Raw genomic sequence first — 64,342 nt, 5'->3', positions numbered from 1 at the left:
TGAAGCACCATTGCCATGGCAGGCACGTGTGGCACTATAAAACATCCCCTGGAGTCCCCGCATGCTGGCCCTGACACCAGCTAATTCCACATTTCCAGGGAAATATTGACATTTTCCCAATAGCCTGTCCCATCTGCTGCAGGCAGCAGTGAGAACTTCCTCAGCCACAGACACCTCTCCTGACTTTTCGCAGGTTTTTCGATGGATTTTTCTGCCCTGTGTTTTTCCAGCCGTTTGGTTTTTTTTAAGCTCAGGTTAACTTTGGGGCTCAGCCAAGGAATTTCACTGCTCACATCAACAAAGGGAAGCGCTCCCAGCCTCCTTTAGCCTATTTTGGATCCGCTGTCCAAGAATTCCACGCAAAACCACCACGCCAGTGGCAAACCCAGTCGTTCCCAGTCCACCTCTTCCAGCCCATTGCTGGTTTGGAGATCTTTTAACCCTCAACCTTCACCTGCAAGCAACTGCCCTTCCAAAATACAAACACAAATAATTGAAAATTTAAAAAAATATAAATTAATCACATCCTGGGATATTTCCAACCCAAGCCATTGGAAAAGAGGTGCCACTCCTGCTGCTGTGACTCCCCTCACAGCTCCAAGTCACTGAGTGCATGACGACGCAGCCACGGATGCCCCTAAAAAGAAGAAGGTCTTTCTCTTTTTTTAAAATTCTTTATTTATAAAAAAGTACATTTTTTTTTCCACAGCTCAGCCACTATTGTTTTTTTTTTTTATACAAGTAAAAGGAAGGGTGATGCAACACCCCGCCCACACAAATTATAACCATGAAAATATCCCCCCACCCCCACCCCAGGACTCAAAATGAACAAATTACAAAGGATGGAGAACAAAACAAAAGAAAAAAAAAATTTAAAAAGAACCAAACCAAAATCATAAACTCCATTACATTATTATTATTATTATTTTTATTTTTTATTTTTTACAAAAGCACTTACAACACAGATTACAAAATAATAAAAAAAAGAAATAAAAGAAAAAAAAAGTGGGGTTGGGGTTGTTTGTTTGTCTGTCTGCAGTTTCAATTCCACAATGATCATTACAGCCAGAGGACGAAGAAAAAGAGAGATAAAATCACTGGAGCTGAGGAATCATGTTTAAGAAAAAAACGAGAAAGGCCAAAGAAAGGAAAATCCAGATCCTCAAAGGGAGTCCCTCCACCAACAGCAGTGGGGATCTGGCTCCGTGTGCTCCTGACATTCACCCCGGGGGATCACACCTGGAAACCCCCCTGGGCCCAAATCCGAGCTCAGCCTCTGCTTTCCTCCCCTTGCTGAAGGGCTGAGCCCCCCCTGCTCTCCCCCTGCCCCACCCCGGGGTGACTCTGCGAGCGATGGGGGAGGACCCCAGACCTTCCCACCCTCGCCTGCTCATCCCAAGGGAAAGCTCAAAGCGACAGATTTCCTTGGGGATGAAGGGGATGGAGGGGGTGCAGGGTGGGCAGGGTGAGGGGCTCTTTCACACCCCAGCAATGAAGAGCGGGCAGCAGCCACGCCGTGCTGGCAGTGTCCCCTGTCCCCACGGCCTGCGCAGCCCCAGAACTTCAGTGCTACAACAGCCCAGGCTGAGGGCAACTTAAAAGTGGATTTCAACCCGCTGCCAACCTGGGATCCCCCGATTTCCACGCAGGGAAACCTCCCAGCCGGCAGGAATGACACGTCTGACCCCCACAAGGGCAGTGGGGTTTCCCCTGCATCTAACCTGGTACCCAAACCCCAAAATCAGTGTGTGTGCGTGCGTGTGTGTGTTGTGCATGGCAAAGGGGAACGGCCGAGCAGAGCAGCAGCCCCCGCTGCAATCACACTCCCCTCTCTGACTGCCTCCAGATCAATCCTTGGAATCTCTCTCTCCAAAACCCTCCGTGATTTTTGCTGAACTGTTGTTGTGTTTCTTTTTGACTCGACATCAGGAAAATGGCTCCCTTTGTCCCTCACGTCTTTGCAATCAATTTGGTGCAACCATCTCAGCTCGTTGATTTATTTCATGAGGAAATCGTCAGGTTGTGGTTTTTTTCTTAATTTTTTTTTTTTTTCCCCCACTGCTTGAATGAAAATGATTTAACAGGAGGGAAAAAAAAAAACAAAAAACAAACAAACCACACACACACACACAACAAACCTGGTAATTAAATAAGGGAAAATAACATCACTAGGGTGAATTGCAATGAATAATCCTAGAGAAAAGCCCCAGCAGGGAAACAGCTGGGGTGTCTTTGAACATAAAGCACAAGCTGCTTGTGGGTTGTGACACGGATCTGTTGGCTCGTACAGCTCCCTGAATTCACACCGGGAAGGAAAGGGGGGATCGGCCCAAATTCACCCGAATTTTGGGTCACTGACCTCTCTCTCCACGCCTGCTCAGCTTCCCCACCCGCCCTGAGGTACCGCAAAGCTTTGCCATCCAGGATGAGGGCTTGGGAAGGGGAAAAGCACCACGCTGATGTGTGCTCCCTGCGCAGGGATCCCTCCTGGACAAGGATCCCTGCCAGGGGAGGTGACGAGGCACTGACACCCAGCCCCGAGCGGTGTGAGTGGCACAAACCCGCGGGGCTGGGGTGAGATGGGACATTTCCTGCAGAAATGCTCCCTAGCACCGAGGTGGAGGGGAGGAGGCCCGGGGACAGCTTCCCTCTTCCAGCTGGAAGCTCCCTCTCGCTCTTTGCCAGCTCCCACCACCTCCTTAGCACCTCTGATGAAACGGGGGGGTTGGAGGAGCAGGGGGTTTTTCACTTGAGGCAGCCTGGGGGTCCCAGAGAGGTGGCCCAGCCCCTGAGCTCCTGTGTGACACTCCAGCCTGGCAGGATCTGCCCACTGCAGATGGAAAATTGGGGCACAAAGGGACAAGTGACACTGTCCCCAGAGCTGCCCAGGCTGGCCCTGCTGCTGCTGAGCCCTGCACAGCCCCAGGAGCAGGATGCACGTGGCCCTTCCCTTTGGCTTCTCTCCTGAGCTCACCCCTGAGCTCCCAGGTAGGAACAGGTATCACAATTTCTGCTTGATGATGGTGGAAAAGCTCGTCTAATTCCCCTCAAGGGCCCCCTCAGAGCAATTCAACTCAGAGAAGGCAGTGATGCTATTACTGGACCAAAACAGCTCTCAGGTGAAGCATCAATCTGATTTTCTTCCCCCACACTTCTTTTTTTCCTTCCACCTTGCTACGGATTAATGGCTAATCACTTGGCTAATTACCACCCCAAGAGTGTCCTGGCCGTCCAGCTGACCTTGCAAGGGACAGCAAGAAGCAAATGACAGCACAGAGGTGGCATTTCTCCGTGGCTGTGGTGATGATTGCACCAGGGGAGCGATGCTGAAGAGCTCAAGGATGAGAGAAATGCAGCGCTGAGCCCTGAACTCGCAGGGTGTGCCAGGCAACGCTGTCTAAGGATCTTCCACTCAAGGTTCTGGATGAAAAATGATCATTTGACCCCTTTTCTGAACCACTCCGAGGAGGTAAGTGCCTGAGCTAAGTCCTAAATTTGGGCTGGTGCAGAAAGGGCAGGAAAAAAAGTGCTGCAGCAGGAAGGGAATTGTGTACAGGCTCAAGCTTGGAAATCCCACTTTGCCCCACTCTCTCCTTTCCTTTCCCTGGGTCCCACTGCGGTTGTGAGCCCTCACTCAGTGCCCAGGTGTGAATGGGCAATAAAGAAGCCAAGACTCCTTCAAAGGCAAGCTAGTAACTCCCAAAGCAGATTCCTCTGGGCTCCTGAACTCGGGAACAGCCACAGAGCCCTGACCTCTCCCAGGCCCCTGTGCCCCACCTGCCAGGCTTTGCACCTCTGCTCTTTAGAGCGGTGGGGTCAGTGTGGTGGGAACTTGCCAGACCTGGGCAGCGGCCTCTGCCTGAACGTGGCGGATCGCTGCTGGACCCTGCAGATTTCGTAAAGGATTGTTCTCTTCCAAAGCCATCTCCTCACAGGGTGTTGCTGTGCCGGGGGAAATCTGCAGGGCAGGGGCTGTGCCTCCGATCTCCCTCAGAGCCTGCTGGTGCCTCCCCAGAGTCTGGTGGTGGAGGCTCTGTCACCATCCCGATTCAGATCCAGATCCAAGGGATTATTCACTCCAGAGATGGACTTTGCTGGGAATTCTCCCTGCACCACACACTGTGATCCACATTACAGGCTCTCCCTCTGGGGGAATCAAAGCCCCGTGTGTGTGCTGCTCTCCCAAGGCACCGGAGGGAAGTCACTCCCACCCCTAATCACCAGTAATCGGAGATTTGGAGAGATATTAAGAGGTTTTATTTCTTTTATTGGGGGCTCTCTTGCTAGCGGGGTGCTGCTGGTGGCAGTGGACGGAGCTGGGGCGGTCCAGCCGCAGGGATCCCGAGGGAATCTCTGCCTGCCCTGGCTCTGAGAGGACACAGAGCAGCCTTCCTGAGGCATGTGGCTGCGGTGCCAGGAGCCAGGAAGCCCGAGGGGCTGGCAGGAACAGCAGAGAGATTACAGCCCTACAATTGGATTGCCCACTGCCCCAGTAATGCAATCAGAGCACGCTGGGGATGGCTCAGGCTGAGCTCCCTGTGGCCTGCACCGGGGAAAGGAAAGCTTTGGAGGCTGCCTGGAGCAGGGATCTGACCTCTCCTCATCCCCGTGGGTCTGCCTCTCCACCCTCCTCCCTTTCTGCAGCAGGATAAACCGCTGTGGAACAAAACCCAGCGGGTAAGGCAGGAGGAGAATTAGTCCTGCTATTTTTAGATGTCCATGATAATACAGCTCAGAAAACTGGGGATTTCTTTTCAAACAAAAGATTTATTTATACATCAAATTAAAAAAAAAAAAATAATAAAACCCACGAGAAGGAAAAAAAAGTAAGCCCCAACCCAGTGAATCTAATTTGGAGATGGTCGGTGTGAGACAGAGGGCCCTGAAGTCTGGAATCCCATTTATTCACAGAGCAGAGATAGCAGCAATCCAAACCTCCCCAGCACAACGCCGTGGCTCAAGGCAAGGAGGGCGAGATCAATACCCCAGGCTCAATCCCTCCTACCCTGTCTGCCAAGCCTGTGCTCAGGAGAGGGATGTGATATTGGAAAAGTGGCAATCAATGCCAGCTACGTGGTGCAGCCACAGGCTGGGGTTGTTGCTAGGAGAGAGAGGGAGAGAAAGAAAGAGAGAGAGAAGCGCCCCCGTGCTCTGACCAGAATAAAAAAATAAAGTGTAAACACATGACAATTAAGTCTTAGTGGTATAATAAAAGAAAACTCAGGGGCTGGTGCTGCCCTGCCTGGGTGTGCAGAGCAGAGCTGAAGGCAGTGGATGTGTGGAAGAAGCAAAGTGTCCTCAGTTGGTCCCTTCCCCAGTGGATGTGCACCAGTGAACTGCTCTGCGGCTGGTACCAGCGACAACAACAGCAAAAACAGAACAAAAACAGCCAGCCCTCTCTCTGAGCCGTCACGGGGGGGGGAAATGCCAGCAATAAATACTCCTTGTCTTTCATTTAAAAGAACACTCAAACAAAGACAGAAAAATGAAAAGGCAGGCAATAATAAATTGTAGGAGGAAAATGGCAGTTTTGTTTCCCTGCTCTGCTATCAGCCCCTGCACCTGGGGTTCGGTCCAGGGCTTTTTTTTTTTCCCCCCCTTTCTCCTCACTTTCATTTCATTGAGTCATTAAAAACTGGGTGTGGTTCTCTCCAGGTGTGTGCAGCAGGCAATGGGAATGTCACCCAGACCCCACCGAAAAAAAAAAAAAAAAAGGAAAAATAAAGAAGCCATTAGGGGAACAAAAACCCAAAATCCATTCACCTGATAATGGCACCTATGTTTCCATTGCCATAAAACTCTCCTGGCCTCTGTCCTAGGGACAGCCCGCCTGCCCCCCTCCCAAGGTTAAAAAACAAACAAAGAAGACAACACACAAACAAATTTCCAGTGTTTCAGGGGGGTGGGAGCGGGAGGAGGAAGCCTCGGGGAGGGAAGGGCACTCTGAGACATGAAGACACAAACGAGAGTGTAATATACAGGCTGGGCAACAAGTCGTTAAAGCAAAGAGTAACACCGAAGCCACCGACCAATACAAACACCACAGAAAGGGGACGAAAGTCGTCGTCGAAGAGAGAGAAATTAAAAAGCCAAACCAAAACCGAGAGAAAATAATTACCCGACCTCCCGCCCTCCCACACGAGCCCCACTCCCTCCCTTTCCCCCCCCCCCCCCCAAAAAAAATGATCTGTAAGCAAAGCCGCCCTCCCTCCCTGCTCACCCCCAGCAGCCCCATTTCCTGCTGGGAGCATCCGAAAAGTCTGTGCGGGGCGGCCGGGGCGTGCGTGGGTGCGCTGGGAGGGCTGCAGGGGAGGGAGAGCGCGGTGTTTGTGAGCGCGTGTGTGTGTTTGTGAGTGTGTGTGAGTGTAGCAGAGGTGGGGGGCGTGGAGCTACACGTACCACTCCTTTTTGGAAATAAAAGACCCGTCGTTCTGCGACACCATGTTCTCGGCCAGGTCGAGCTGCTCGGGGTCGTACTGGAAGCCGAGTGTCCTCTCGTCGTAAGGTTCGGGGTGGGCCTCGCCCTCGTCCACGGTGAAGTAAGGCCTCTTGGCGTCCTCCTCGTAGGCTTTGGGGCCGCCCAGCTTGCGCTCTGCTCCTCCTCCTCCAGCATCCTCGTCCTCGTCCTCGTAGGTGCTGCCGCCCAAGGGGCCCGGCTTCTTCTCGTCATCCGAGTCGTCGGGGTACTGGAGGTTCTGCGCCATGGGCGGGTGGTGCTGCGGGATGCCAGCCTTGCTGTAGCCGTTGCCGTACACGTGCTTCTTTGTGCTGTAGTCACCCTTGAAGGTGTGACGCCGGCGCCGGAGTACCACAAAGAGCACCACGGCCACCAGCAGGACCAGCGAGACGCCTCCCACTATGCCCCCAATCACCGGTGTGGGGATGTTCGGCTGCACCATGGATTTGTGATCATCGATTGGAGACGGGGTGTAGGGGAATTCTGGGTAGGAAAAGACAGATGGAAAGGGGGAACAGTGTCAAACCATGCGGAAACGCGCCCTCCCCTCCATGCTCTCATTGCCAGTTTGGGCCGGGGCGGGGGGGTGAGCGGGGTGGGAAGATGAGGGTAAGGAACAGGGAAGGGAAAAACTGGGGGAAGGGGAAGAGGGGTGTTCTCACGGGGGTCAGCTCTGCCTCAGCAAGGGGAAGGTGCCGTGCCAAGCTGGCCAAGCCTCATGCAGGAGCCCCGAGCAGGCTGGAAGCAGTGGTTTCCCCTCCCCAGGTGCGCTCAGATCCCACCAGCCCCGTGTCTTGAGTCCGGGCGCGCTCCATTTCACCGGCTGACAGAATTCCGGTTTCCCAGAGAGTGCTCCTGACAGGCAGCGAGACCCCAAACCCCACCCGAGGGTGGGCACCGAGCTGCTCAGAGGTTCCACCAGCTCTGCATCCCTCTCCTCACATCCCAGCCGGGATCAGAGCCAGCTGGGGCCAGAAGGCAGCGGCACCCCGTGATCCCCCACACACCCACAGAGCTGCTCGGAGCCCTGCTGTCTCCTGACCCCTTGTGCTGACCCTGCAGACCACCCTCCCACTGCTTCTTTCCCTTCCCTGGCCAGCACAGTGCCACTCCTCCTGCTAATCTTGTTCCCACAGTTACCCTGACCTATTTAAAAAAAAAAAAAAAAAAAAAAGAAAGAAAGAAAGAAAGAAATAACTCATAAAGAGGCAGAGGAAAGAGATGAGAAAGCAGCTCTCTTCTCTTTCATGCAGTTCAACACCTACACTTTGGCACAGATAAAGTTTGAGCCAGGACTTCAATCAGCCTTCCTGGGCACAGTTACAGCCCCTGGCCAAGCTCAGAGCCTGCTGAACACCCGTGTCCATGAGGCATTAACCACCACCTGGTTGTCTCAGCCCCTCACTTGCCTCCCAGTTTAGGCAGCAGGCGCCTGCTTAATGCCCTGGGGCAGCCTTGTCTTTGCACATGAGACCTCTCCCAGTGCTCTTCCCACCCCCGAGGCCAGCCCTCCAGGCCTGGAGCCTCCTGGCCTTCACTTCCCCCCCCTGCAGCAGCCCAAGGAGAGGTGCAGACCCTGCAGCAAACTCAGCACCCCTGAGCACAGCCGGGGTGGGGTGATGGGGAAGGAGGGACTGAAATGCAGCAGGTTCCAAAGGCACGTGAGGCAGCGTCTGCTGCCTGCCCCCCTGCACGTCCCTGCTGGCCCAGCTCAGCCCAGACACTGAGGGAGAGGGGAGAGGAGAGCTTCCCCCCAGTGAAGGCACTGCAACAGCTGCAGCTTTTGGACAAGGGCACTGGATTCGAGCAATCGCTGGCCTGAGCCCTAAATATTTTGGGTTGTTTTTTTTTTTTTTTTTTGTGCCTGGAAGATGATTAATTCCTGCCTTTGCTGAAACATCAACGCCACAGCAGCGTGTTGGGTTCTGCAGGGCTGGCTTGCCTGGAGCGAAGCCTCCTGAGGCTGAACCCACACAGAGAGCAGCCCACTGGGCAGAGTGGGCTGGGGGACAGATGGAGGGTCCTGCTGCAGCCAGCATGAGCAGCGAGATGCTGCGCAGGCAGCATTTTTATCCCCAAGACAGCCTCAGAGAAGCAGCAGGGGCATGTCTTGCAGCACGGGGAGCCGGGGCTGGGCTGTGCAAAGCCAAAGCCACATGTTGCATGCACACAAGGCCTGTCCCAGGCAGCTGGTTCATGCAGAGCCTCTCTGCAGGGACACCAGGGACAGTCACGTCCATCCCCTCGTGGTCCTGCCCGCTGAGGGCTCAGCTTCAACCACACAACACCCACACTGCTCCCTCCACCCCTGCCCAAGCCCTGCTCCTGGCTGTCCCAGCCTCTGTGGTGCCCAATTCCCAAAGCTGTGCACGGAGCAGGGGAGCACCTGCAGGCTGAGTGGGAGCAGGGGAAGCCCAGCAGGCTGGCTCAGCCCCAGGGGCTCCATCTTTCCTTTCCCCACAGCTCTGAAGCCTCCCCACAGCCCGCTGTTCCCCACAGCAGGGCTGACTCTGTGCGTGGCCCCACAAAACCCACGCAGACCAGCCCCAGCCGTGGCGTGCACATCCCTCAAACCGCACTGATCCCTCTGCCTCCAGCTCTGGAGAGCAGATCTGAGAGGGGAAGTCTGTGCCTGATTTCTGAAGGAGCACGGCCCACTTTCCTGCCAAAAGCCTCATTAACAGCCCAGGTTGGAAGTGTGAAGAGAAAAGGGAGGATGTGTTCCTACCTTTCTCAGGAGATATTTATGTTTTCCCTGCCTTTTGCGCTGCCCACCCCTGATGTAGCACTCGCCACCCCCGTGCCACCCCCCGGGTACTGCCAACATCATGGACACGAGCAGGAACACATCCATCCATCCCTCCATCCATCCATCCATCCATCATCCATCCATCCCTCCATCCCTCCATCCCCCATCCATCCATCCGTCCGTCCATCCCTCCATGCATCATCCATCCATCCCTGGTGCATTTCACACGTCGCTCAGGCAAGGAACTCTCTCCTGCCCTCATCCCATCCCCATCCTCCTCACCACAGCCCCGTTCCCACGCCAGACAGAGCAAACCCAGACTGTGGGAAGGGAGGAGGAAGAAAGACGGGGGGAAGATAACGTGCCAGCAGCCCCACATCACCCACAGAGCTCCCTCCCTCCTCATCCTCCCACGGGGGGTGTGCTGGGTGACCCTGGGGCGAGGTCAGGAGGGGGTCCGGCCACTCCAGAGCCCGGCACTGCCACTGGATGGCGGCACAGACCGGGGCTGGCCCGGGAGCGGGGTGGGCTGTGTCACTGCTGTCACCCTCACCGGGACGTGGCCGTGCCCTGTGACAAGGTGCCTCGGCACTGGCAGGTGGTGAGCGGGGACCAGCGTGTCACCTGTCCCCACATGCGGCTCCATTAACGACCAGGACATCTGCCAACCCCACAAACTGGGACCCACCCCTCTGCCCACCGTGTTTCGTATCCGGGGCGCAAACAGAGAAACACCGAGGAGAGAAGGGGGAAGTGTGGGAAAAGGATCCCCTTTTTTTTTGTGTCCGAGGGGGGCGTGAAATTCCTGGAAACCGGTGGGATGCCTGAGCGTGCTTGGGGGGCCCCATGTGAAAAATCCATTAGGAAGAGTCTGGAGAGAATTAAAACCACTGTGAAAAGCAGCCTGGAGAAACAGGAGACAGCGGAGCCCAGGGAGGGGGAACAAGCCAGGCTTTAATGCCAGCATGAAAAGCCTCCCCCCGCCTGCCAGCCCCCAGCCCTTATAAAAAGAGGGAGTGCTGTATGAATAGGAATTAAAGCAGCAACCCTATCTGCCCGTGCCCGCCTCTGCCAGCTGTTGCTTTCAGCCCAGCTTCCTGTCCCCGTGCCAGCAGCAGGACCTCTGGGACAGCAGCTGGGAGAGCAGGGAGACAGGAGGCCACCCCGGGCTCAGCCTGGCACCTGGCCCAGCCCACAGGTTCCCTTTGACCCCTTTGCAAGGCCCTGGCATTTTCCTGCAGCACCCCAGGGCTCAACAGCGAGCCTACAAACTTCCCCATCACGAGAGCGGCTTCAAAAGTACAGGTTCTTTTTCTTTAAGAAGTCCCATCTTTCTCTTAATGGCTGTTTTCCAATAAAAATGAGGCGCATGCAAATCATCCCACCTGCCCGTCAATCCTTTATCTGCTGCTTCTTTGAACCTGCTGGCCAATTTTAGTGCAATGTGAGGGAAGGAGCTGAAATTATCCCTGTCAGGAAGCTCCTGGAGACGGCTGGAGTGGGATCCTCGGGAGAGGTGGGAGCTAAACCTCATTAGACATCAGAGAACCCGGAGGGATGGGAGGCTGCTCCCAGGGGCAGCGAGGGCCCAGATCACACAAAGGGTATTTTGAGACACCCAGCAATTCTTCTGTGATATGCAGATCCACGGGAAATGAGCTTTCAGAAGCTCTTCTGCTCATCTGCTGGGATATTTTAAAAGACTTCTTCCTGTGGACATGTTTTTCCTTTAAATCCCATTACCATCCTTTTCCCCTCAATCCTAAGGACCAAGGGGAAAGCCAGCACCAGCCCGGATTCTCCCTGTGGCCACAGGCACTGAAGAGAATGTCAAACTCCATGAGGAATTAGCTGTTGGACATGTGTCAGCCCAAGCTCTTCCAGAAGAGGAAGACTCTGGATTTCCTCCCACCTTGGAAAAACCAAACATCCGCACCATGTGGACAGCAGCTCCAGGGAGGAACAGGAACAGGAATTCCAACGTTTTCCTGGGGCTTCCCAGTTCCCAGGTGGCCTCAGCAAATACAGAAATGGCCCCGTGGGGTTTGTTTAGGAGCCAGATTGCTGACGGCAAACTTTCCCTGCCGGAACAGCCCACGCCAAATTATCCCAGGACTTTGCTCCTGTGTTGAGTTCCGTACACGAGGGGAGATAAGGAGAAACCTGGGGACAAAGCTGCAATTTGAGAAGCCCAGAGCACTGCTGACCTCCTCCCTCCCCTCTGCACCTCTGCACGTCCATCTCCAGCTTTCCAAAGGGATCCTGCTTCCCTCTCCCTCCCGGGGGTTCCCGGGGCTGGAAAAACCACTGGCAACTAATCCAGGAGTTCAGCAGCTGCCACTGGCGTGTCAGAGTGTGACGGCTTTCGGGCCAGATGCCAAACGTGTCTTAGGTTTTAATCTCTCTCTCAGGTCACCTATCCCCTGTCAGTCAAGCCCTGCTCCCCTCGGGAGCCCTGGCACAGATGCCACCAGACAGGATGCACAGCCACTCTGGGAGATTAGCATCAGCCAGGCCCCCCCTCGGGGCTGGCTCCTCTTTGCCCCCCTGGCCCTACATCCTCCCACCTAAATCTGCCTGGATTCGGGAGCACCTGCTGCAGGCCTTGGGATTTAGGACTTCCCAGAAAGGGCTTTCCCGAGCCCGGTGCTGTGTGGCAGCAGCTCCAGGGGCTGTTTGCAGTGACCTTGCTGGGACGAGGGCGCTGCTGGTGTGTAAATAACTCCCTGCTGGAAGCCAAGAGAGCGGGGGGGGGGACAGCAACCCCTGCCAGCTTTTCCTCCCCCCCCAGCCTGTGGCACATCCAAGGGCTGCAAAGCTGCTGGCACAGGCTGCCCCAGCTCTGAGAGTCTCCTTCAAAAGTCCGTTTGCCTTTTTGTTTTCTCTCTTTCTCCTTGTGCTTCCTCTGGCTGGAGCCAGTGCACAAGTGGGTGAATGTGTCCTGCACAGGACCAGGGGATCTCCTTGCTCTGCTGCACCCAGAAAAGCCCACGTTCACGAATCCATGGATTCACATCACACAAATGCTTCATTCCTGCTCTGTGCAGCAGGTTTGGGAAAACCATTTCCATGGCCAGGATGAAAACTGGGAGTCACAGGTGTGAATGTCCGTGGCCAGGATGAAAACGGGATCACACACACGTGCGTGCCCACAGCCAGGATAAAAACGGGATCACACATATGAGCATCCACGACCAGGATACAGATGGGATGACACCAGTGTGGCTATCCAGGGCCAGGATGCAGCCTGGGATCACACAGGTGAACGTCCATGGCCAGTTCTGGGTGCAGGACCACCACACACGTGCAGTCCATAAGCACAGCCTTTTATTCTGTCACCCACCCGCCCGTAATAAATAGTTACATGTCACACTACATGGCTTGCCTGCGACTGACAAAGGTCCTGCAAGGCAGGAGAAGCTATTATGGGAACAGATTGCCGGAATAAAATATTAAATTTCCACTTATCAATCTCTTTAATGCGCCATAACTCTCACGGAAGCATTCAGCCTTCTCCCTCTGAACAAACTGCCCTCCCCACCAGGGGTCTAATCCAGCCCGGCACTCTCCCTCTCTGGGGCCTGGAGGGAAGATTTTGGGTGGCAAAAGGGGGGAGAACAGGGAGACAGACGGGGGAAAAGCTGCTGCAGGGCTTTCTCCGCATCAGCCTTCCGTGTTGTTTTGGTTTTTTTTCCTCCCAAGGCTGGCTGCTCACTAGATTGAACTCCATTTATTGCATGCAGCTCTTGAAAGAGGTTTCGTGGTCCACTGACAATCCCTAAATTGCCTGCAAGACCCAAACAAATGTACCTGTAATAGCTGAGCGAGGAGGGCTGGGCCCTCCCCAGCACCGGCCTAATCGCTCCTTCGGGAGAGCTGGATAAACATATTCAGATCCCATGAATTATTAAAAGATATATATAGTTTTTTTTTTAATGTGGTGCAGGCCTGGCCTGTGGGGTTGGCTGTTAATCCCTCCTGGCAGGGCAGCTGTGGGTGTGCCCTTCATTCCCTCTCATTTAACCCCGACACCTCAGCCAGGACCTTTGGGAACCAGCTGACATTACAGGCAGGCAGGCACCAAACCCAAAAATCCTGCCAGCCCCCACTTCCTCTGCCAGCCCTGTGCTGGTGGGGCGTGAGAACGATGCTCTACCAGCCCTCTGAAAAAAAAAAAAAAAAAAAAAAAAACAAACCACCAGGAGAAGAGACAATTCCAAATCCCAGAGGGGGGAACACACAGCCCCTCGTCTCTGGAAGAGCCCGCGCAGGTGAGCAGGTGCAGCCACCACCAGTGGCACCGTGGTGCTGAGACACACCCAAAAGGGGCAGGAAACACGAGGAGAGGGCTGTGCCTGCTGTCCTGACACCTCAGGTGACATGGCGGGGTTGGACAGGCAGAATGAGAGCAAGAAATGGACACAGAGGACAGTGAGAGCCTGGTACTCCCAAAGTCCTCTTCAGTCCCTATTCCTCCTCCTTCTCTGTGCCTGAGGGCTGAGCTGGGAGGTTTTTAAGCTCTGCTCACTGTTCCAAACGTGCCCCAACGTTCTGGGCACGGCGTGGGATGGATTTCTATTGCCAAAGGGAGTCAGCTCAGCCTGTACCAGGCACTGGCCCGGGAACACCGAGGTGACAACTCCCCTGGAATGGCCAGCAGCTGATTTTGGCCATGACCTTGCCCTGGTTTTGGGTGGTTGGGCAGGGCTGGGCACAAAGGGCTTTGTTCTTCCAGCGCTGGCAAAAGAAACAGCCCCCAGAGAATTGCCTGTACCAGGAAGAACTCGGCAGGCAGGCTTCCAGGACAGGAGGTGTGAATTAAAGACCTGCTACAGTGATAATGATCATAAATAAATACCGGGTAATTAGCATCTAATTAGCACATCCCATCCATTGACCTCCAAGCACTTGGATAGAGGAAGATTAGCCTGGTTTGCCCACGTTACAGAGGGGAGCCGAGGGTGCCAAACTCTGAGCTGTTGCTAATTTTAGCTGCCCCAGACTGGGCTCTCCGCTTGCTCAGCATTTACCACCAGGGAAAGCTGTGGAGGGGGCTGGAGTTTCATCACTCTCGGCTCAGACATCTCCCCGAGGACCGGGCAGCACGGGAGGCTCTGACTGCCTTGGGCTGGACAGAGGAAGAGGAACAGCCCTGGGAGCCTGTCCTGTGCCCCCCGTGCCCTGCCAGCCCCCAGTGCAGCTCGTTCACCTCATTTCCCATCCTGTCCGGGCTGTCTGCGGCCCAGAGCTCCCTGCGGTGAGGCTGTGCTCCACCTCACTGCCCCAAGAGGCACTTCCAGCCCTCCCGAGAGCCACCAGTCACTGCCTGATAACCCCAATCGCCCCTTTTACCCCAAAGGAATGGGAGAAACGTCCCTTCTCTGCTCCCAAAGCACCCACAGCCGCTTTTCCCCCTCGGTGATGTCTCTCAATGTCACTCTGACTTTCAGAAATCAGGCTATTGCCATATGTTATTTCTTCTCTTGGAGCTGTTTCCTGACATGACTTTCTCTCCCTGACGCTACCTAAGCGTGCCCACGTCTTTCCCTCCCTCCTGTGGCCACAGCGCATTGCAGGCCGTCAGCTCCCTTCTGTCTCCTGTGACATCACAGCATCACTTCCCACCGCCTGCTCCCCGGGATGTTATTCCCTCCTGGAGCCCAGACAAAGCTCCTCAAGCTCCCGCAGGAATCCGTGGCAGGCAGGTGAGCGAGTTCACAGAGCAGCACTGGAAGGAGCTCAAGTGAAGAATCATGAGGATTGCCCAACGCCAGGAACACCAAACACCATCCTGAACAAGTGACTCATCCATCTCCTGCCCTTCTGGCAGTGCACATCCTCATCCTGCCCCTTGCTCTGATCAATATCTCCCTGACGTGTCTTCGCTGTTAACGTTAACATGAACAACCATCTCTGAATCCAAAGCAGAAGACAAGGTGGGGAGGGGGGGGAACAAATTGATTTGGTGTAAGAGAGGAAAAGACCACGAGAGGAAAGGAGGAAAAAAAACCGCAATTCCAAAAGCAAACCAGTGCAACACCATTCCAAAGCCAAGAAGTCCGCTGCCCCATCGGCACCACGAGATTCCCACCCCTGAAAGGACACGCTGGTGACTGAGGAGGTGGCAGCGGTAGAGATGTCACCTGCTCACACCATTGTCTCCCTGCCCACCTCCTTTTCCGTGCTGCAGAGCAGCCCAGATGCTGTCCTACCTGTGACATTGACCTCCACCAAGCCCGAGCGTGTCCCGATGGCGTTGGTGGCCTCGCAGACGTAGGTGCCGGCCACGCTGTAGGACACGGGCCCCTTGAAGTAGATGGTGTTGTTCTGGATTTCCACGCTCCCCGGCAGGGTCCCGTTTGGCCTGGGGGGGACAGAGACCGTGGTTGGCCCCAGGGGTGACACCCAGCAGGTGACACCAACGTTCCGGGTCTGTGTTTGCCCTTGGGCAGGTGCAGGAGCTGGCTGGAAAATCCCCATTAATGTAGGCAGGGAAGGGACACAACCTGACCCTGTTTTACCCCAATTTCCTGCTCATTTCACTCTCCTGATCAGCCAGTGTTTATTTCAGCTCAAGGGCAGCAGTGTCGATTTAGAGCCCTGCCCGTGTCAGAACAGTCAGGTGAGTGTGAAACTGGAATAATGCAAAGCAAAACCCAGAGATACAGAAAATAAATGAACAAAGGCAGATGAAAAAAAAAATAATAAAAAAAATTTAAAGCCCCTGTGTGTTCAGAAAAGACACACATGGCCTGGTTATTCTTAATTACTGAAGCAAAGTAAAGTAATTACTTCTCTTAGGCAATTAAAAATTACTCAAGTAATTCCTTCCCCTCCTCCCAACCCAAATGTGCACATACTGTCAGCAATTTATAAGAAACAAAAGGGAATAACGGGGGTATAATTAGGATTGTAAGGAAGTGCCTAAATGCATGGATTTTGCATGTCTGCATACACACATATGTACAGAAAACACACTTTTCCCAGCTGCATCAAGCCAGTGATCCCCAAGCTGATGGAGAAACACCTGAATTGTGGTCCTACAGAGCCCTGAACCTACAAAAGCAAGAGCACAGCTCAGAGGGGTGCTGAGGATGCTCCAGGGGGCTGCTGCCTCCTCTGACTGCTGCTCATCACCACCCAAAGGGGAGGAGAAGGAAGAGCACTGCCGGGTTTTACATTCCAGCAGAACAGCGGCAGCCCCCAGGAAGGGGAGAAGGCACAGCAACAGCCTCGAGTGGCATCTCCTCTGCCTTGGGTGCATTTTTTTGCCTCTGAGGCTTTCCTGGAAATGTTGTGAGGAACCCAGAGAGCACCTCGGAGTTTAAGTCAGACTGGCAGAACCAACAGATGGAGAGAGCTGGGGATGGAGAACTAGGAAAAAAAAGGCAAGGAAAACAATCCTCTTCAGACTTTCACTTTGAACAGTTTGATCTGGGAAGTGCAATGAGACAGAATGTGCTCCTTGCAAAGCCATGTGGAGAGCCTCTCTCCTGATGACAAATGCCAGCTGAAAAGAAGAAAGGATCCATTTGATCTTCCCCTTTTAAAGCTACACGAGTGCTTACAGAGAAGAAAGAGCAGCAGAGAGAACCACATCAGGTTGTACCAATTCCCACCTGACTGCCCAGACACCCCTCACTCACTTTTCAAGTCCCCTTTAGTGTGTTCAGCCAAAAGCTGGAAACCTGAGGACAAGGAATTGTTGCTGTTTAATGTCGGTCACGTGAGGGGCTGCTGGAGCTGATGCTGGGGAAAGGTTGTTCACACACAGACAAATTTTGTGTTGTTTGTGCCCCTTCAAAGCAGGGGAATCCTGGGTTCTTTCCCAGCTCTGCTGCTGAGGCACTCGGTGGTGGCTGGGCACGTTAATCACCTTGTCACATCTCAGCTGCCTCACGTCACCAGGGCAGAATATCATCCCAGGGAGGTGAGAAAGGGAAGTTTTCCCTGGATATTGAGGCTGCACTGTGCTGCCAGCCACCTTCATCACAGGCACAGGTTGTACCTCGGAGTGACACCACTGACACTCGTGGAGACTGAGCCCTAAGTGACCAGAGGGTGAGCGAGGTGTCTGCAGAGACTCCTTGCCCCAGTGGGGAGGTGACATTCGCTCTGGGGACACTTACAGCTTCCACTCGTAGGTGTGAGCTGGGGGGTTGGCATCAGACTTGCAGATCAGCTTCACATCCTTGCGGTTCAGGAACCAGTTGCCATCAAAGCCCTCGATGGTGACTTCTGGCTCATCTGCAGGGGTGGGGGAAAGGAAAGGGAGGAGAGCAGGAGGGGAAAAGGAGGGAGGAAAGGGTTGTGGGGAAGGGAAGGGGAGGAAATGGAATGGGAAGAGATGAGGGGGCACGGGTGGGAAAAGGTGAGAGATTAAAAGGAAAGAGGATACGGTTGTGGGAAAGGGGAGAAAATGAAACAGGAAGAGATGAGAGGGCAGGAGTAAGAGAAGGAAGGAGATTGCAAGGAGGGAAAGATGACGGGACAAGGAACGTGAGAGAGTGCAAAAAAGAGAGAAGAGGAGCAAAAGGGACGTGGCAGAGGCAGAGAAGGAAGGTAAGAAAAAGAGAAAACCCACGATCATTCCAAAGGATCTTTTCAGTTTCCACTCTCAGAAACAAGACCGCATCCCCTCCACCAGCCCAACCCCTCCCCTCACAAACCCCTCTTTCCCCAGGAGCATCCCCCAGGCATGCCCAGGCCCCCTTACACTGCACGTTGAGGGTGATGCTGTCGGTGAACCTCTCCAGCTGGTAGTTGACCACGCACATGAGCTGCTGGCGGTGCGCCTCGCGGCTGGGCACCAGCCGGTACCGGCTGATCACCGTCACCGTGCCGTTGTTGTTCCGGATCTCCTGGAATTCTGCCTCCCCTTTCAGCTTCGTGTCCCAGGTGACCGTGCTGGGGGGTTTCCCGTTGGAGGAGGTGCAGGTGGCTACCAAGATCTTTTCTGTCCTGCCAGACTTGGCAATTAGCGGCCTCTTGGTGCCCTCCATCCAGTTCGTGGGCTTGGCTGCAGGGGAGTGCAGGGAGGAGGGGGATGAAGAGGAGAAAAGGGTGCAAAGGGATGGTTAGAAAAGCAGTGCTGCTCTGTTTGCTACATCCCAAGAGCCATCCAACACCGCTGAGGCTTGTGGTGAGTCCAGAGCTGTGCAATAATGCCCATGCAGTAATTGCTTTATGGCAGTGCCCGTGCACCTTGCAGCATCTACCTGCATCATTTATGGGGGAACGATGGTGGAGGTGCCCTAAATGCACAGATACATGGACAGTCAATCCTTTCCTCCCAGAGGTTTTCACCCCTGTGTTAGAAAGGAACTGAAACTGGAGAGAAAACCACTCATGTAGGCCTTGGGTGGGGTCTGTTCGCTCACTGCCCTGAGCTCCAGGGACAAGCTCTGCTTGAGTTTAGGACCAATCTGTTGTTGTTCTCTCTTGACAGCCCCCAGCTCATTAAAGCTCACCACTCCCACAGGGACCTGGCCACTGTTACTGCACCTGCATTGGGAGTGTAGGTGGAGGGAAAAGGGGAATTGGGAGCTGGAAAGAAGACGAGCTGTGACAGCTCAGCTGACTCAGAACCACCTGCCCTTCACCTCTTCCCAGCCAACTTAAAAATCCGTCACAGGCCCCATTTCCACCCCAAATCCACCTTTGCCCTGAGCTCCCAGGAGGCGAATCTCAGGTTCCTCCAGCTCTGTGGGACTGGAGGTTCCCCCTGCAGAGCCTGCCCAGAGCCTTACCCAGCACGGTGAGGTTCAGCTGCCCTTCCCGGTTGCCGGTGGGGAAAGTGGCAAACTCACAGATGTAAACCCCCTCATCCTCCAGCTCCAGGCGGGACAGTTGGATGGTGCCATCCTTGAAGGAAGGGTTGCGGAAAGTCACCCTCTCCTTGTAGGGGGACAGGATGGACACGCCCATGGCGGGGTTGTAGATGGCCACATTCTGCTTGGTGCCGTTGGTGGCCTTCTGCCACGTCACCTGCGTGATCTTCACGTTGGGCAGCGGGTTGGTGAAGCTGCAGTGCAGCACCACGTCCGTGCCGATGAACCCCGACACCGAGTCATTGACCAAGACACTCTGAGCTTGCAGCCCTGCAACAGAATTGTGACACGTCAACATTTGGCTACTCCTCAGAGGCAGTGTGGTTGTGGGGCATCAGGCTCGGGAATTCCTCTATTTATTCCTCTCGTTTCTTATTGGCGTGGCTGATACAAGAGCAATTTGTGGCTGCAGGCACCTCCTGCATCCACCTGCAGCTTCATTCTTGGTCATAAACACCTTCCTCTCTCTATGAGCAGCCCAGACTAGGGCTCATCATCACCCAAAGGCACCAAGCTGGATCAAAAACACCTTCTTCCCACTATGTCCAGCCCAGCCTAGGGCTCATCATCACCCAAAGGCACAAAGCTGGATCAGTGACACCTTCCTCCCACCATGACAAGCCCAGCCTAAGGCTCATCATCACTGTGATGGTTTCAGTGTTTGCTCTTTAAAGGCACAAGGCTGGATCAATAACCCCTTCTTTCCTCTATGAGCAGCCCAGCCTAGGGCTCATCATCACCCAAAGGCACAAAGCTGGATCAATAACACCTTCCACCCTTTTGTCTTCAGCTCCGGGTGACACTGAATCAGTCGTGGGAAATATGCAGGGCATGTGTGTCTGCAGGCATGTGAAAGCCCTGATGTTTATCAGCACAGCACATCCCAACATATGCTAACACACACTCAGACATCCATTTAATCCCATTGGAGCTGCAGCAGTAATTAAAGGAGCTGCAAAGACTCAGCCTTCATGGCGGGGCAGCAATAATTCCCCTATGAGAACAACTTTAAGGCACTGCCTCTACACCTTGCACGATCCCCCTGTATCACCCAAATCGTTTCTGTGGCCTTTTTAGGCCAGAAGTGGCTGAATTTAGGAACCTTCCACCTTGATCCTGTGGAAGGTGCTCCTGAAAAGTGGGAGCTGCATTTCATGACAGCTCTTCTTATCTCAGCTGATTCCTCCCCTGACAGATGGAGAAAAGTATCTCCCACCAGACTGACCCTGAAATTCATCTTTGCTGCCACTGTGTCTTTTCCTAATCTGTGCGTTTAGAGATAATGCTCTGGTAATTATACAGCCAGTATTTGTATGATAAATACAATAGAGAGGCAAGGTGGTAGGAACGAGAAAAGCTGGTTTTGCTCCTGGCTTCTGGGAGAATCTGCAGTTGGATGGATTCTGGGAGCCAGGGTGGAAAGGACAAAAAAAAAGGGATAAAATTAAAAAAAAAAAAAAAGAGAGAAAGATGCACAGAGAATGAGGAACATGAAAGAGTAATGGAACGGACAGAGGGGCTGGGGAAAGAAAAATGTAGAGCAAGAGAAACAAGACAGCACCTCCTAACAGAAATGTCACCCTACTCTGTTCTTCCAGGGATGAATGGCTCCCTGTCCAAGGCTAAAATGAGCTCCTCAGTGTTGGTCCCTGTGGCAGACGTGCCCTGGGACTTCTCCAAGAGTCTCCTTCCTGCAGTTTCACACACACACACACACCAGTGCAGGCAGACAAAACTCTTCGCCACCCACCCACACTCCACGTTGCCCCCTCACTCCCTGCCTGCTGTTCCCAGCCTTATCTTAATCCCCACATCTCATCCACGCCTCTTCTTTCTCCCTTCTCCTTCCTGTGACCCTGAGGACAAGCCCCAACAGCCCAGCCCAGCCACGAGACGCCACCAGCTGACCACAGCCATCAGCAGTTCTGACCGAAACTCGGCCTCCAGAGCTCTGTGTGAACTTGCCCCCTGCTCCCCGAGCCAAGCCCCACAGCCCAGCGCTGCAGCTGGGTGCTCAGGAATGCTCTCCAGAGCTTCTGACAGCCACAGCAAAGCGCTGGAGCCCTCATGTGCCTGCAGGCACCAAGCCACCAACGCGTCCTCCGGGGCTGGCAGGGTGCACCCTTCCCCTCCCAGCACAGCCAGGGCCGTTTTCCCCACAGTTTTCCCTTTTCCCCACGGTTTTCCCTCCACAAAGCACAGGGCAGGGATGTCCCCACTCTGGGAAAGGCACATCTGGGCCATCTTTCCCCTCTGGAGGATGTCCCAGCAGCAGCGCACAGAGAAGGACATTTCTGCCACCAGTGCCCACAACGTCCTCCCTGATGGAAGGAGGGCACAGGCCGGGTTGAGATGAGGCCAGGCTGGGATCTGAGGGAAGGATGGGTGGATAGGGGAGGGGGGAGATGTCTCCATCATGCTGTGCAGCATATGCTGCTCCTTCCACCCCGGAGGTGAGCGAGCCTCCTGCAGCATTGCCCACACCCGCCGAGGTGAGGAACAGCTTTGCCAAGCAGTCTGGCTCAGAAGGCTCCAGAGCCTCCCCAGAGCGTGTGGGAGCTTGCTGGGGAGCACTTCAATCACGCAGCCAGGGCCTTGGGAACGGCCCAGCCCGGGTGGGTGTGCTCAGCACTCCCTCCTTCTCCCAGGGCCGGGGGAGCGCCGAGTCATCAGCGCCTCTTTCACCAAGGGCTGGTGCCCCCAGCCGGGCCTGCCTGGGGCTGGGGCGCTGGCACAGCTGGCTCTGCTCCCCACAACAGCTGGCTGTGCTCCCCACAAGCTCCCTGACCCCCCAGCGGGGTCCTTTGAACCGGCATTTCCACACCCCAGCAAAGAGGGAAGTCACGGCTCGGCGTCTCCTCGTGGTGCCCGCGAGCTGCAGAGGAGACCAAGTGCAGAGAGGAGAGGGTGCAAGGCCACCAGCTCCTCCTCAGAGTCACCCCTGCAGGGCTGGCAGTCCCCGGTGGGGTTTCTGGATGAGCACTGCCAGGCTGAAGGCCAGCAGTGATGGGCTACCAAGGTGTGGCCCCGAAATGAAGATAAAGTCGATCAAGCTACAGCCATTCCGGCAGGGAACGTGATGGATAGCACAGGGCAGGTCAATCCAGTCCCTCACTCCATCCATCACTGCTGTGCCCTTCCTTTACGCTGTGATTTCCCTGCAAATTAATGAACTGACCCTTTTAAAAAAATCAAGTTATTTATCTTGACCTCGAGCAGCAGCAACAATTCCCAGTCCTGCCCTCCCCCTGCCATGGGATCCATGCATCAATACAGGCTGGGCTTGGACATAAACTGGGGAAAAAAAAAAGTGGATTTTGGAGCTGATAAACCTGATCCTGAGCCTGGAATGGTCCTGCAGAACCCTCCTGTGTCCAGGTGTAAAGAGCCAGACTTTTGGCCAGGGGAAAAGCTGGTGCCAGTTGAGTGAGGACAGCTTGCCAACAGCCAAACGCTGCCAAGGCTGCGATTCAGGCCCTTACACGCAGCAGCTTTGACAAAAACACATTCCAAACTTTCTCGAGGCTCCAGGGGAAAAGGGAAAACAAAAAAAACCACCAAAACAACACCCGGCAGAAGAAATAACCAAACAAACATAAAAAAAACCACCCTGAAAAACCCCAAACACAGCGCGGAAATGGCGTTTCCTTTCCAGGTGACGGAACAACTCTTTGGCAAGACAGGAAAAACTCCTTCTGTTCCACCGCTCACCCAAGCCTTAAATCAGGAAAATAACACACCCCTTCTGCTCCAGGAGCTCCCACACCTCAATGCAGTGATGAGGAAGGGGGACAGATGGAGGAAAGGGGTTTGGGAAGCTGCTGGATCAGCTTCCCACCCTAAATCAGGAGCCAGAGGGCAAACTCGGCTGCTGCCACGCTCCGGGGAGCTCTTGTTTGCAAGGTGACTGAGCTGGGCTGGCGGGCCTTCCCTCGCCCCGTTACACACTCAATAATTCATCAGGGCAAATGCATAGATAATTGATGGCAATGAGCACGCACAGCCGGCAGAGGAGGAGAAAATAAAATCACTAATCAGCCTCTGGAGAGGTTTGAACATATTCAGCTGGATGTGCGTGTGTGTGTGTGTGCGCGTGTGTGTGAAGTGCTGGGATTTCTCCTTCGCTGAGCGATCCTCGTGGTTGGCAGGGCAGGGGAAAAAGCTTGGGATGAATCCTGCTGTTTTCACACCCCCCACCCCCCCGTGCCAGATCTCCCAGTGCCCACCCATCCATGCTGACACCTCCCAGGGGCAGCCAGCACCCGAGCAAGGATTAGCTGGATGGGTTGCAGCTTGCCCACTCGCATTTTATTCGTTAGTTCTGTGCTGTTATTTTTTGTCAGGGACCAGAAAGGGCCCAGCCGTGTGCCAAAGACGTGTCGGTGCCAAGACCTCATTAGTGCAGACCTCGGAGATCCTCCTCCACCTTGGCCTCTGAAGTGGTTTGTGTTGATGCCTTTCCCCACGATCCCAAGCCCAGATATTCACCGAGGCCTCGGGGGCACCGTGCACAGCTCGGGGCGCCCTGAGGCACACGGGCTGGGGAGGAAGGGCTGCACTCCCAGGCTGTCAGGGGCGCTGGGGACAGCAGGAGTGGCAGCTGGTGGCTCTTGGACCTGAAAACCCTTTCTCCTAAAGCCCAGGAGGTGCTGTTCCAGCCAGGCTCCCACACTCGCAAATCAGGTTCTTGCTCCCCCGTGTAGAAAGCTCTGGAAATGATCTCCAGGCTCTGGGTGAGCTCTGTCACAACCTCACTCAATGCCTCTTTGTTAAGAGCCATGCGAACTCCACTCTGCTTTGCACAACCTTGCCTCTGCTGAGCCTCTCACGGATTTCTCTCCCTCCTGTTCCCTGATACTCATCTCCCCCCCAGGGCACTGAAACAGCCCTTGGCAGGAGTGCGATGAGCCACCCTTGGTGTGGCAATATCATCACTGATGCAGATGTCACAGGGATCTCTCCTGACGGTCTTAGCTGGGGTCTCGGAGAAGGACAAATCAATGCATCTCGCTTCCACCTGCACAACCCCCCACAAAAAGCACCTGATGCTGTGACAGCACCCTGGCCACGGGCAGGGATGTCCCACCCGTGGTCCCACATCTCTCACAGACACTGAAGGAAATGTGGGACGGAACAGCAGCCCAAAACTTTACACTTGGTGGCACTTTGAAAACTTCTCTCCTGGTGTTTCTGAACTCCTCTTTGCAAAGGAAAACAAGGCCTGAAACGCCAACTCCTGGGGGGCAGAGCCTCCAACAGCCCAAAGGAACATCCCAGGTGTGCCGGGCAGGGTGGGAAACACGGGGAAGAAGATCCTAAATCCCAGCAGGGGAATTTCAGGTGGCAAGAAGCAAAGGTGTGAGGTGGCGCTTGGCCAGGAGGTTGGGGTTAGTACCTCTGCTCCTGCCAGGGAGGCTTTGCATTGATTGCCAGGCATTTAAATCAGGATTCTGCTGCTCTTCCAAGAGCACAGGGCCTGCCTCGCCCTGCTGGGAGCCCGTTTGGATGCAGGAGTGGGCTCCAGTGAGTCAGTGGGCCCCCGTGAGTCACCCCCAGGCCCTTCCTGTGACACTTTCACTGCAGGTCTCTCTGTCATGCACTGATTCACTCCTGCAGAGCTGGAGCACCACACGGATTGTAAAACTCCAACACAAGGGGAGGGAGATGAGAGAGAGAGATGTGGCAAGATTATAGCTCCAGGTGACATGGCTGCACATGAAAGGCCTGAGATAACGCTGGGAGGGGTTGGGGGCACCCCAAGAGAGAAACTGCACGCCCAGGCATCCCTTCCCCCTTCCCGGTGGGAGATTTATGGGAGCTGTCGGGAAATGGCAGCGCTGTACAATGGCCCGCCTGGCCCTCAGCCAGATAAATCCCTCTCAAACAAGAAAGGGCTGGGCTGGGCTTTGGCTTGCAAATGGGAAACACGGGGCCCTGTCCTCGAGGTCACTGGTTCAGACCCAGATCCAGCCTGTGGCAGCAGAGCAGAGATGGTTTTATCCCAGCACCAGTCAATGGCTTGTATCGAGTGAGGGCTCCAGCCAGGCCATCATTGGCTGCCTTTGGGATAAAGCCTTCTTTGGGATTCCCTCTTGGGGTAAATGGAGCACAAAGCAGCCCCAGGAGCCCCTTGAATGAGAGCTCCTCCCCAGAGGGCCTGATCCATCGATGCTCCACTTATTCCCCGTCACACTTTGGGAAATCTGGTCACTGAGGCACGGCTGGGAGTCACACACAAGGCCATGCTTGTCCCAGTGCTCCTCGTAGCAAGAGATGAAAGAAAAGCAGAGGCCAGGGTGGGATGGGATTGAAGAGACAGAGATGACCACCAGGCCAGACCACGAGTTTTTCAACTCTACAAACATCCCCAGCTGCACCCAGCCAGGAGAAAGGGCTGCAAAGCAGAGGAGTGGGATGGGAACAGCAGCCTGCCTCTGCTCCCAGCCCTCACTCCCTGCCGTTCCTTCCCTGCCCTTCTCACAGCTGCTTTGCTTCACCCCCCAAGTCACGGGGAGGGGAACGTGCCCCATGGCAAAAGCAGGGAGGCTGGCAGAGCAGGGCTCCTGCAGAAAGAGCTGACACAGCACTGGGAAAGGCCTTCCTGCAGTAAAGCTCCCAAAGCCCGTGCTCAGCAACAAAGCACAAAGGCTCCCGGCCCCGCAGCGCCCGGCCCGCCCCAGCTCCTCCTGGCACCCAGCTCCCACACACCTGGGCACTCACCAGCCTGCCCCTGCCCCAGCGCTGCCCACTTGGCCCGTTCTCCCCTCTCCTTTGGGGCTGCATGTGACTCCAGCTCCTTCCTCAGCTCTTTTCCCGCTCTGTGCCACTGTCCAGCACTTGGTTTCACCACTCCAATCTCCTTCCTCCTGCAATTTCCAGGTCACATCTCCTTCTCTCCCCACTGCCTGTCTCCAGGATTGCCTCTCCAGCTGGTCAATGCTTGTGGCTTTCTTTGATTTGCCCTCCTTCCACTGTAGACTTAAAAACCTTCCCGCCCCTCTTGTGTCTCCACCACCACACTCCAGCTCGCCTCTTCTCACCCCCAGCCACTATTCCAGCAGTCCGGGATGACATTCTGCACTAGGAAAAGCAGGCAGCTGGCCAGGCAAAGACAAAGAACCAAAAATCCAAGACTCTTCCCTCTGGAACCATCTCCTTGCCTGCCAGCAAGGAAAAAAAACCAAGGTCTTTTTGCTTACCAATTCTAACCTGTAAGCAAAAGAAAGGGGACCACAAGCAGAGCCAATGCTCATTTGGTGGTTGGGTGGGGAAGAAAAGCTGGAAAATCTAGTGTGGAGGAAGGGAAAGGAGCTGGAGCTTTGAGAAGATGGAAGCTAATTAAGCTGAGACCGTCCTGAGACCTTATCTTGATGGGCTGAGTCCCCAAATGCACACGAGTGTTTGCTCTGCTCTGCCTCTTCCTTGGGCTTCCTTGTTGCCTTGGATGTTGTTCAAGGAGCCCTGTCTGGTCCAGTGCGAAATCTCCTGGCTATTAGAGCTCTCCAGGTGCTAAGGAGGAGGGATTTAATGACGAGCTGTGAAGAGGGGATCAAGATAGCAACCCATGGAGAGCCTCATTTCCGAAACGAGGGAACTCGAGACTGAAGAGATCCAATAAAAACAAAAATAAACTTGATGGCACAGAAAAAAAAAAAAAAACAAACAACAAAACGAGAGAACATCAGAGCCTTCATTCTCAGGCTGGTCTGTGGGCTCGGAACTGGAGCAGGAAATGGGGGGGAGCTCTCAGGGCTGGAGCAGGGAATGATTCACTCGCCTCCACAATGGGAACGGGACAAAGCCGAAACTCTGCTGACTCAGGCGTGACTTCAGCGCCGGGGTTAATGACTGGCAGCCTCCTCTGGCTGGCCCCACCAGCCAGCTCCCCCTGTCCCCACTCAAACCGAGCCTCTTTCATCAGCACAGATGCCCGCTCACAGGAAATTATCAAAGATCCAAAGGCTGGTCTTCTGTCCAAAACGTGGTGAAAAACGCATCCCCTGCCAAGCCGCGCTGGTGCTGGCCAGCCCTGTAATTTTCGTGGAGGAGATCAAAACTCCGACTTTGCTAGGGCTGAGATGCATGTTTTAACAGTCACAGCTTTCTGCCTGTGGTTTTGCTTTCCTCCCATTATTATCTCTCAGGATACAACATCTTGCTGATATCTCGCTATCTCCCCGAAGTTAAAAAGAAAACGTTTCCTTCTCTCGCGAGCGGGAATGCCACGCTCTGTTCTTCTGCAATTTGTTTCGAAAGACAGAAACAAGCGAGGGGTTTTTTTTTTGTAACCAGGAGGATGCGATGTATGTTCTGGTGGCTGACAAGTAGGGGAAAGCTTTGCAAACAAGACAAACGCAAACATGGCACCAGCAGATGCAATGGACAGACACCCTTCGCTGGCTCCCCGCCTGTGATTTCTCTTTTAATGTGCTTTTATCTCGCCCGAGAGATATCTCTGCAGGGAAGTGGCAAAAGGCTCAGACCTCCCAACTTTCTCGGGGTTGTTTAAGGATTCCTGCCCGTCAACAACAGCCCAGAAAGAACAGTGAGTGCGAATAACCCCAAAGTCAGTGCTCTGCTTGATTTCCAGCCTGCTGCTGCTCAGCTTTCTTATCATCAAGCCCCTGTGCAAGGAATTTCTTACAGATTTCACTTCTTCCAGGGTTTAAGATCTCCACAGACACAGCTCCAGCCCTACCTGGGCCCCATCTGCAGGAATCACTCTGCATATTTATGGGAAAGAAAAAAAAAAAAAAAAAGCTTTGCGTCTTCAAAAGGCTTTTCAAACAGCAACTAATTAATCCTCCAACACCCTGAGAGGCAGGAAAGAGTTATTACCCCTGCTTTCAGGCGTGGGGAAATCAGAGGCGCTGAATGACAAAGAGATGTGCCCAAGGCCACCCAGGCAAGCACCGGCAATCTCACCCGGTGCTCAGAGGTGGGGATGTGCAGAGGACGGTGGCAATTCTCACCCCAGGAAACGGGGATGGAGGCACTTGTGGGGCGGCCCCACAGCCCCACCCGCCACTCATGCAAATGGCAAAGTCACCCTCATTTCCATGGCTGAGGAAACCCGGGGAGATGGAGTGGAAAATCCGTGTAATAGGCAGAGCTGTGGAAACCTGAACGTTGCCCAGTCAAGAGCTCCACGAATGGTTCCCCAAAATTGTGGCTCACGTTTTCAAACTGCCTGCAACCAAATCTCTGAGATTTTGGGCTAAGGACATGCCAGAAATCAGGAGAGACTTCGAGGCTCTGAGCAAAGCCAGCCCCACATTTCTAAAATATTCCACATACTGGAAAAGAGTGGGGCTAGATCAGGTTTTAGGAAGAAATTCTTTACTCTGAGAGACTGGCACAGGTCGCCCAGAGAAGCCGTGGCTGCCCCATCCCTGGAAGTGACAGAGGACAGGTTGGACAGGGCTCGGAGCAACCTGGGGTCGTGAAAAGTGTCCCTGCCGCCAGAAATGGGATGATCCTGTGACCCCCGTGCTGGGTGCAGACGCAGCTCTCACATCCATTAAGGTCCCAACCTCCATCCAGGCTGTCTGGGGAATGAGTGCCGAGCTCAGAGGGGCCTGCCAGAGCCTGGGCTGTAAACAAGGGACAAGACCACCCATTGAAGGCAGGCTGAGCACGGGGAGGGGGGAGGAAGGGTCAGAGCCCGGCAGGGAGACCTCACACCACGGGTCACGCTCCTTGGGGTGCCTGGGCTTTGCTTTCCTGGGACACCAACACAGGCACAGCCACTCTTCCCTGCCCAGAAAGGTGAGGGCTGCCAGCGAGGGCTCAGAGAGACCAAGGCGGGAGGAGCGGGGAATTCTGCAGAAAAAAACCCCCATGATTTGTCCTGCAGAGAGCAGTTCACAAACTCCCATTTCCCTCCGGGCACCTCTCAGTGGGAGCATTACTCCTTCTGCTGAGTTAACCGGGGACTTAGCCTCAATCTCCTCAGTGATTGTAATGCAATGAGGGACCACAGGTGAACTTCCAGGGAGAGAAATGAATGATTTCTCCGTGCCTGATTATCCCGTTCTCCAACGAGGTGGCTTTGTGCCTCCTGGTAGCCCCAGGGAGGAGGAGCTGCGTTGTGCTGGGACACTTAGGGGGATTTGATGACAAATGTCATTCAGGACATTCAGGAGGTGGAGTGACACCAGTGCTGAGTGCCCAGGGACAAAGGTGTCCCTTCAAACACAGCCCTAAACACTGGGCTGCTTTTGGGGCCTCTCGCAGGGTGTTTCACCTTTATCCCAGATCCCATCAGCTCGGACAGGCCTGAGTCCCTGCGGCAGGCTGGGATCACACGTCTGCCCTAAAACTCTTCCCCAAGTCCTGGTTCACAAGGCAGGACCCAAAAGGAACCAGCTCCCCACGGAGCTCCACGAGCAGGCAGCAGGATGGAGCAAGCCAAGAGCCAACACCCCATTCCCAGCCTCGTGCTGGGGAAACCAGCCCTGGATCCTCAGGGTTAAACAGCTCAGCTGGCCTGAACTGACAGATTTTATTGACTTTCACGGTGATTTGATTGACTTTTGTTCAACTGCAGCAGCACCAAGGCTCCCTGTTTCCTTCTCAGGGAGCAACAAGGATGTGGATGCCAGATGGATTTTCCTGTGCCACTGGGGAGAGCTCCAGGGAGTTGTCCTGGTCTTCCAAAGACCAGGAGGTCAACAGCTCTCAGGGGACTCCTGTGTGCTTTGTCCCAGCTCAGACTGGAGGCTGCCACAAAAACGGAAAGCATGCTCTGAAGAAAATAACCAGAGCTGGTGGAAAATTTTCCAGCACAGCATATTTTTTTCTGATGGAAAAGTGTCACTTAGTCCAAGCTAAAACCATCTCCTGGAACGTGCTGATTTTGGCAAAATTCGATTAAAAAAAAAAAAAAAAAAAAAAAAAAAACAAACAGAAAACCCACAACCACAAGAAAGAGCCCTTTTGATAAGTTTGAAATGGTTTTTCCTTGTGGACTCTCATTTCTTTTAAATGGCATTATGGTAAAACAGCGCCCAGGAGTGCAGCCAGGACGGGATGCTTTGGTTGCCATGGAATGGGGACATTTTTGGATGAAGCCAGGCCAGAGTTTTCTTTTGAAATTTCCTTTCTGTGGAAGCTTTCAAATGACAGCCTGAAAGCAGAAGGAGAACTCCCTCTGAACCTCCCAGCACCCCCACTCTGCCAGCCCATCCTGCCTTAGTCATCCCCGGAGCTGACCTTTCCAGCAGCTCTCACCCCTAAACACAAATCACCTCCCTGCGGTTTCTCTCCCCACCTTCACTCCCGCAGCCCACTGCGGGCTCTGATCCATCTGGATCCATCCTCCCCTGGCTCTCATCCCACCCTGTCCCTGGGTGAGGAGTTTGCTGGGGGCTTGGGCCAGCCCTCTGTGCTGTGTGGGACCCCCAGCCCCGCTCCAGCACCTCTCCCTCTGGATTCCCTGCCTATTCCTCCTTCCTGACAGACGGATTCGCTCCCACCCTGCACCTGCCTGGTGTGCCCACCTCCTCCTCCTCCTCCGTCTGCTGCTTGTGCCTTTCCACTCTCTAACAACTCCAGGGGAGGGTGGCTGAGAGAGCTCCTGTTCCTTTCAGATTTGGGGGCAAAAAAAAAAAAAGAAGAAAAAAAAAAGAGGGAGAGACAGAGAGAGAGAGAACACAAGGCAGACTATTACATTTTTTAGCAGACATGACAATATGGACACAGTTGCTCCAGAACGCTGTGCATATTTTAAGACAAACTTTACCCCAAAAATGTCAGCCAGCTCTCCTGGTGGGAGGAAGAATGAAGGAATGGCAGGGTCCTCCAGGTTTCCAGCAGAACTTTTATCTTGGAAAAGCTGGAAACTCCTGAGCACCTTCCCCAGCACACCAAGGGCTGGAGCCAGGATGGATGCTCCAAAATTCCACATTTCCCCCAGGAGCAGCTCTGTCCTCCATCAGGGGGAAGGGGGAACTGGCTCTGGAGGCAGAAGCAGGGAGGCCTGGAGGGGAGATGGGCTGAGCTTTGCCCAGAGAGGACTCTCCATCCCTGGAAGTGTCCAAGGTGAGGGTGGATGGGACTTAGGGGAAGCTGTCCCTGCCCGTGGCAGGGTGTGGAATTAAATGGTTTTTAAGGTCCCTTCCAACCCAAAGCATGCTGTGACTCCACGCCTTGACCTCTCCTGCCAGGACCATCACCCAGGCGAGGAGGAACTGTGCAGAAAGAATCCCTGGGAGACAAGAACTCCTCCACGGAAGGATGGGGCCAGCCAGGCTGTGTCTCCCCTTGGTGCTCCACCACCTCTGGACGTGGCAGCTGGGCTGGGGCTGCTCCCAGGCTGCACGGTGTCACTGGTTTGTCACCTCTGCTCCAGCTAAGAACTGCTCAGAACCATCTTTACTTGTTGCTTAGGGACCAGAGTGACAGAGAGAACGCAGCTGGAGGCTTGGCTACCTAAGGGGATGGATGGGAGGATATAAATAGCTAATGGCAAGAGGAAAGAGGACAAAAAGTCCCATTTCCAATCTGGTAAAATACTGACCAGAATAGTAGTGGAGGAAGACTTCCAGAAATAAGCATCTGGGTATTAAATGAATGGAAAATGAATCCTAAGAGAGGACAGGGAAAAGAGACTAAAAGGAGATTCTGATCCTGTCTGAACAGCACTTGTCCCGCCCTGGAAAAAGAGTTTATGTCACCTGGGTGCCACAAACGTTACTGGAGGTAACTTCAGAGTGACAAGAGGCAGTGGAGAAGGGAGATAAACATGTAGATAAATGTCATTAACCCCTGTTAGTGCAGGGCTAGAGAGTTCAAAGGCTCAATCTGCAGTGAAGGGTGGAGGTCTCAGGGACTGCTGTCTGTAAAAACTCTGAGAGGAGGCAGCTGAATAAACCAAACGTTTCTTCCAGGCTTGAGAACCCCCTGTCTGTGACGCTGTCACAACACCAGGGCTGTGACAGTCACAGGGAACCAACCCTCAGCTGATCAGGAAGGGGGAGAGGAGATCAGTCCAAGGTGGGTTCTGCCCCTGAGGTCATCCTGACCCACAGGGATGGAGCAGACAGAGCACAGAGGATGAGAAGGACGTGCCCCAAAGGGAAAGGAAGAGCCTTCACTGAGGGGAGGGACACACCTTCCTCGGGAGAGATCCCATCAGAGAGAAACAACAGCCCTGAAAAGGAAAACAACAGGCTCTGCTCAGGGCGAGCTGAGAGGGAGCCCAGTGTGCTCCCCACGGCTCTCCCCAGCCCTGGGGGCTCTCCAGCCTCAGCAAACACGGAGACAACACTGGGATATTTTGCTGTGGATGTCCCCAAGCCAAGGGCTCAGACGGGGAAGCAACGCAAAGCCCAAGAGGAAGAGGAAGTTTACAGCTGTCCTCAGAAAAGCCAGCGCAGCCTTTCCTCTCCGAGCTTCCACATCCCTGGGGAAAGCACAACAACTCATCTGCAAGTCTGCACAGCCCTTTGGGGCTTGGAACCTCGGGCCTGACAACTCCGTGGCAAAGTGTGAATCCAAAGTAATTGCACTGTTTGCTCTGGGAATACTCCAGATGCACTTGGCATAACAGAGAAACACTCTGAATTCTCTCCTTGTAGGACCTACAAACCCCCAGCTCCTTCACACCCCGAGGATTTTCTCTCCTCCCATGCCTTCCTTCTTTCCACTGCCCTGATTTTTTGGAAAAGGCATTCGAGTTTCTGCCTTCACTCTCTGCCTGTGTAATGAAATCTTTTTATCCTCCAAACCTGCCTGGAGGAGAGGGGGGTTCTCTGGAGCAGGCAGTGAGGGCAGGGTCCCTTGGGCATAAAGACAAACGATCTGCAGGCGGCTGCTGGGGCTGCAGGGTTAAGCCATTTTAATTACCTGCAAGCCAGTGTGCAAAGCAAGCCCCACAGCGGGGCTGGGATGTCTCACCAGGCTCCTGCTGATCCTCTGGTAGATTAAATTCTTGGGTGAGAGCTGCCCCACGGTTTTATGGCAGTGGGGAAAAACTTCCCTGCACCCGTGTTCGGGTTGGGGCAATGCCTGTGTGATCCCGGAGCTGTGCAACTGCAAACCTCCCACCTGGATGACACCACTGTGAATTTCAGCAGGGTTTGAGGTTGTTGCTTTTCCATTCCCAACCCAGGAGAGAGGCAGACCCCTCGTCTCTATCTGTCCCCATCCTACCAAGCCCTTCCCAGCTCCCAGCAGTTCCCCTCATATCCCTACATCTTCCTCGGATGCTCACAGCAAACCCAAGGCGAGGGAAACAGTGTCTGGGTGTGTTTATATGTGGGCAGAGGGAAGGGAAGGAAGAGATCTTTCCCAGGGGACTCAGATGGGAGCCAGGGCTGGGCAGCAGCTCTTCCCAAGCAGGGACGGGGCCGTTGGGTCACCCTGGCTTTGTGTGAAGGCACCTGAGGTTCTGGGAGGGCTCCTGCCCACCAGGAACGTGGCAAACTGGGCTGTCCAAATCTCCTGCACGTGCCCAACTCCCTTCTGCCTCCATCCCTTCTCCCCCACGCCTGCAGCTCCTGGGAAAGCCACAGCTGGGTCCCACGGGGCTCAGGGTCCCCATTCCTACCATTTCCCTCGCCCTGGCACATGGGAAGCCGCGCCCTGACCTCTTCCAGCTCCGACTTGCTTTCCCGAATCGGGCCGGTTTTGGGCAGGACGTGCCGGGACCTGCCGCCGCCTCCCCGAGCCTTTGAAGGCAGCTACGTAGGCAGCTGCACCCCGCAGACTTTGGTGGGGAAAAGCCACAAACCCGTGAGTCACCTGGCACCTTCCAGCCTCTGCAGGCTCCTGTTCCCTCTCTTGGTGGGACAGGACAGCAGGAATCCCTTCCCAAAAACTCCTGGGAAGGCAGGGTTCTGTGCCAGGTCTGGGAGCAGGATTTGGGAGCTGAGGTGGGAGAAGGGGAGGGCTTTGTGCAGGATTTTGGGGTTCAGGGTGGGAGAAGGGCAGGCCTTTGTGCAGCCAGCTCTGTGAGAAGGGGGAAGCGGACAAGGGACAGGGATTCCCGGTGCCACAGCCGATAACCAGAGCAGATGGCTCCCTGCAGGACAAGCCCCGAGTCAAGGGGGTCTGGTGTTCTTCGTCCTCAGCAAAGGAATCTGCCTGGCTGGGCGATTCTCAGCACTGCCCCATTTCCCAGGGAGCCCCTCTCCCCCTCAAACCCATTTCCATCCCATTCACCCAGTGTCCTCCTCCCCCAGAGCTCCCCAGGGAGGGCTGAGGGTGCTCAGGGTGTGGAAGGAGGCACCAGGCAGGCAGGGCACAGGGCAGGCTGTGTGCACAGGGCGCGTTTCGGGGAAGAGGAAACACGTGCTGTATTCCAAGTGAATGCACACAGGGCTCCGAACAAAAAGCTCCTGGATTTCTGCAGCCCCGGCTCTGAATCCCCCGCCAAGGCCGTTTTCTCAGCCAAAGGGACAATGGAGACCTGACATAAACAATCCCATGGGATCAGCACAAGGATGCCCAGCCCGCCCCCATCGCTGCTTCGCCTCCCCCTCAGCTGAGCTGAGGCCAGCAAGACACAATGTGTAATTAGGTTAATGAGCTAAGCACGGATTTTAATTGGGATTCCCCGATTTACTGGTCTATCTCCTCCTTTTGTTTTATTGCTGGTGCAGGTTCCTAAAAGCTGCCCTTGCTAAAGGCCCTGATATTGGAAAGGTCTTACGGATCTTTAATTGTATTTAATCATCGAGGTAATTAATGATCCTTGAGCAAAATGGAGATTGCATCTAGAGTAGTTCCAGTCTTGCCCTTCAGCATCTGTTGTGTCTGGGCCCAGGAATTCTGCAGGCAGGCAGGAGAGGGGTTCACACAGAGCGAGACAAAAGGACAGAAGAGAGAGGAGAGCGGTGGGAAGAGAAGGGACTGGGGGGAGAAATTCCCATTGGAAATGGAGAAGGAGCTGAGCAGAAGAGAGGGAAGCAGGGAAAGGGACACAATGCCATTCCTTCTCCTCACAGGCAGGAGCCACTCAATCCCAGAGCTGGAGGGTTGGCTCAGGGGGGACGGCTGCCTGTTCCCTGTGTCCCCAGACTGGACAGCCCTGACCAGCACTCAGTGCTCGGACGACTCCCCCGAGACAACCACCTGCCCCTGCTGTTCCCCTTCTCCACTCCTTGCTTCTCCCTGGCACCGTTTCACAGCCCTTGTTTTCTCAGGGAGACATTCCCAAAGTTCAAAACCTTGAGCTGGAGCAGGGGGAGTGATGGGCAGCAAGTCCCAGCACGTCCCTTCTCTCCCAGGCCACAAACCCTGCACCTCCCATCCCTGCTCCCAACCCCTCCGCTTCTCCCAGAGCACAAACAGAGCCAGTCCAACCAGAAACGGGGCTGCCTGCTCCAGCTTGCCCCAGAAAGGCAGATTTAGTGAGAAATGTCACAGGCAAAGCAGCAGGGACGTGGAATCAGCCCCAGTGTCTGTGTCTGGGACGTGTCAGAGCTGTCCTGAGCACGGGGATGTGCGAGCAGGGAGCTGGAGGAGGCTGTGCTGGCTTGTTGAGGAATGTCCCCTGGCTCCCAGCCCCAGTGACAAGGGACAGTTCAGCCCAGGAAAAGCCTTGCCCTCCCATCCTGCAGCCCCAGCCAGGCTGAGGGCAGGACAAATTGCACGTGAGGCAGTGCAGCCTGCCAGTGGGGCGACATTTGGGACTGCACAAGCCCTCAAATTTTCCCCGAAGGGAAAATCCAGCTGCCACAGCAGATCCACCCTTCTCATTCCCATTCTGGCGGGCTCTGTGTGCCGGAGCACGAGTGAAGGGCCCTGGCATGGTGCTGGAATGAGCCTGCTTTTATTCTGTCCTCGTAAACGAGCCCCAGCGTGGCTCCAGATCGGGCCCAGATAAGCTCTGGGAGTTGGGACTCGCAGGGAGGATTTGCTGGGCTGGGCTGGCGTTTCCAGCTGCCCGTGACCTGAGCTCCTGGAGCTTGGGGCAGCCTGGAGTCAGGGCTCGGGGCTGGGGGCAGAGCTCCCCTCCGGATACTGGAAGCCCAGTTTTCCCTGGAAACCTGGGGCCGTGTTACCATGGGAAAGGTACCGTGCAGAGCCAGTCCTGACTGGGAATCTGCCCCTTCCCACTCTGGAACAAGCCGCCTTCCCAGGCAAGTTCCAGCCTGCTCGGGCCGTCAGATCTCATTTCTACTGTTTTCTCCTCCTTTATTGCCTCCCTGTCTGCCCCAGGGCTTGAGAGAGGGCTGCCTCTTCCTTTGGGAGCCTTCGCAACCCTGCCAGTTTTCCCCACTTGGAATATTTCATGCCCAGGCCCTTCTTTCTCCCACGCTCCCTCCCCATCCACCTTCCCCGTCCCACGTCCGGCTGCGGCTCCTGTGGCAGCTGGAGCCTGCAGGTGCTGCTGGCACAGCTCAGGGGCTGTCCCTGCTCCCTGGGCTTCACCCCTGCAGCCACAGCCCAACGGGGCAAACACGACATGGGAGCCACAGCGAGAGGCCGAGGAAGGAGTGACACCCAAAAACTGGGGACACGGAGCCAGCCAGGACAGAGGGGATGGGAGGAGAGGGAGTCACAGGGGAGGAAAAGGGGGAATTGCAGTGGGGAATAAAGGGCTGGAAGATTGGGAAGGGCTGGATACGGATGCTGGGTTTGGTCCTGCTCCCCACAAAACCCTCAGGCTGGCAGAGCAGGGTCCAGCCTCCCTCCCAGGGCTGATCTCCACAGCCCCTGATGCTGGGAATGGCTAAGCTGATTGCAACAGCCCCGGAGATCTGCATCAGCCTCTCCTCCCTCCCGGCACACCAGATCAGGCCGCCTGATTGTGTCATTCCTTCCCCTGTAAACAAAGCAGCCAAAGGAGAGAAACCCAGCCCAGAAATGAGAAACTGTCCTGGAGACGCAGCTGGGCCAGGCAGGAGGAGCAGAGCAGGGCTGAGGCTCCCCGGCCTGACCTCACTTGTGCCGGAGCTGCCTTGGGCTGGAGGCACAGCAACATCATCCACAGCCACGGCCCGGCTGGCAAAGACCCCTGGTGGGTCCATCCTGCCCCAAAAAAGCACCTGCAGGAGAACACAGCCAGCCCTCGTGCTTCAGGGCAGGAGCTGATCCTGCCTTGCCACAGCAGGGAGGAGCTGCCCCTTCCAGGCACGTTCCCTGCTGGCCGTTCTTCCTTCCCTGCCGCCACTACCGAGAACTTTCCCTGGGCCGGATGGCAGGCCCCAGGTCCAAAGCCCAAACCTGCAGCAGAGGGGCTCCGATCCTGCTGCCTGCTTGCAGGGGTTGTGTTATATCCTGCCAGGGAGCTGCTTCCAGCAGCTCACACCCTCCTGTGGGGATGCAGGCTGCTGGACTCCAAGATTCACAGAACCACCAGGTGGGAAGAGACCTCCAAAGTCATCGAGTCCAACCCAGCCCCGACACCTCAACTAAACCCTGGCCCCGAGTGCCACATCCAGTCTGTCCTTAAACACATCCAGGGATGGTGACTCCACCACCTCCCCAGGTAGACTTTATCCCTCTTTATCCCCATTCCAATACTTCATCACTCTTTCTATAAAAAAACCCTTTCTCCTAACATCCAACCTAAACTTCCCTTGGTGCAGCTTCAGGCTGTGTCCTCCTGTTCTGTCAGTGCTGCCTGTGCATCCCTTCCAGCTCAGGATATTCTGGGATTCCACAACTGCCGTGCAGTCTGACCACAGCTGGGACCCCGGAAAGGCCCTGCAAACTGTCCCCCTGTCACCAGGCCACGTGCCCTGCGGGGCAGGAGATGCTGGGCAACACCAGCACCCACGGAGCTGGAACACCCTGAGGAGCAGGGGCTGGGCCCCCCTCTTTGATAACCTCACCCCGTGCCCCAGCTCAGTGCAGCAGAGCCCCCCCAGCTGTTTTGGGGAGCTCGGGGCTGCCCCAAGGGGAGCCTGGAGCTGCCCAGCCTGGCTGTGGTGCCTTATCCTGAGGCTGATTTCCCTCTCGTGTGTCAAGGGCAGCCAGCAAAGCTGTCTCCGTCTCTGAGCTCCTCCTCAGGGACAGCACTGAGTCACATTTCCTGTGTCTTTCCCCTTTCTCCCACCCTCCACACCACCCCTGGCTCTGGCACCTCTGCACACAACCTCTGCTCTGCCCTGCCAGAAGGAGCAGCCTGACAAACTCACAGCAGCCAAATTCAGTGTACAGGGAGCCAGGGCTGCGGGAAGGGGAGAGCAGGGGGGGCTCACCTGGCCCTGTCACACTGCAGGAACACTTCCCTGCCAGCCCTGCCTCGAGAGCTCTGCACTTCACAGACGTGAATGCGAGGACATCCAGACAGTGGAAGCACCACAACAGGAGTTTTCAGCCACAAAACTGAGAAAAACCCCGAGTTTTCAGCAAAAAATCCCCCGCTGTCCTTGCTTGGCGCTGCCAGACGGGGAAGGATCAGGCCAAAGCATGCACAGAGATTGTTTGAAAACTCCTCTTGATCCACTGCCTTTGTTTTTTAAGAGGTGGAAAGAGAGCAAAGGATCTTGAGGGCGGCAGAGGAGTCACTGGCTGAATGCACAGCCTATGAAACCTCGCCAAGCCACTGGGAAACCTCTGAGCCACTGCTCAGATTCTAAATGGAGTCCCGGGCCTTCCTACACTGAGGGTGATGGAGAATAAAATGAACTGAGAGCTTTTCAATGCACCCACCGAGGACAAATGGCTTTTTAATTGATAATGCCAAGAGCTGGAGCCGGGGGATTCATCAGCATGTTTTGGCACCCCTCAGGACTGCAGCATTCTACCCACACTTGTGTTAAATGACACGTTAACGGGAGCAGGGGTGCAGGAGGAGTGCAAGGACTCACAGCAGCTCGAAGAACTGCAGGAGCTGCTGCCAGAATTCATCTCTCAGAGGCCACCTATGGAGAGCAGCTCCTGCAGTGCAGACAGCAGCTCCCAGCCAGGTCCCTTGGCTGGGATTGTCCCCTGCACCAGCAGAGCTGCTGTCCCAGGGGCAGCTCTGGGCTGGGGATCAGCTGCAGGGAGCACAGGAGATGATGGTTCAGTTCCAGCCCAGTCATCCCTGCCCAGCATTTGGGAGAGGCTGGGATGTCCTTGTCCACCCTGGCTGTGTGCTCTGCCCTCCAACCCCCTCAGGAAGCTCTTCCCAGCCTCGCTGTCACAGTTACGTGGCTCCTGGGACCGTGTGGGAGCCCAGGCAAGGAGATGAATCTCGGAGAGGCAGTAATTACTTCTGTCAGATTAATAAATTAATAAATCTCCCATTTATTCTCCAGATTTAATTTCCAATCCTCGCGTTTTCCTGTCATGCAAGCACACCACGACAAAAATATGGGAAGGCACGAGAGAAGCAGGAAAGGGGAGAAGGAGGCTCCAGGAAAGGGCCACCTTGCCCTCAAGGTGAAGCTGTTAAGCATCTCCAAGCCACCGAAACGGCTCCTAAAGTTGCAGAAAGGTGAGAGGAGGAGGAGAAACTCTGCCTGCACCACGGGCAGCCCCCCTTGATGGAAAGAAAACCCAGCTCACAGTGCAGACATCTTCATCTTGGCTCCCTGTCTGCTCTCACTGCAAAGTCAATGGAGAGAAATACCTAATTCAGGCGCTGTGCGTAAGAAATCTACCTTGGGCTGGATAAATCTGGAAGTGCCTGTATTTTTTTTTTTCCCTTGAACACGAGGGAGTGTGGATGATTTGCTCCCTTTCCCTGTTTTGTTTCAAAGCAGGGAACTCTCTGAGTGAAATGGAGCCTCTCTCAGTGACCTGGACAAGAGGGAGAGCTCTGCTCACCCAGAGCCTTCCTCAACCACTGCTAAAATCTCTTGCGCAGGAGACCTCAGCCTCTGTTTCCTCAAGGAGCTGCTGAGCTGGAGAACCCATTTCAGGAGAGCCTTTTCTCTTCAGAGATGACTCCTGAAGTGCTGCTCTCCTCTACCCACCGCAGCCACAAGGAGAACATCAGCTCAGCCTCCTCCTCCTCCTTAGCACCGCTGAATTTCTCAGCAGAACTCGTCTTTTCCCCTCCTCCCATTGCGAATCCCCCCTGGGAGAAAAGCGACACGGGGGCTGCGGGTCGGATTTCGGGCTCGTCGCTTAAAGATTCAGCATTTCGGCCCCGGGGAGTGCTCAGCCCGGCCTCGGTAAAACGATGCTTGGTCCCACCCCGTCCTGCCCCCCCTGGACCAGGCGGAGGCAGAGGAGACCCAGCCGGGTTTGTGGCAGGGGAGGAGGCACCGCGAGGACCTGCCCCTGTTTCCCAGCTCAGCAGAGCTCAAGCGGAGCGTCCATGTAGAAATAATAGGAAAGGGGAGGGAAATTAGGATCCTACTGCGGGGCCATCAGGTCTTTTCCATTCCTTTCCCAGCCATACATCCCCGGATGACCCTGGATTCCCTGCCTCGCTCGCAGTTTCTTGCTGGCAAACACACAGGCGGGAGGATGAAGAGGCTCCTTGCCAAAAAAATGGGTGGGCAGAGCGGGAACAGGAGCAGAGACGTTAGAGAAGCCGATAGAATCAGCCTCTCCTGCTCAGAGCATCCCTCTCCCGTGCACCCCGGACAGCAGCACGCTCACCTTGTGCAGGTGCAGGGCTAAGCCGGAGCTTTTCCTTGTTATTTTGGGGAGGCAGAAGGCAAATCCCCCAAGGACGGCCGCAACCCGTGGCCACAGAAGGTAAAAAAAAATCAAAAAAAAAAAAAAAAAAAAAAGCCAGAACAAAAGGCAGCAGCGGCTCCCTGCCCCCTCCCTGCAGATGTCCGCTGGCTGCTGCCTAATCCGCCCGGGCAGGCGGGCAGGCAGGCGGGCAGGCAGCAGTGTCACCCCGCGGGGGGACAGCGCTGTCCCCTCCCCGGCGCCCCGCACAAACCGGGGGGGCGGGGGGGGCTCATCCCCGCTCCGCCGGCAGCGGGAACAAAGCGCCGGGCCCGGGGATTCAGCGCAATCCCACCGCGTTTCCATGCTAATGAGCGCTCCCGGTTCCATCCCGCCGCCCGTGGCAAATTGGAGCGAAAATCCAGGCTCGACAAGGATGCAACTTTTATGCCCGATGTGCGTCGCTGGGCTCCGACACCAATCCTCTGCCTCGGTTTATTTTTAATTGACTCCTACTAAGCCGGAGTGCATTTTCATCCCTTCCAAATGGACCAGCTGTTGAAACTGAAAATCAGCAGCAGAAAGTGCGGACGTTTCTATTTTGCGGTGCTCGCTCCTCAGCGCTCCATTTCCAAACCTCAGCAGCCTGCCCAGAACAAAGGCTGCCATGGTGCAGAGCATTAACCCCATCCTGAAACCTCCGGATCCCCGTCCTTGCAACACTCACATTCCATCCTGGAACCCTCACATTCCGAAACCCTCACATTCCATCCTGAAACCCTTGACATTCCGTCCTGAAACCCACACATTCCATCCTGAAACCCTCACATTCCACCATGAAACCCTCACATTCCATCCTGAAACCCTCATATTCCGTCCTGAAACCCTCACAGTCCACCCTAGAACCCCCACATTCCATCCTGGAACCCCCAGATTCCACTCTGAACCCCCTGCACTCTCATCCTGCATTCCTCATGTCCCCATCCTGCACCACTCCCATCCCCATCCTACACCCTCTTCCATCCCCATCCTGCTCCCCTAACACCCCATCCTGCATCTCTCATCCCCATCCTGCAAAATCTGGATCCGCATCCTGCATTCCTCATACTCCCATCCTTCATTCCTCATACCCTCACTCTGCACCCCTCAAATCTCCACCCTGCAACCCCTGAATCCCCATCCTGCAACGCCTGCATCCCCCATCTCGCATCCCTTCCATCCTCACCCTTCAAATCCTGCATCCCCAACCTGGATCCTTCACATCTCCCTCCTGCAGTGCCATGTGTCAGGGTTATTATCCCTCCCTGGACCCTGCCCTGAGTGTCACCAGCACGGTGACAACGTGCAGTGCCAGGTGAGCCTGGAAAAGCTCTGTCACAGTTTTCCTGTGCACAACTGAGCAGCACACAGACCCCAGGCCTCAGAAACCAGCCCTGGCAAGGCTCTGGCCCCTGGAGTGGACAGCTGGACCCCAGGAGCTCATCCCAAGGCTGGGATTTAGCAGGCAGGATGTTGGGATCAGGAACAAGAGCTGACAAGCTGGGGCTCGGTCCTGCTCAGGAATAATCCGTGCCCTCCTCCACAAGGCAAACACCAGCTGGCCAAGTGGTGGCCATGCCACTGCTCAGTCCCAAGGGATAATAATCCACAAACCTGGCACTCCAGAACCGTGGGGACTGCCAAATCCCTGCACCAAGCCAGAGTCAACACGGAAATGCTGCAGATGGGAGCACCTGGGAGCTGGGACAGGATCCCTCAGGCAGGGATTGGGCTGTGGGGTCTGGTTGGCTCTGAGGACTCTCAGAATTCAAAGGGACAACTCAGAATTCAAATTTCCCCTGCAAAGAGGGGAACAGCCAATTCCTAGGGCTGTGTGCCAGTGTTCCTGCAGGTAGCCTGGCCATGGAGCCCAGCTGCAGGTGCCTGCCGGAGAGGTTTCTGTGCGTGGCAAGAATTGCTAATGGGGGGATAAAAGCTCAGCTTCCCTCTGTCAGGAGTTTGCAACAGGGTTCCTACAGGAGCAGTTGTCCAGGGATCCCTAATCCCAGCAAAGCCAGAGGGAAGCTAGACCCTGGCAAAGGGAGGATATCCCTCTCTCCCTGTCCTCCTTGGAGAGCAGAATCCAAACCCCGAGAAGGAGCAGGAGGAGGGGGAGCGGACACAGGGAACACTTTGCTGGCACATGTCAGCAGGGCCTCCCCTGTAAATAATATTTCACACCAGGGCCATGCTGAGCGCCAGCCAGCTCAGGTGCTCTGGCATGTATTAGCTTTGCTGGGAGCTGAGGTGTTCAGAAAATCTGTCCCTGACCAGCGTGTTCCAATCTCAAAATAATTGATGAATTAAAAGCTGACCCTGAGCTTTTTTCCGAAGGTCTGTCCCCCAGCTCTAAACCCCGAAAAAGCCGTTTTTATCTTTCGCCAACCAAACGAATCCAGCTTCAGACCTCTGATTAAATATTTACAACTCTGCACAGACCACAAACAAGCTCCGCAGCTATTTATTGCTCCAAAGGCAGCTGCAGCAAGAAACACAGAACAAAACAAACAAAAACCAGCCAGGAACGAACGGTGTCATCCACATCAACAAGTTTCCCCTGCGTGCTCGAGTCAGCTCGGAGCCAGGGGGCATTTCAAGCACGTTTCACTGGGCTCAGAGCTTGGGGACCTGGTGCTGTTGGAGCTCTGCCAGCTCCAGGTGCCTCCCAGCACCCCTTTCTGGAGTGTTCCATGTGCTGGTGATGTCAGTGGTGCTCACTTTGGGGCTCGCTGCAGGAGCCCTGTGATGCCTGAAAAGCTCGGTGAGGGCGAGCTGGTGACTGGCTGGGTTTGTCACCTTTTCATCCCCGTTTCCAAGCCCAGTTTGGAGGCCTGGCAGTGTTTGGGGACACAGAGATGAGCTGAGGCTGTGCTGGAGGCACTGAGCAGCCACGGGGGTCAATGTTTGTCCCTGGGCAGTCACAGCCAGGGCCAGGTGTGGGACACAACTGGAGCCAAGGTCAGAACAACGTCCCCGTGCCCAAAGTTCCCCCCTTTGTACACCCCGCACATCCATCATTTCCCCCAGCGTCATCCCACCCCCTGGAGCAGCAGGACAATGGGGATTTTTGTGCTCCTAATCATTGTTGGGAATGAAAAAGCAGCTGTGCCTGTGTTTGGGCGCTGAGCCAGGCCGGGATCCCCCTCCCCACCTGGTTTCCCAGGCACAGGCTCAGGTTTCTGACCCACAGGATCAAATCACCCGTCACTCAGGCCAAGATATTATCCCCTATTACCAATTCCACGCAAACAGCTCTGCTCTTCCCGGGATTAAAAGCCAATTAAAGGACCTTGCTTTTCAAGGGGAGAGGAAGATGAGAGGAGGGGGGTTTTGTGGGGGTTTTGCTGGTGCCTGGCTGGTAGGAAATATCCCCCATAAAGACTATCGATGGGTTCTTTTCAGATCACATTGATTTTGCTCAGAACCACTTGGGACGCGTGTCTCCAGAGGAAAAAAAGAGAAACACAATGAGGACAACAGCAACAACAAAACCCCCACAAGCCGTGTCCTAAAAAGGAAAAAAAAGGAAGAAATTTTATTTGCAGGAGGATCAATGGTGTTTGCTGAAGTCAGCAATTGGCGTTTTGGGTTTCAAAGCTTTCTCAGGGCAAGGGAGCCTTAGTCTCAAGGTGAAGAGCAAGCTCATAAATCTGGGAGAAGCTTCAAGCCCAGAATCTGCTGATTCCCCACTGCAGGGAGGGCAGAGCCGACGGGAAAAGGGCATTTGCTCTGCAAACAAGGAGCAGGATGAGCGCTTGTAAATCGCTGCTCACGAGGGAACAGGTGACATTCAGCCCTGCTGCACTCAGATCCGGGCTAAAGGGGAACTCAAAGGTGACTTTAAGCCAGCTCTGCACTCACAAGGGCCATGGGAGCACCTGGTTCCTCATCTCAGCTCCCAGCACAAGCCTCGGGTCCGAGGCTGGGAAAACAAAGAGTCTTCAACTCTTCACCCTGGCCCCAAAGCCTAAAACCATGGAATGGGTGGGAAGGGAACTTCAAACATCAACTTCTCACTCCCCTGCCACGGACAGGGACAATTTCCAGGTTGCTCCAACCTGAAATGCCTCCCGTTGCCTGCCACCCTGGGAGCAGAGGTGTCCAGAGAGGCGCCCAGGGCAGAGGGGAAAGGCAGGGATGGGAAAATCTGCAGTTGGGAGTGCAGCCAGCAGAGCCAGGCTGCACCACAGGAGTGCGCGGGGACAGCTCACCCCATCGATCCCGCCCGCCCGGATTTAGGAGGAACAAACAAAAAGCCTCGTCATCAAAACCCCCAGACTGCCTTTGCAGCAACCCAAAAGGAGCTCCAAGTTTAGGATCACAGGATATTCGGGTTGGAGAAGCCCTCTGAGATCATCCAAGTCCAATCTTTGCCCCTTTTTGGGGCTTCCTCTCATCCACAGGGGGTCCCCAGGGGGTCCCCAGGTAGGTTTTTTGGTGATTTTTTTTTCCTGCTGGTGTCTGGGATGCCAGGGCTTTTCTCAGCACCCCCTGATCGCTAAACCACAGAAGTCCCCCCAGCCTGCTCCTGTTGCCCCCCTGCCTCTCCCAGCCCCAGTTTGCCCCAGTTTGGAACCAGCTCCTGCCACCCAGAGCAGCCTTTTGGTGCCAGGGGTGTGGAGCTCTTGCCAGTGGGTGTTTAGCACACCCACCCACCCCAGCAGGCAGGCAGGTGACCCCTCAAGGTCCCCTGCACACCTGAATTATCCTGTTTCTATCAGCACGCTAAAGCAGCACGAAAACATGTCTGTCTTTCTGTCAATCTGTCACTTGGCGTCCGCCTCACTCTCGTCTGTCAAACGTTCGCCCGGGTCTCACTGTCAACAAGCAGATATTTATTTGTTGTTTCCTCCTTTGTTTGCTTTTCTTTTTTTTCCAGGCCATTTCCACTTGAGCTGCACCCAGGCAGGCAGAGGCACACGCACACAAATGGCAGGGCACCATTTTCACTCCCTTCCAGCATTTTTCCCCACTGGGAAGACTGGGAGTAACTCGCTCTGACAAGTGACTCCCTGCATTAAAACCCAGCTGCCAGGCCCCTCTTGGACACACACCTGGGCAAGGTGAGGGGATCTGGGCTGGCCAGAGATGATCTTTAAGGTCTTCCCAATCCAAACCAGGCTGGGAATTCCATGGGAATGGCTGCAGGGCTGGGGGAGAGGCAGAGCCCCCCGTCAGGGCATCCTCACTGCTTGTGGCCACTCCACGGGGGCAGGAGAGCTCCCAGAGCTCACCTGGACAGACCCAGACCTCACCTGCACAGCCCAAACTCTCACCTGAACAGATCCAGACCTCACCTGCACAGCCCAAACTCTCACCTGAACAGATCCAGACCTCACCTGAACAGATTCAGACCTCACCTGCACAGCCCCTCACCTGGACAGCCCCAAATCCTCACCTGCACAGCCCAAACCCTCACCTTCACAGCCCCAAACTCTCACCTGAACAGATCCAGACCTCACCTGCACAGCTCCAGACCTCACCTGCACAGCCCCTCACCTGGACAGCCCCAAATCCTGACCTGAACAGCTCCAGACCTCACCTGCACAGCCGCAACCCTCACCTGAACAGCTCCAGACCTCACCTGCACAGCCCCAACCCTCACCTGGCTGCTGCCACACACCTGGATGGGAGACCCAGCCTGGAGGGGAAGGGAAAAGCAGAGAGCAGGAGGAGCCTGGAGACAGCACAGCCCGAAGGGGGGACCCAGGGAGGAGCCAGAAGGATCCCCTCCCTCCGTCCCTCCCTCTCCCCTTCATTTCCGCCCAGGGTATATTAAAAAAAAAAAAAAAAAAAAAGGAATATTTTTCCTGCCTGGATTCTTTTTCCCGGCGTCCCCCGGCCCGTCTCAAGCCACCCTGTCACCATGGCAACGGGCCTAAGGACCAGATGGGCCTGGCAGGAAAATCCCCCCTGGAGGAGAATGCTCAGGGCCACACGCCCTGGGGACAGGGATGTCACCCCCTGGCACCCCTTCCCTCATCCTCCCGCCGTGGTGGCCCCTCGGGGTGCCTGAGCAGGAGGAAGGGACAGGGACGCTCCCCTCCCAAAGATCCACCTGGCTGTGGGACAATCCACATTTTCTCAGACATCTGGGGCATCTGCCCGCCCGCCTCCAGCAAACCTCACCCCTAACCCAGGGCCTTGCACAACAGGGCGGGCACAGGGGACGGAATTCCCGTCCCAGGGCACAGGGGACGGAATTCCCACCCCAGACGGATTCATCCGACCAGCCTGGGATGAGCAGAGGGGTGGGTGAAGATCAAACTCGGCCACTAATCTCCCCGTGGATTAAGTGCCCACGTGGGGCCGTGGTGTGGGGCTTGGGGAGGAGGCAAACAACAGCTGAGCCCTCCTGGAGATCCCAGAGCTCCTGGGGAATAGCTGAGAGGAGCAGCCAGGGCTCACGCAGAGAGAAGAGGGTGTTCCTTCTCCTCCTCCTTCACCTCCTCTTCCCTCACCCTGTTTGCAGACCTGATGCAGCTTGTTGTGCTCAGCCCCAGAGCTGGTTCTCTTTTTTTTTTGGGGGGGGAAGACAGCAAGTGTGAAGCTACACTTCAAAGCCTCCAAAGCTGTCTGAGCCTGCACAGGTGAAGGACTCTCCGTGAGGAAACTCAGGCTGAAGGCATCAAGAAACTCTGCTGCAAGGAAAGGAAAAGTAAAAAGAAATGGCTGTTCCTTTAGGACCTTTAGCACAGGCTGCCTCAGCTGCTCGAGCCCGTTTTCTCCTGAAAGCCCCAAAGCGACACTTGCTCTCCAGAGCCAGTTTTGGAGCTGTTACCACCATTATCCCAACTTCCTTCGCTCCACACAAACCCCTGTGGATGGTGGCTGCGTTCTGCAGCCCTGTCCCCATTCCCACAGGGGCCACACCATGGAATCTCTGGGAGATCCTGGGATTGGGGAGCAGCATTGCTCAGAGCCAGAGCAGGCTGCGGATGGGAAGCAGGGTGGGAGATGATGGTGCTGGGAGGCTGCAGGGAGATGGGAGCTGAACCCCTCCTGCCTTTCCCTTTCCCTTTCCCTCTCCTCTCCTCTCCTCTCCTCTCCTCTCCTCTCCTCTCCTCTCCTCTCCTCTCCTCTCCTCTCCTCTCCTCTCCTCTCCTCTCCTCTCCTCTCCTCTCCTCTCCTCTCCTCTCCTCTCCTCTCCTCTCCTCTCCTCTCCTCTCCTCTCCTCTCCTCTCCTCTCCTCTCCTCTCCTCTCCTCTCCTCTCCTCTTTCCTCTCCTCTTTCCTCTTTTCTTCTTTGCTTTTGCTTTTCCCTTTTCTTCTCTTTGCTTTTCCCTTTTCTTTTCTTCTCTTTCTTTGCTTTTCCTTTGCTTTTCTTTGCCTTGCCTTCCCTTCCCCTCCCTCCCCACGGCCCTGGCAGGCTCCCAGGGGTGCTGGTGCTGGCCTGGGGGCCCGGCCCTGCCCAACCTGCTCTCAGCCCACACCCGTGGGAAGCTCAGGAGCCCGTCCTGCCTCTCAGGTGTGGCCCTTGGCCCGCGGGCTCTGGCTGCGCTTCCAGCTTGGGAAGGGCAGCAAAGCCTCCCGGGGTGGATGGCAGTCCCAGCACCCCTTCTTGGGGCTTCCTCTCCTTCACAGGGGGTCCCCAGGTAGTTTTTTATCTTTCCTGCTGGTGTCTGGGATGCCAGGGCTTTTCTCTGCAGAAGAGGCTGGGTGCAGGAGCAGCCGTGCCCAGCCCAGCCTGCCCCACGAGCCCACCTCTGCCTGTCCTTCCCTCTGCTCCCTTTCCCGGATCAAAGCTCCCCTCCCTGTATCGCAAACATTATTCAGCTCTGAGATAAGAAGCTCTCCAGCAGCACTTTATTAATCCCACAGGAGGCAGAAAGAAGCAGAGTGAAAGGGTTTAGTGTGGCCAGGACGGAGACTAATGTTCTATGAAAACACCTTTGCAAAAGAGAGCCACGGCTTGCTTTTTTTTTCTTCCCAGAAAGTCTCCCAGGAAGCTTGGGTAATAATTAACAATTATCGAACTTTAAACCCTCCATCTCTCTCCCTCAGTGTCCCGAGCAGGGTTTTGTAATAACTCTGCCAGTCTGGAACACTCCCAGCCCGGGGTGCTGGGGTGCACTGGGGCTGCAGGGTGAGGAGGAGGAGGATGCAGACAGACTCCGTGGGCAGGCAGGAGGCAGCTGCTGACTCTGCTGCTTCCCTGCTCCTCCACTGGCCTTGGGTGTGCACCTCCCTCCCTTCCTCCAATGAATCCTGCAGCTCCCTTGGCCGCGGGATGAAGTGGCTCTTTGCGGTTCTTCCCAGGGAAGTTTCTCCCAGCCTTGGAATGTCACAGACTCCTGCATATGGCTGAAATGCTCATCTACCCAGGAGAGAGACTCGAGAGCTTTCCCAGCACTTGCCTGAACCCATCTGCTGTCTGAGGCAGCCACAGTCGGTGCCATGTGAGGCTCACACTGGGACAAATCGGGTGCCTCAGTGGGCCTGGGTTCCATCCCTGCCTGGAGGAAGGACCACCGAGGTTTGGAAGTGCAACAAAGGGCGTTTCTGTCACCTGCATCCTGCCACGGGGCAGCTCAGGTGTCAGGAATCCTGCTCAGAGCCGTGCAGGGGGGTTTTGGGAAATGCAAAACTCGCCGCAGGTGTCTGGAGACTCCCACTGCTGTCATGGCAGGGCATCCTTCCTGCCCCTCCTGCCTCAGCACGACGTGAACACCTGACAGGCATTCCTGGTCCAGCAAAGAGCCAGGCTGTGGGTGGGAAGGAGCAGGGAGGTGCAGAGATGTGCAGCCCACACCTCTCACCCACCTGCAACCTCTCTTCTGGAAACCAGAGGTGACCCAAAGGCAAAAGCAGCGGAGCAAGAAATCTTGGAATTCAAGCAGGCAGGGAAGCCAATGGGCCATGGTCACCCAATTCCATGATGCCAACCCCACATCCCTCACCCAGAGCCGCCAGAAGCCGGGCCCAGCACTTGCACTGACAGAATATTTGCACGTGGGTCCACGCAAAAGCATTTCCTGCCTTCTAAACTCCCTGGGCAAGGAGCTGCCTGCTCCTGGCTGCTGTGAGAAAACCAGCAGACAAAGGGGAGTCACCTTTCCCCGTGCTCTGCAGATGTCTCCTGCCGGGATCGGGGAGGATCAGGTGTGCAGGGCACCCCACAGGCACGGGGCAGTGCGAGCAGAGCGGAGAGGGACAGCTCCCAGCAGCTCCTGACAAGGAGAGGCACACAGCAGTGAAGGGAGCTGGCCGAGGATATTCCAGGGAGCTGGTGGCAAAGCCAGGAAACGCTGCCAGCCCTTCTGAGCTCAGCCTGCCTTTGCCATCACCTCCAGGCCATTCTTTCCCTGTAAGTAAAAGCTGATTCACGCCTGGTAGGAGTCGGGAGCAGATATTCCCATCTCCACTGAGGTGCTGTGAGGTACTCCACGGGCACGGCAGCATTTGAAAATGTCAAGAATACAAAAAAATGTATGTACTTAAGGAGAATGATCTGAGCCGTTTATTTCCAAAGCGAGTTTAGAGGCAGGGAAAGGTCTCAGATCAATAGCAGCAAAACTGCAAATTGGAGTCCTCCCCTTGGCCACAGAGAGGGTACAGCTGAGACAGCATCTGCACAAACAGCCTGCCCACAGCCCCTGCCAGCCCGCCTCAGCTCTGACCTTGAGCAGTTGCCTTCCAGTGGGAGAGGGAAACTCCCCCTTCCCCTTGCAGCCCTGGGCTTTTGTTCCCCGGATGCCGATTAATTTAACTTGGGTACGTTCTGTCCAGGGAAGAACCCGAGTCTCGATAAACTCATGCCACGTGCACGCCAAGGAGAAGCCTGCCTCAGCCTGCAGGTACAGAGAAACCCCAAGGGGCTTTTGCAGCACAGATTTGGAGGTGAATCCAGAGGAGAGCTGGAGCACCAGGCTGGCTGTGGCCTTTTGGGAGGCGAAATGCAGTTGCCTGCTCAAGTGCCCCGTTACAAACAGGCTTTTCTTCCCCTCCCTGCCCCACAGCTGTCCCTGTGCTGGGCCCCGTGCCCCAGGGACCCCTGGAAAGGTTGTCCCCATCCAGAGTTGGGATCAATACAGCTGTCAGGCTCTGGCCACGCTCCCCCTGCTAATTGGAATTACAGCAGGCAGACTGCAGCTCTCACTCCATCTCTCTGTCGCGTGTCATAATGTAATCAAAATCTCTCTCTCTCTTTATCACCGAGCGTGACAGGAGCAGAGGCAGCCACGAGACTACAGATTCCTCCACATCTCACTGGGGCTGGGGAGCTTTGCCTTCAAAGGGAAGGAGCCCTTCCCTGCCAAAACTCCAGCTCTGGGGTGAGCAGGATAACGGGAGAGGTGGCCTGAACCCCCCAAAGAGGATGGGCGGAGCGGGGAGGAGGAGATGGGGAGGAAGAGAAGGAGATGTGGGGTGCTTTGGGCAGCTCCAGGCTGTGACCAGGGGCAGCCACAGGTTGGTTGTGGGGGTGGGCAGAGCCCGGGAAGGAGCCTCCCTCCTCTTCCTCCTGCCATCCCAGGCTCCTGCCTCGCCTCAGCCACAGGTTCCCACCGGCTGCCAGAGCCAGAAGTGAGCAGGGGATGAGTGGCTGGGGCACGAGGCAGCTCGGCACGGGGCGCTGAGCAGGACTCACAAAGCTCTGTGCTCGCTCAGGAGCCCGCGCACGTCTCACTGCCCCCCGCTCTGAGGGCTTGGCCAATTCACAGACCCAGGGCGATCCATCCCGGGTAAACGGTGCGGCATCCCTGATTTGTTGGTCATTATCAAAGAGCAGTAACGCAGCGCTGAATTACCCACAGGAGGGAGGCATCAGCAGCCTGGACGTGGCCAGCTCCCCCGAGAGTGGCCATAAACAAAACTTAAATAATTAAGAGTGCTTGGGTGGAGATGCAGCCTCTGAGTATTCTTAGGCTTGCGCAAATGCAGGAAATAAATTCTTGGAAGGTGCCAGGCTGGATGGGGCAGAGGGAGGCTCATTTTCCAGATCACTTGAGAGCAGCCGTTATAAATCTCAGTGAAAGATGCACCTCCCCAGGCTGGCGATATTTTTAAACTCCGAGAGAGAGAGAGAGAGGGGGGAGAGAGAGAAAAAAACACATTTTAGTATTTACACCACAGGCGAAATGGGTATTTAAAAATCAGGGTACATTTTCCAAAGTCTGTTCCTGCCACGCCAACAAATAAAGAATTTTCTTTCTATAGTGTGCTAGCTGGCAATACTAGCCCCAGAGAAATCACTCCTTCCACCATCATTCTGTTGAGAGCTGAGAAATCAAACTCCCAGAAGGACTGGGGGAGTCAGGGGATAAAGGTTCTTTCACTGGCAAATCGCTACTCCAGCCTGGAACTGGATCAGCAGCAAATCCTTGGAATGCTGAGGGGGGACTCCTGCCCTGTCCCTGCTGGGCTGATGTCCCAGGGGAGTGTCCCAGCCCTGCTGAGGCCACCTGAGCTCTGGAGCTGGGAATCCACGGATCAACAGGGGCAGGATCTCCAGGCCAGTTTTCCTTCCTGATCCTTCCTGTGCTCCAGTGGGTCAGTGCTGGAGTGGGCACACGAGAGCTGGTTTTTGGGTGGACATCCAGGAAATGGTGTCAAGATCACGGGTTGAATGAGGCTGCAGGTGACAGGGTGAGAGTTCCCAGCCTGGCTCTCCGGGAGAACCCCAAACAAGACCTGCCAGGGCGTCCCTGCAAAGCACTGCAGCCTTCCTTTTCCTCAGTCCCGCTCCTCATTCCCTCCCCAGGCACTGAGAACATTCCCCCTTTCCCAAGCTCAAGCCTCCCTCCCTCCCTCCCTCCCACCCCTCCCCAGGACTGCTGCCATCCTCGGGAGGATCCCATGGAGCTGCCATCAAAGGGATACACGAGCCCACCCATCAGGCATCACAGCATCCAGCAAATCCCCAAACCTGCTGGAGAGATCAGAGCCCCGAAATCACTCCCTGTGCCAGGAGATCCCAACGAGCCCTCCCCCACTTCCCCGGGATTCTCGCTGAACCCCAGCATGAGGCGAATTTGGCAGAGCTCAGCCCCATCGCTGGGAAAAGCCTCTCCATAAAACTCACCCCCAGAGAGCTCCTGGCCTCTCCTGCTCCCACGGCAGCACCCAGAGATTGGGGGGCTCAGCTGGAGCAAAGGGATCCCCTCAGCCCAGGAAAACAAACTCACCATTCCCAGTGAAACCGCCAGCACTCCACCGAACCCAGCAGAGCCAAGAGGGGTCCTGTATCCAATGGAAACTGGCAGCTGATACGAATTACAGCATGGCAGGGATGCTGCTATGCAACACATCCCTGATCCTCAGCGGCCATAAATGGGCACAGCCTCGGTCCTGCCCCGTAGCCAGAGGTGTCCCTTCCTCCAGCACGGTCCCCAGACCCTCTGCTGGTCCAGCTGACCAGGGAAAGAGCCCAAAGAGGTCTGGGAACGAGCAGCTTGTGCAGTTGTGCACCGCCAAATCTGCTGCTGCCTCCTGTTCCAGCCCTTAAAACAACATTGCTGCTCACATTGCCTTGGCTAAGTGAGGAGACAGGCAAGGAAAAGGAAATACAACCCCTCCAGAATGGGGGAGGTCTTCTTCTTGTGTGTTCTTACAGCCCCTAAACTGGCCTGGATTATCCATCCTAAACATTTCCTCCAGTTTTGGCACCCCCCAGGCTGGGAAGGCCATCAGCAGTGGTGGGAACAAGACTCTGGGCTTGCCTCCAAGGGGTCTCTGCTGATTGTGTAGCCCAAGAAAAGTCAGAGTAAAGCCCCTTGGATGTCTCCTCCTAAGAAAAATGCAGCCAGAGCTCGATGCAGGGAATTCCCCAGTGCAAAGTGTCGTCCTGACTGCAGGGTTTGTAGGGTGTCATTTCTGCGAGAGGTTTCGAGGCAAGGGGAGCCTCCATCAGGGCCATGGGTTTGGGTGAGGGGTGAGTTGTGACCCCACAGAACTGATAACTCAGAACTCGTGAGTGGGAACTCCTAACTGGGAACTCCTAACTGATAACTCCTAACTGGGAACCATGACTGGGAACTCATAACTGATAAAACCTCCTCTGGCACCAGGCTCGAGCCGAGCAGGCTCATGCTGGGCTGCTCAAGCACAGGGCAGGGTTCATTCCCTCCCTCTTTGCTCTCTCCTGCCCTGAGTGCCACAGCCTCACACAGGACAAGAAAACCGTCCCATGTCAAGCTGCTCTGCACAGAAATCAGGAACAGAAAGTGACAGAAACTCTGACCTTTCACCTCCCCTACTTCTCCTATTAAACTCTCGCCTGGGTCTGTGACTTCTGCCCATCACGGACCGTGTGTAACCCTTGGCTCTGCCGGGACACTCAGCACAAGCACCTCTAATGACAGCCCTGTGCTCCTGAGTCACACCAGCCTCTTGTACACATCAGCATCACACCCTGAGCCCACAGCCAGAGCTCTGCCCCCAGACCGAGCCCTTGGGCTGTGGAAAGGGTCAGTGGAAAGCTGCTCAAACAGCATTTCTCCAGAGGGTATCCAGCCGGGGGATAGGAAATGAAACCTGCTTTTGCCACATGTGAGAACCTCAGTGCAGAGAGCACATACCAGGTGTGAAATCCCCGGACCCACAGGACACAGCTCCAGACCCTGCACTGCAGCAGCCTCACACGAGCACAGGGCTGGTTCTGCTCTCAGGGGGCCACAGGGCACTTCATTGCAGCCCCTCAGGTCCCTCCCAGACAGCCCTTTGTGCTGGGATGGCTCTGAAAGGGCTGGATGTTAGCCCTGGCTGTGAGCTGCACCCTCTGATGCACAGAGGGAGGGAGGGAGGGAGGGATGGATCTTCCACCAGAGAGAAACAAAACAGCCTCAAAACCAGCCTGATCGCAGGTAGGGAGAGAACTGCTGGGAAAGGGAGGTGGAGGCTGAGCCCTCTTGCCTAACCAGGCTTGGGAGCACCTGCTGTCTCTCAGCCAGGTGGTCCATCTGGTGCTGCTCCCAGGCAGGGATGTGATTTGCAGGTCCTGGACCGCATCTGGAGCATCCCCGCACGGTGGGGAGCAGATGGGAGCACTTTGCTGTTTCCTGCAGCTAGAAAGGCAAACAGGCTGGGGTGGAGGACAGAAAACTCCTTCATTGTGCTTGAACTCCCAGGGAGGGGAATCACACTGACCCTGCCCCTCTCGGGCTCCTCTCCCTGCACACCTGGAGGCTGCAGGGCTGTCCACCAGCCCCCAGCTGGCTCAGGGCCAGGGAGGGCAGGCCTGCAGCAGAGAGAGGCACAGCTGGGTGGATGATGCTTAGAAATGCTTCCCTCTTGCATCACACCCAGTAATGTCAAGGCAGGATTATAAACCTCCTGCAGGGACTGCTCCGTGCTGGGGGAACGGAGCACAGACGGTTCCTCAGGTTGGGTCAGTTCCTCCCGGCCATCCCCAGCACCCCACGGAGCTGCTGACACGACAGGAGCCCTCTGTGCCTCCCTAACCTGGGCCCTGCTGTCCCTCTGAGCTGGGCACAGCAGGGCACTGAAGCTGTGTCCCCTTTTCACGGCCAGGAGCTGCTGTTTGTGCCCCTGGGACTGCAGCACAGCCCGAGCTGTGACAGCTCTGGTGCTGCCAGCCTGCGGGAACGGCTGCAGTCAGTGCCCAGACGGGGACAAACCCTCAATGGGCAGCAGGAGCTGGGCTCCACACGTGTCCCCAAGCTCCCGTGGGGGCTGGCACACGGCACAGGGTGCAGAAAGTTTCAAAGGACAGTTGCAAAGGGCAGCAAATTTCGCTTCCCGTTTCTCCATGTGACAGAGGAGGGACGTCAAACCCAGTGTGGTGACAGAGGGGAAACTCCTTCCTCCCACCAGCAGCACTTGGAGCAGATTTTCTTCTGCTACAGAGCCAAGGGGTTCCCCTTGAAAAAAAACCCCTGTTTGTGTGCTGGGATGTGCCTCAATCCAGCCTGGCTTAATCCTTCACTGGGAGAAGCCAGGGAAAATGCACCTGGGAGAGCATGCACGGCTTAACAGCAGCCAGGAGAAAATGTGTCACCAGACATTCCTTAGTTAAACAAACCTTCACCTGAAAACGCTGCCGTGAACTCGGGATTCTGTGTGCTGGGATGGCTGAGCTCCGGTAATTAACACACAGAGGTGTCTCCAGTGCAAACTGGGTCCCTGCTCCAGTGGCTGGCGGCACCAGCTCACCCTTCAGCAGAGCTGCCCTGATTTAATCTGACGTTGCTTGAAAAAGCAAGATCTCCAGGGGCTGTGAGATTGGAGCACCTTTCTTTTGTCCCTCCCTCATTTGTTTCTGCTCTTTTGCACTGATAAGCCTGGCTGGCCTGTGAGAGGGACTGAGCAAGAGCCACCAGCACCTCGGGCAAGGATGTTGCAAGACTCCAACCCTTTCTCAGCAGCCCTGAGGACTGTGGCCATCCTCCTGAGCACTGGCCAACTCAGCCCTGCAGCTCTCCCAAAAATGTTTGGCTTGGAGCAAACCAGTCTGGTGGAAGGTGTCCCTGCCCAAGGCAGGGGGGTTGGAAGGAGATGATCCTTAAGGTGCCTTCCAATCCAAACCATTCTGGATTCTGTGATTAGAACCCCTTTTTCCTGCAGTGCTTGCCCCCACCCCTGCCTGCTGGGAGGTGGGAAAGAGCCACCCCCTGGCTCAGGGTGGCCACTTGCTGCTGTCCCCCCAGGCTGTCCCCAGCCTGAGTGGCACTAGCAGAGGGCAGGAGGTGCCAGCGGCAGCCAGGCCTGGGAAGCAGGTCAGGGACAACCGGCTCTTCTGGTTCCTTCCATGATTCAGCCGAGGTGTGAGCCCTGCTCAAAGGAGCCCCGTGGTGCCTCCCTTTAAGCTTGGCTTTTGTGGCTGCTCCAGCTGCGGCCCAGAGCAGCAGGGGTGATGCAAGGAGAGATGTGCCAGGCTCTGCCAGCACCTCCTGGGCCACCAGCTCCCCCCAAGCCCTGGATGTGCTGCTGGATGTGCCCTCGGAGTCTCCCAGCTGATGGGACCGGGCAGGGAGCTGCTGCCTGAGGAATTCTGCTGGTTGAGGGAGCAAACAGCATCTCTGCCATGGGGCAGACACCCACCCTCCTGCTCGTGGGCTGAGCTGCCTCTCCCCCAGCCTGGCGCCTCACCCACGCTGACACACTCGGCGGCTCCTCGATGCACGCCAGCCTAAAACCCGACCGGTCGGTTTAAAGTGAGGCTTAATGAGAAAAAATAATCAGCCAAAGACACACTTTTTGCTTCCTGAAATAGCCTGGTGCAGGTGTTGGTGAGTTTTGGGAGGAGGCAGGCGGCGGGGGAAGAAAAAATAACAACCGAGGACTCAATCCAAAGGCTGAATGAGACTCTGGCAACTCTTTTTGCATTTTGGAGGCTGCTTTGGGATATTAAAGCATCTCCAGAAAGTGCAAGATGGAGCAGATCCTGCAGTGACACGCTCTGGCTCTTCCCAGCGCTCCAGAGAGCTGTTGTACCTCCCCAAAACGAACCCTCCCTCCAGCTGCAGCCAAGTTTGACCTCAGCCCTGCAGGTCACCACGGCTCAGTCAATGCTCCTTTCAAGCGCCGTGATGGAAAAAAAAAAAAAAACCCCTGTGTCAAAGCTGCTCCAGCCACCTCTGCAGCTCTCCCCTGTGGAGCATCTCAAAGCACTTTGCAAAGTGCTCCCAGGCCCCTCTGGGAGATGAGGGGGTAGCCCAGCAATGGCAGAGAGGAATTTGTCTGCAGCCAGCGCTGGGGAGCAGGGGCCCAGATGTGAGCAGGCACAGATGACGATGCCTCTGCTCTGTGTGGCTGCATCTTGAGCTGCAGGAGCTCCACGGCGGGGATAAACAGACAGATTGTTAAGGCTTGTAAAGCATAAATTTAACTGCAAGTGTTCTTAACCTCTGCAGATCAGCTGCCTGGGATCTCTCCTGCCCTTCCCCCACGGCTCTCCAGTCACCCCTGTTGATATCAATATCGTGAATGGAGCGTGAGTTGATACCTGGTTCCGAGTGGATGGGCATGGGAGGCTGCAGGAGCCATGAATTGAATCCGTTCTGGACGATTGAACTGCTCACATTAAAGATAATTTGTAAAGCAGATTTTTATACGAGGCTCCTTACGGCTTTTACGGCGGCGGAACTTTTATTTCCTTATCAGAGCAAAAAAAAAAAAAAAAGCTAACATTATCTGAAGGGAGAGGTGGGTGGGAACAGAATGAAATGGCATTGATCAGCTGGACATGAAAGGTTTCCCAGAGAGCAGGCACTGCTCTGATCCTTCTGGGATGTTGGGCATGAAACCACATTTTCCAACAAGTCCACAGCTCGTGGTGGAGGATCCTGAGTTTCCTCTCCTTGTCTGCATTCAAAGCTTAACTACAGCTTTATATATGTTTATATATATGACTTTGGCACAATGCATCGTGAACTCGAGGAACTACCGTTCCTCAGGAAGGCATCCAGACCTGGGGTCTGGAAAAGGTTCTCTGCTTTGAGCAGCTCTGGTCCTTCCCTCCACCTCTGGTTCCATCCACAGCACCCAAAGGAACGAAATAAATGCCTAAATATTAAATGTACAGGATCAGACACTCCTGCAGCTGCGGTGCATCCACCACCACCAAACTGGTCGGGCCGAGAGTGTCGCCCACACAGGCTGCAGGGCAGCGGTGCTGAGGGTTTGGGAAGGATTTATCCTCCTGGAACACTGCGGAGCTGGCTGTACCCCGGCCTTGGCAAGGCACCACGAGATGCACCACTGGCTGATCCTGGCAGAGCTGTCAGCGGGACAGTGCAAGACAAACTGCCACGCTACCGCAGTGCCCGCCTGGCTGCTGGCAGCACAGCCCCCAGAACAGCCAAAAATAGGAGAAGTGCAGGGGGGGAAAAAAAAGCCTCTCTTGGCAGGACAAGGTGAGATGCCAGGCTGTGTCAGGGTCACTGCGTGTCTCCGTGGTGAAAGCAGTTCCCAGGGGAGCACAAAGTCCTTTTGGTTTAGGCAGCACAGTCACCACGGCGTTACTGCCCCTCCGGCGCCTTTCCCTGGGGCTCTGGGGAGGGGAAGGAGCAGGAGGGAAGGCCGGGTGAAGAACAGCGTGGAAAGTTCTAAGACTCCTCCTGAGGAGCCAGAGCTCAGCCAGGCACCTGCCTGCAAGCGCAGAGGAGTGCAGGGAGCCCGAGGCTGTCCCTTCCGTCACCTCTTTTTGCAATGCACAGCAGATCCCTTTGTCCTGGGAATACCGAGGTGTGCACCCAGCCCTGCTTTCTCATCGCCCTGTTAACCTTTTCCCTCTCACAGCCTCGCCGGGCTCTGGATCACCAGCCCCTCCCGTTTCAGCTCTGTCCTCACCCATTTTAACCAGACCATCCAGTCGCTGGGATCTGTTGATCTCCCATGTCCTGATGTTATCACATCCCCGTCTTTGGCAGCTCCGGGGAGCTCCGGGCCCCGGCATTGCTCTGATGGCCCAGACCTCGCCACATCTCCCAGTCCCAGCCCAGCCAGCCCGGCTGCTCCTCCGGGACGCTGCCCCAGCCCCGATACCGGAGGAGTGGCCGCAATTCCAGCCTGCCTTCACCGCAACTTCTCTCCAGCTGCGGATCCCACCAGCGCTGCTGCAGGCACGGGCTGAATCCGCTCCCGTGCCCGCTGCCAGCGCTCCAGCCCCAGCCGCCGGCAGCCGAGCCCCAAAAAGGCAAAACATCGCTCTGTTTGCATCTCTCAGTTCATTCACAAGCTGTAAACGCAGACTGCCGATCCCCTTTCCATGGCTCCGGCTCCCGGAAAGCCCTCCAGGATGGCGTTAACCCGTTCTGCGCTGGAGCACAGTAAATGAGCCCCCGCAGGGCACTGGCCAAAGTGGGTCACTCTCCCGCTTCCCAGCGCTGTGCTGGAGCCCGGGGAAAGTCCCAGCCCGGGGAAGGGACACAGGGACTGCTCCGCCACCGCCCGGGAGGCTCCAACGAGCCGGGGAGCAGCCGATGCACATCCCTGCCCATCTCCTCCGTTCCGGAGACGGATCAGAACCCAGGCGATGGATCGGAACCAAAGGCATGAATAAGATGCCATCTGGCAGCCAAGCTCAAAGGCAGCGAAACGAAGCGCTGAAACCTGGGAGCGGTCCAGCCCCTCCGCCAAGGAGCCCGTGGGAAGTGTGCGCGGAGGGGAGCGGGGATTTCGGGGATGCTGGAGAGCCGAAACCCTCCATCCCTCCTCCCGAAACATCTGCGCTCCGTGCCCAGCCTCGTGGCTGCCTTTCCGGGGAAGCCTGGCTGCTGCGCCTCGCTAGACGCCGCTCGATCCAAAAAGCAAACAAACGGCCTCAGCTCGCAGGGCTCCGGAGCCCGCTGCCTGCAGCTGCTCCCAAAACAAACGAGCGTGTTGTTCCGAGCCGAGCCGGCGCTGAAACCGGCCCCGGCTCTCTCCCACCCTCGCACAGATGCTCCCACACCTGCTCCAAACCCGGGCGCGCACCCCAAAACGCCGAGCCCACCCTTCCCCACCGCTCCGCAGCGCTCCCCGCACCCCGTCTGCCCCACGGGCACCCCGCAAACCCCCGTCCGCGGCTGCCCCCGAGCCCCGCAGCGCCCCGGCGGTGCCCAGCGCCCTCCGGGGACCGGCTCACCTGGTAGGAGCGCGGCTGCCAGGATGCAAACTCCGATAGTCCACCACGATGCACGGCAACTTGTCTGCAGCCGTGAAGCCATGAGAGTTCCTTAAGAGCGATGGGCAGGGGTCGGTCTGGCAGCGCCGCGGGGCCCCCCACCCTCCCAGCCCCCGGTGATGCTCAGGTCTGCTTGAAAAAAAAAAAATTCAAAAAAAAAAAAAATAAAAATAAGAAGGTAGGTGCGTGAGGACAAAGAGGCGGCGGGAGGGCTCCGGGGGGAGCTCCGCACATCCGCGGGGCCCCTCTGGGCGGCCGCGGGGCGCTCCGGCCGCGGGGCAGTGCGGGCGCTTCCTTCCGCAGAGCCCGGGCGAGTGACGAGGAAACGGGAGCTGGGGGAAGGAGGAGGGGAGGAGGAAAAACGCGATTAAAAAAAAAAAAAAATTACCGAGAGGGGGGAAAAAAAAAATCAACCAGAAGAAACCCCAGACAAAAAAGAAAGAGGGGAGGCAAAACAAATAAAGAGCGGCGAGGCAGAGCCCTCCGCGGGCTGCGGCGGTGCCGTGGCTCCGGCGGCGGGGCTCGGCAGCCCCCGCCCGCTGCCCGCCCTGCGCTGGGGCCCCGGCGGCGCTCAGGCGGTGCCGGTGCGGGGCCGGGCTGGGCGCTCCATGGCCGGGCGGGGGGCGCGGGGCCGGGCCGGCCGCGGGGCGGGGGTGCCCGGGTGCGGTGCCCGGGTGCGGTGCCCGGTGCGGGGCTCGGCGGCCGCGCTCGCACTCACGCACACACTGGCGGGCGGGGCGCGGCCCGTGATGTCAGCGCTCGGCGGAAGGAGGGCGCAGCGTTAACCCTTCGCCCGGCGGCTCCCGGGGATGCGCGGCGAGGGCGGGACGGGTGGCCGGGCTCGCCGCCCGCCCCTCCGGATGTCGGCAGCTGGCGGCAGCTGGGCTTTGTTCGCCGTGTCCGGCCGCGCCGCGCAGCCCCGGGGGTCGGCGGAGGTGCTCCCGCCTCGCCGCCGCGGGGCTTGTGGAGTTGCGCTTGTTCCTGGATTCCCTTCGGACGCGGTTGTTCCTGAATCCCCGCTCTCCCACCTCCCAGCCTGAACGTGGTTTTCGCCCCGCGCCATGTGAAGTACGTGGAGCCTAAAGCGGCGATCCGAGCTGCCCGGGATGCGGATGGCGCGGCGCTTTCCTGGGGCCTGCTGGAAGAAGGAGCTTGTTCCGGCCGCCCTCTGTGCGCGCCCATAGGCGAGGGGACTCAGAAGTGGCACAAGAGCTGATGTTAGGAGGAGGGGGCAGCGGTTGGGCCGAGCTTTGTGGCAGCCTTTATTGTGCGGACACAGACACAGCCTTTGTGGATCTCTCGCCCAGGAGGTGTTCAGCCTGAGCTGCCCCGGCCTCTGCGAGGATGCTGAACCCCAAACAAAGATGTGAACAGCAATGACAACAACCAACAACAAAGTCATGTTGATTTCAAGCTCCATTAGAACAACACAGGAACAAATCAATGCCTGGCAGGCAGAAAAGGAAGGAATCAGTGGGGAAGGATACCGCACATAGTGGGAGAGGGAAAGGAGGGGGCAGCCAGCAGCTATAAAAAGATAGCCCTAAGGACCCCTTCGGCAGTCTCCTCCTCCTTTTAATTCCTTTAGAAGTTAATTCCTGTTCAAGGGAAGGATGGGCAGCTCTGTAACAAAGCGGATTAGCCAGATACAAGGTTTGTTCCGAAATAACAAAAGTTATTACGTAGTAATGAGGTTTAGTTAATAGATTCGCAGGCTGGAAGGCCGCTGGGATTCCTTTGGACATCCTGCCCGTGGAGCTGAGGCTGCTGAACTGGTGATTTCTGCCTCCTGCCTCTTCTCCAAAGCTGAAGACCTGAGCTTAGGAGTGCAGCCTCCCGTCCTTGTGCACAGGCAGGCTGTGGGGAGCTCCCAGCATCCTTGCTGCTGCTTGGTTTTCCTGCCCGTGGAGTGTTTATCTGTCTAATTTCAGTTTTAATCCATAAAATCTCATTATTTCCTTTCCCAACTCCATTAAAGAGATACCTCCGATGAGACATTGTTCCCCTGGGCAGGTCTCTCTGAGTTACCATGGAGTTCCCCACATTAACAATGTTCCAGCTTACATTATTCCCGGTGTTACACTCCCCTTTCTCCCATTTGTTCTGTTGGCACTGTCCCTGAGATCTGTGTGGCAGCCACACCTCAACACTCCTCCTTTAAGCTTCCTGCATTTCAGGTGGCGTTCCAGCCTGGGGGAAAAAAATCACATTTCCCCTCCAGAATCTGGGGAGATTTGATAGAGCCTTGGGGCCTTGGCCTCCCAAATCACAGACCTCAACCATGTGAGACAAAAATGTAAATCCATTTAGCAGCAGCAGCAGCAGTGGACCATTAGCCCTGGTGCATCAGGCCTGACTTACTGAGCCAGAATGTATTATTTTCACGATCCTGCACAAAGCAAAACCCATCACATTTGGCACAGTTCTGGCTGTTAACTTCTAAGATTTATTACACGGTGCCATGGGGCCCCTGTTCCGCAGCATTTTGTGAGTCCAAAATTTCCGTGAAGCCCAAGGGGGCTTGTGCATGAGCAGGAGAGGCAGGAGCAGAATGCTTTGGTCTGACAGGTTTTTTTGTTATTTCTAGGGGAGGAAGATCATAATATGTAACATATTTAATTGCATCATACTTTGTATTTTTTTTTTTAATTTGGGGAGCTCTCTGTGTGTATTTCCTCTGGGGGAGCTGCCTCCTGCTTTGCTAGGTCAGCTGCTTGAGCCCATTTTTTTGCTTCCTTGATCTACCCTTCACAACAATGGGTTCCTAAAACTCATCCCAGCCAGAGCTGTGGAAGAGGAGCCCTGACTGTGGTGCCTGCAGTGATAAGACAGGGGATTTCAAGGTTCCTACTGCAGGAACACAGGAACCCCTGTGAGACTCAGAAATCCCTGCCATAAATCTATAACTGTGCTCCACTAGAAACAAAGGGAGGAAAAACAACCCAACCCACCTGGTGCCTCAGATGGAACTGGGCCGTGAGGAATCCCACCTTCTCCAAGGAAAATAATTTCTAATACTGCGATATTTACCCTCTCTTGGGTTTTAGGGGTGGTAAAAATCTCATTTTAGGTGGCAAGTAGCCACCAAAACAGAGATCCAAAGCCTTTCCTGTGCACCCCTGTGAAATCTGGTTTGGGCACAGACACTGGAAGTGGTGTAGGAACTTGGCCCACACTCACATAAGTTGTCACGCCAATATTGCTCTTGAAAATTGCCATTAGAGCATGAAACAACATTTGGCTGGAAAAAAAAAAAAAAAACAAGAAAAAAAAAAAAAAAAAAACAACAGGCTTGCAGTGTTTTGTCCTCCCAGCATTTTGGCTGTTCCGCCAGCAGCGGGGTTTTCTGCTGATGCTGCCCTGTGAGGTAACGTCTCCTCAGCAACCTGCTGGGATGGGACCTCCCCAAACCCTTCCCACTGGAAAACGTGGTGTTTGGGCAGCGGGCAGGAGTCGGGATGCTTGAGATGGAGTTGGGATGGGATTGGCACTGGCACAACTCTTCTGAATGAGGGGTTGGTGAGGGCTCTGCACTGGCACAACTCCTCTGGATGGGACCTTCCCTGGCGAGCTGATGCACATCCTTCCCCGGGGTGGAAGAGCTCCTGGAGTCAGGCTCCTCCAAATCTTTCTAAAGCAGCTCCTGCCTGCTGTGGAATGAGCACAAAAGCAGGGTTGGGCGGGTGGATGGCCCTCAGGGGAGCCAGGAATTCCCCCAGTGTCTTCCCAAGAAGTGGCCTCTTCCCACTGGCTCCCTGCCACTTGAAAGGCTCAGTGGGAATGGACACCTTCTCTGAGATTTTTACACTTATAACTACCAGAGAGTCTTGGAAGGCGGGAAGGATGGGGGGGAAGGGATTGCTCTTTAAAGCATTCCTCGGTGGGGTTTTTCAGCTGCTTTTGTTTGCTGCAGAGCCCACAGCAGAGAGCTGTCACTCCGAGCTGGGAGCGCGTTTGACACTCCTGTCTGTGCCTGTGTACCTGGTGTGTATTTGCTGCAGTGCTGATTGCATTAACTCCCGTGTTTATAAACATTTGGAATCAGTGCAGAAGGCTGCGCTCGACGGAATTTTAAAGCCGGCCTCGGTTTTATTTTTGCTTTTTCATCTGTAAACACACATAACGCGTCTGTGGCGCAGCCGGCAATGGGGGAGAAGAGGTGCAAAGGGCTTCCCTGAGCTGGTCCCGTGCTTG

At 55.7% G+C, this 64,342-nt stretch overlaps 1 protein-coding gene across 1 annotated transcript; it reads right to left on the bottom strand.

Moving 5' to 3' along the window:
- Positions 1 to 6,179: 6,179 nt before the first annotated feature.
- Positions 6,180 to 60,753, bottom strand: NECTIN1 (nectin cell adhesion molecule 1). The gene is made up of 6 exons (XM_066203310.1): positions 60,110 to 60,753; positions 18,956 to 19,306; positions 17,923 to 18,225; positions 17,336 to 17,453; positions 15,419 to 15,570; positions 6,180 to 6,940 (listed from the first exon to the last, which is right to left on the bottom strand). Exons 1-6 carry the CDS (start codon positions 60,189 to 60,191, stop codon positions 6,390 to 6,392), a joined length of 1,557 nt encoding a protein of 518 aa, XP_066059407.1. The 5' UTR covers positions 60,192 to 60,753; the 3' UTR covers positions 6,180 to 6,389.
- Between the last annotated feature and the right edge of the window lie 3,589 nt (positions 60,754 to 64,342).

This window comes from Chamaea fasciata, unplaced genomic scaffold (assembly GCF_029207755.1).
Source record: "Chamaea fasciata isolate MVZ Bird 193981 ecotype frontalis unplaced genomic scaffold, bChaFas1.0.hap1 SCAF_24, whole genome shotgun sequence".
In the NCBI taxonomy this organism is placed as follows: Eukaryota; Metazoa; Chordata; class Aves; order Passeriformes; family Sylviidae; genus Chamaea; species Chamaea fasciata.
This window is presented reverse-complemented; position numbering and strand designations above follow the sequence as displayed.

What these genes read in the sequence shown, in the direction of transcription:
- NECTIN1 (XM_066203310.1), bottom strand. Translation starts at nt 60,191, where the DNA reads ATGGCTTCACGGCTGCAGACAAGTTGCCGTGCATCGTGGTGGACTATC. An exon ending in GGCAGCCGCGCTCCTACCAG is followed by an intron (nt 19,307 to 60,109) that starts GTGAGCCGGTCC and finishes ATTCTGTTGCAG; the next exon opens with GGCTGCAAGCTCAGAGTGTC. An exon ending in CACACCTACGAGTGGAAGCT is followed by an intron (nt 15,571 to 17,335) that starts GTAAGTGTCCCC and finishes TGTCCCCCCCAG; the next exon opens with GCCAAACGGGACCCTGCCGG.